The sequence below is a fragment of the Ochotona princeps genome, chromosome X (genome assembly GCF_030435755.1).
Source record: "Ochotona princeps isolate mOchPri1 chromosome X, mOchPri1.hap1, whole genome shotgun sequence".
Classification (NCBI taxonomy): Eukaryota; Metazoa; Chordata; class Mammalia; order Lagomorpha; family Ochotonidae; genus Ochotona; species Ochotona princeps.
In genome coordinates, this window is record NC_080865.1 from 4,742,873 (window position 1) to 4,814,961 (window position 72,089).

General features: G+C 41.0%; 2 protein-coding genes across 3 annotated transcripts; both read right to left on the reverse strand.

The window, feature by feature from the left end:
• Positions 1 to 3,059: 3,059 nt before the first annotated feature.
• RRAGB (Ras related GTP binding B) lies at positions 3,060 to 33,820 on the reverse strand. Of its 2 annotated transcripts, XM_058658559.1 has the most exons (11): positions 33,190 to 33,820; positions 32,253 to 32,286; positions 27,736 to 27,835; positions 23,636 to 23,719; positions 21,303 to 21,369; positions 19,241 to 19,463; positions 12,669 to 12,764; positions 10,385 to 10,507; positions 6,233 to 6,324; positions 5,119 to 5,234; positions 3,060 to 3,608 (listed from the first exon to the last, which is right to left on the reverse strand). In XM_058658559.1, the coding sequence occupies exons 1-11, from the start codon at positions 33,279 to 33,281 to the stop codon at positions 3,511 to 3,513; spliced, it is 1,125 nt and encodes a 374-aa protein (XP_058514542.1). In that variant the 5' UTR covers positions 33,282 to 33,820; the 3' UTR covers positions 3,060 to 3,510. The 2 variants fall into 2 exon arrangements, with proteins under 2 accessions (XP_058514542.1, XP_004598344.1); XM_004598287.4 differs by lacking the exon at positions 23,636 to 23,719.
• Positions 33,821 to 40,460: 6,640 nt separating this feature from the next.
• Positions 40,461 to 42,495, reverse strand: FOXR2 (forkhead box R2). Its single transcript, XM_058658755.1, has one exon. The coding sequence runs from the start codon at positions 42,468 to 42,470 to the stop codon at positions 41,289 to 41,291; it is 1,182 nt and encodes a 393-aa protein (XP_058514738.1). The 5' UTR covers positions 42,471 to 42,495; the 3' UTR covers positions 40,461 to 41,288.
• Positions 42,496 to 72,089: the final 29,594 nt, after the last annotated feature.

The window sequence follows — 72,089 nt, forward strand, 5'->3', positions numbered from 1 at the left end:
ATCAGCCTAACTCAACCATTTTCCCTATCAGTACTTTCATTTACTTTGTAATTCTTCCCTCTCCAAACATAGCCTGTTCACTTAATTGGTTGTCTATCCTCCCTTAGTAGATAGAAGCTCCCTGAGCACGCCGGCTTTCATTTGTTTACACCTGCATCCAAAGCTCTAAGAACACTGTCTCTAACATGGTGTAAACCTAAAACAGATTCTGACTAAACTAATGAGACCAGAAGTGTCATTAGTGATGGCGGTGGGAGGATCCTGACTGCCTTGTAAGTCTGGTCCTGTTTTGCAAGAATTAGGAATTTATTTGGGAAATCATACGCTGCTGTTTTCAAAGCGCTACGGTAGCAAGACCTAAACAAGTTACATTTTCTGGATTTATGAATTCTCCTTTCTTTGAAAGGGTACCAGAGATGTAGAGATTATAATTGCTCGATTCCAGGGGAAAATTCTAAATAGTTCGAGATGTATTTATCTATTTATGAAGTTTTTGTTTGACTTAAATCAAATCTGCAAGATGGAAGTTGTTCCTTTTCTTTGTCACTGTTGACTCTACTTTGAACTGCCTACTAAGGTAAAGCATTTTATATATATATATATATATATATATATATATATATATATATAAATGAAAGGTTCACAGACGGCTGATTTATTATTTCCACAGTGGAAAACACAGTGATAGTCTCAAGCCCAGGTATGCACCTGGATTTGCATCAGGTGCTCCTGGATGGACCTTATCCTTTCCACTCTGAGGAGGTCCTTACATTCGAGAGGCCTTTGAACTTCTAGTTCAAAGTCGAGGTAAAATGTACTAGCTTGGCAATTATACTAGTTGAGCTAAAGTCTCAATTTCAGCAATCCTACCTTACTGTAGGCAAGCTTCTTATCCACTCTGAGCCCAGTTTCTGCACCTGTAAAATGGGGAGAGTAATAATACTTACCTCACGGGGTTTTGTGAGGATTTAGTAAGATAATCCTTCTATTTGATTTTTAGTAACTACTAAATTAAAAGTAGGCCTGTTTTCGCTCGACAACTCACATAAGTTCATGACATCCTATTGACTTAGAAATTAAAGTGTGGTGAAATTGGAAGAAGCTAAGTGCTTACACAAATCAGTGTCCATATTTTCCTTATGCTAGCAATGGCCATTTACAACATATCGCTTATAATAGAGAAACTTCTCAGTTAGTGCTTTCCCAAAGGAAAGTACTCCTAGACCTCCCTCAAACTTTTAGAACAGTTTAAGAATTAATATTCAAAACACACGAGGGTATTTTAAAAGTTCATAGAAAATTTAATTAAAAGATAAGATTACTTTGGAGTAATCTTTTGGTATCTATGCAGCTTTTTCATAATATGTATTTTCATAACATTTTGAAGATTGTATACACAGATTTCAAAAAATGCTTGCATCAAAATAAACGTAAATTCTGTTTTTCCATAAATCTTTTCAAATACCTTCATATGGATTTTACTTTGTATAATGCCTTCGAATGATCACAGTTAGCTGTTATCACAGCTGACAAGTGGCACCACTACTAACCTATCAAAAGCTTGTTCCCACATGTACATCTCCTCTCCTTTTTCTCAGGATAGCGGTTTTTAAAGTGTAGACTCTGGACCATGAGGTTCAACAGCAGCATCACCAGGGACCTTGTTAGGAATACAGATTCATTGGGATGACCCAAACCTACACAAAATAAAACATTCAGGGTGGCTGGGGTAGAAATCCATTTTAATAGGTTCAAGTTTGAGAACCACTGCCTGATCCTACGGACATAGATAATACGGCCGATAAAAGGCATGATTTCATTGTGTCCTTATGTCATAATCTGCACATTTCTGATTTCTTGTCTTCATTTCTGTGTGCATGACTTCAACATATATCCACATTTACTTGAGTTTCTAAGTAGCTCACCTTTGAACAAATGGATACACCAAAACTTTCTTGTGTGTGAATGCAAAGAAAGTTAGCTGACATCAATGTATTACCGAAGTTCGAGTTGCAACTAGAAACTGAGCAAGGTTTGACTGAAGAGCAAATAGGGTAAGACTGTGTACTTTATGGTTTTCTATATGTTCACCTAATTGAATGTCTCTATCCTTATCAGTATCTATATCTATCCACCTTAAAAAAAACCATTTTCAAGGGACTGTGAAATTGCACAGATGAGAACAACGCTGCATCATGACGCATGTTAGTCACAGGACAGTTCCCTGTTGTTTCACTCTTCTCACTTTGCTAAATGCTAAAGATGCTTGGACTTGCACGTAAAACCCTTTTCCGCACAAGACTGATAAATCTGTTGATAAAATTAGTTTCATGTGTTACTTTAAGGCTTGAGAGTTTTCAGATTTATGTAATCAAGGCTAATATACATTTTCTTTTCAGTGAGAACTCTGTCCCTCAACTGAAGACCATGAAGTAAGACTGGGAAGATTAGAGACTGGTGGTCTGATATCCCTCTGACAGAAAAGAAAAATTCTAGGACTTTGAATTCATTCTAGTTACTGCTGTCCAACTTTACCAGTTTACAGTGCTTCATTTTCAGCCAAAGTTAAACACAACTCCCAGCTTGAGAAAGGGTTTTTTTTTTTAAGTAGAGTAATGATATATATCATTTGCTACTGTGGAAAATATAAAATTAATAATTATGACTCCTCAAAAAAGATGACTTTCATTTTACAAATGCTACTTATTATCCCTCCAGTTTTGATTTATTCCTGAAACTGATTTGCAGTACACTTCACGTCTGGAATTCTACCAGATTTTCCCCAACTGCCATCAGGTAGTTCAGGTTCTAGGTTATTTTTGTTTCAAATCTAATTTTACAAATACCCTTGCTCAGAAGCCACACTGCTTTCTTACCACTTATGACATTTAGACACTCGTAAGGCTAAATTCTTCTGTCTGCCTTTGTTGTAATCCAGTCTAACTTTATTTTGTGCCTTTCTCCAACCAACAGGTCCCCTTCACCTAAGATAGCTGTGAAATTGCACTGCTTACTCTTAGCACAAAGTTGAAGAAACAAGAAAAACAGACACTGAAATGCCTAACAGCAAAAGTTTATTCAGAGTTGAAGTTAAGGAATATTTCTAATGCATGCTGAGAAAACAGTAATACTCCAATCTTAGGGAATTTGACAGGGAGTACAAGACGATACTGGAATAGGCTTTGGCACACATTACTACTACTAGAAGCAGATCATTGTAACATGTAAACACTACCAGAAGCTAGAACACTTACATATCACCTGCTTTTATGTTACACTGACTTTATGGAAAGCGCATCTTCTAATTCTGCACTTGCTACTTGAGAAAATAGCATTCGAGATTAAATGTTAATACTTGGGTGTAGAGAAGAAATACAGAGTGGTAAGCATCACAACATTTTAGAGCCTACATATACATGTTTACAGCCTTAAGATTAGTTAAGAAGTAGCACTTCAATTTGTGTGTGTGTGTGTGTGTGTGTGTGTGTGAGAAACAGTATTCAACAATGCTTAGCGCATGAGAAGACACTGCTTTGGTCCATCCACTCTTTCCAGCTTTTCAAAGTGTTTCCTGGCATTGCGGATGTTGATCAGAGTAGCTGCAGAAGCTAAGGGCAAGGGTAGGGAGATACCCAATAGAATAAGTATGGGCAGACAAAGAAATGTGTAACCAATAAAAACAAATCAGCAAAAGAGAACAAATCCCTCAAAATATGTCACAGAAAACACATAGAAACAAGAAGTCCCAAGTTATCCTGGCTCAATTTCCCTAAGTTTTACAAAAAAAAAAAAAAAAAAAAAAAAATTAAAGACTTACATATTTGAAAGGCAAAGTTACAGAGAGATAGAGGGAAAGACAGAAACAGATCTTTATGCTCATTCACTTCCCTAATAGCCATAACAGACAAGGCTAAGCCAGGCAAAAGCTAGCAGCTTAAGACTCCATCAGGGTCTCTCAAATGGATGGAGAGGCCTATGCACTTGGGCCATTAGCAAAGAGCTGGATTGGAAGTAGAGGAACCAGGACTTGAACTTGTGACCATATGGGATACAGGCATGGAAGGGATGACTTAACCTGCTATGCCGGCCTAAAAATTTTGTTAAATAAGCAGATTTCTTCATATTCTAAAGCTAAATTTCTGAACATTTTTGGTTTGGGGATAATATAAAAGAATCCATTAAATTATAATAGTACTTGCCTAATATAGGAAAAGCCAGTATATGAGAGACCATTTAAACTTCTGGGAATATCTTCTGTAACAATGTAAGTAAGAATCATTATTTCATTGTTTGTGATAAACATGGCTATTATGATTGGAAACACCAAACACTTCCCTTCACGCCCATAACATAAACATTGTAATATGGTATATAGGAATTGCAATGGCATAAAACAGTTCAGGGTTTAATATTTTAGGTTTTTAGAACTTTGATTCACTAATCTTAAAATATATGTACCACAGGAAGTATAAATCATGGATTTAGGATATCTTTTCATTGAATTTAGCAATTTGCTTTCTGAAGTTTACACGAAGATAAACGTAATGGCCTAGAGCTAAATCATTTTTAAGCTTTAAAATATTAGTGTATTAAACAAAAAAGTAGTTATCACTATTACTAAAATACCTTTTCATCTAATGGGTAAAGTATGTGTGACAAAACTTTTCTTATAAAAAATGTATTTGTATTAGTTGAAAGGCAGAGTTACAGAGAAAGCAAGGGAGAGACAAGGAGGGAGAGCTTCCAGCTGCTGGTTCACTCTCCAGATAGCCGCAACGGCCAGGGCTGGGCCATGGTGAAGCCAGGAGCTGCATCCAGGTTTTCCATGTGGGTGCAGGGGCCCAAACGCTTGAGCCACTCTCTGCCGCCTCCCAAGTGCGCTGGCACAAATCTAGATTGGAAGTGATTCCTGAACCAGCGTGCACATGGGATACTGGCATTGCAAACTACTATTCCACAATGCCAGCCCAACAATTTTTTTTCTTCTAATACTTTCACAATATTGTGCAACTATCCTCAATACAAAATATTTTAAAGTATATAATGAAGTACTACCACTAGCGCAGCTGTTTAAAGAATACATGGTTTTGAAAGTATCTCAGCCAAATTTATACTTACGAATGGATGGATCTGACATCACAACCATCACGTAAGTGTTGGATGTAAAGATATCAATGAAAGCAGCAAAATTAGAATTCCTAACTTCCATACTCTGGAAAGAGGCAGCCAATTTGCTATAGGATAAAGGAAAAAAAGTAGTTAAATAAAATAATAACATTTGAGAAGCTCTTATTTTCAATGTTGAACATTTATAGCACTATATCTCAATTTACCCCTGCGTTAAGATAATCACTAACCTTATTTTCCAAGGAAACTCTAATAACTTGAATGTGATACTGAAGGTGGGAAGAAAAGTGGATGACAGGATGATACTGATTGTGAAAATGGGCTTAGACATAAATCTGTTTAAAAAAATCATGCTACAAGAAAATTTCTCTAATCTTTAAGAATCAGCTTAAATTGAAATTCCTGTCACTGAAATTAATACCTAGAAATTTTCAATGTGTAACACTGATATTTGAGAAATGATTATATCTTTGATAACAGAGTAACTGTATTTGCTTGTCATTTATTACTTGCCCCTATTATCATAAAATCCTAGAATATCTCAAAGTGTGCAAAAGCATCAAGAGGGTGAGCTTATTCTTGTTGTCCAGGCATCAAAGCATTGCCAGGGTAAGAATTTTGATTTTGAAATATTACCAAATTATAATGTTCAGTTATTCCTTCTTTTTATGTTTATAATGCCAAGATTAGGAACGAATTTAACAACAGCTGGCACGATTAGACATTCTGTATCATTTTGGAATCAGCACTTCCTTATTTTCATTACTGTAATTTTCCAGTGAATTTTGGCATTTAGTAGGACATATTCTCCTTCCTCCTTTTTCAAGACACTCTTGGTTATTCTGCTTCTTTCTTTTGAAATAGAACCAAATATCTGAGAAAGATATTCTGCTTAAATACTTTTCATTTGTATCAGTTGAGTTCATCTTAAAAGACAATGACCTGCCTCTCAGTCAATTGCAGTCTGTCTTAGAGTTTACTCAAGGAATTATCCTGAGTATACAAGCTCAGTTTACTACAGTTACTTGAACTATACTGTAGCTACAAAACTACAACAACTTTTTTTTGCCAGAGATAAACAGATCAGATACACAATGTCTCTTACCTGCAGCTCAGCTTGAACTGCTTAATAATATTGCTGATTTTTTCAAATCTATGAGCATCCCGCTGCTCTTTACACTGATAGTGAGAAATCACCTACAGAAAAGAGCATTGCCATGAATCCATGCAAAAGGAGGCACATCATTCTCTGCTCTTCTTCAAAGCAGATTTCTGTCAGTCTCTTGGTAACAATGATTGGGAGGATAGACTTGGCATCCGAATGACTTTCCACCTCTCTCCTATTCCACTGCCAACGTTCTGTGTGATGTCACTATGTGGATTATCTATTCAGTACTATTTTGCTGTGATCTCATTAGACTACCAAAGTATTATCTATATGTGGCTCAAGACTTATGATTTTTCAATATTACGAAAGTGTTGATACATCTTCAATAGAAACTATACTCCTTTTCCTCCTTTTTACCCTTTACCTGGGCTAATTCTCCTGCACAATGTCAGGAAGCAGCATAAGAGGGCCATAATTCTTTCTTGTTTTTAAACAAGATTTTCACTGAGGCTGCACGATGGCTCAAATTGGCTTATCCTCCGCCTATAAGCACTGGCATCCCACAGGGGTGCTGGTTTGAGTCCTGGCTGCTCCACTTCCCACCCAGCTCCGTGCCTATGGCCTGAGAAGATGGCCCAAAGCCCTGGGACTCTGCACCCATGTTGGAGAACCAGAAGAAGCTCTTGATTCCTGGCTTCAGGCTGGTTCAGCTAAGGACACTGAGCCATCTGGGGAGTTAAGCAGCGGATGGAAGACCTTTCTCTGTGTCAATGTGCCTTTCAAATAAAAATAAATAAATCCTGAAAAAAGATTTTATTTTCTTTATTTGAAAGGTATTGTTCCCTCAGCTGTAGGCAGCTTCCTAGGCAGCACTGTACCTCGGCAGTTGTTACACTGCTGAGAGAAAAGCAGCCAATAGCTGGCGGGCATTCTAGGCTTAGTTAATGCCAAATCTGTATTAACTATACCAGTTCACCAGCATAGTTGCTTGTTCTTCCATCCAGCATAGTTGCTTATTCTTTTTTATTTTCATTTTTCTTTTAAAAGATAAGTGGGGAAGGCAGGGTAGTCCGGGCCAGGATATGCCACCCCAGGTTGGGGAGCTGCAATTGCCTGTGGAAGGGGCCTGGGGACGTACTGGAGGAGGAGTGGCTGAAAGCATGTTTGACAAGGGAGGAATAACTTCAGGGGTCTTCCACAGATGTGCCATTGCACTCACAGGTAGGCAATTGAGCTGAGATGAAGTGGTTTAGAGGAGGGAAGCCAGAGGGGATGTCTGGGTCAGGTAATGCACCACCCATCCACATGGGTGACCTTAGCTGAGCTAAATAACATTGCCCATGGCCCACCGGCAGTCGCAAAAACTGGGGCTGGGAATGGTAGGGGCAGGGTGAATCACGCCTGCCTGGGTTAGGCTGCAGTACCTGCTTATGAGTGTTGGAGCAGGGGATGGGCCACGCCAGTCTGGGCTGCAGCATCCATGAAAGAATTGGATCTGAGGACAGATTCTATAGGAGTATTATGGACTCACCTCTGTGGGACAGTGGTACCTGCTGGTTTATGTGGAGAGTTGGGGCAGTGTTGGGCTGAGCCAGGCTAAACTACAGAACTCACCTGACAGGAACCCACCTGACTCATGGAGGTTGGAGCTGGGAGAAGGCAGGGTAGGGCCAGGCTGCAGCACCCACCAGCAATGCCAGGGCTGCACTGAGAGCAGACCATGCCACTGGCAGACGTGAGATCTGGGGTTGGCAGCAGGCCTAGTATGGGAGAACTTCCCTAATAGGCCACAGCTCCCTCTGTGGAGCATGGGAGCCAAGGCTGGGGGTGGGTCAGGCCAGGCAAGGCTGCAGCATTTGTGTTTTTGTGTGCCTGGACTGGGGACAGGCTGGGTTAGGCCAGACCTTGGGATCCACTGGCACACAGGAGAGCCAGGACAGGGTGTGGCTGTGCCCAGCTGGGCTGGGCTTCAACAACCATCATTGAGAGCTGAAACTGCAGGTAGGGCATGCCAGACTGAGTTGAAGCACCCACCAGCATGCACAAGACCTGGGCTGGAAATGGACCCAGTAGGATATCTCTGGAAAGTCCCCTGCTGGACTAAAGCTCCCACTGGTGAGTGTGAGAGCAAGGGCTGTAGGTGGTCCAGGCTGGGCAAAGCTGCTGTACCCATTAGCATATGTGTAGGCTGGGTCTGGTGGCAGGCCAAACTGGGTTGGGCTCTAGAATCTACTGGTGCTCCCAAGAGTCACAATGGGTGTGGGACAGGCCAAGGCTAGGCTGTGGCACCTGCTAGACCACATGAGAGCTGGGTCTGGGACATGGGCTAGGCTGGGCAAGGCTGTAGCATCCATTGGTGAGCACCAGAATGGGTGCATGCCAGTTGGGCTAGGCACCTCTTTGTGCTGATGAGTGTGAAAGCCAGGGCTGCCAATAGACTAGACCAGGCTGGGCTGCGGTAACTTTTGAACATTGATGTTCTGTGTCTTGCAGTAGGCTGGGCCAGTCTGGGGTGGGCCAGGCTCAGCAAAGGTACTATACCTACTGGAGTGCAGGAGAGCCACAATGAGTGTGGGCCCGCTGGACTAGGCCGCAGTACATGCTGGCAAGTGCTTAGACTAGATGCAAGTAATGTCACGCTGGACTGCAGTACCAACTGGCATGTGCCTGGCAGGGGAATGGCAGGCACTTCCCTGCTAGGCTGTATCTATCACTGGTGAGCACAAAAACCAGGTATGGTGGGGGCCAGGCTGGACAAGGTGGCAGCAACTCTTGGCATACATGAGGGGCAGGTCTGGGCGCAAGGCAGGCTGATCTAAGCTGTAGCATCCACAGGTATGCACAAGAGTGTGATGGGACATGGGCTGTGCCAGGCTAGGCCACAGCAGAGGCTAGCACACCCAAAAACTGGGACTATGGGTGAGCCTGATAGGGTTATTGGGTGTCTCCCTGACTAGGCTGTGGCACTCACTAGTATGCGTGAGAAGTGGCTTTGTGGACGGCTGGCTTGGCTAGGCCACAGCACCCATCGGTTCATGTGAGATAAGGGACTGAGGAGTAACCGACTAGGAAGCCCTATCCATCAGTATGTACACTGGCTGCTGCAGGTGACAAAGCACACCTGACCCTGCCCTGTCTGGCACACACAAGAGTCGCGTCTGAAGTCACCCCAGGTGAGGTTTCTTGGGGAACTCGCCAACTAGATGGCTGGACTCAAATCCGTGTCACAGGGAAGTTCACAATGCACACGGTACATCCTTAGAGTGCATGTACTGGGATTGGGCCTCCTCAGCTGCTGATGCCCGTGTAGTGCACAGGGAAACAGGACAGCCAGCTCTTCTGGTCAGCAGAGGACATCGACATCCTCATCAGAGGATGGAAAGCAGAACAGGTTGTATAATTCTCCTGGCCAAGCTTTGCAGCATGTTCCTGGGTATGTGCATGCATTAAAGTGGACTCTGTCAACCAATAAACCTCAGAAAGATTTTCTCAACCCTGCAGCAATGAAGCCTACAGTGTCTCTGGGCTATCAAAACCACTCAAGTAACACCCTTGCCCATAATGGGATCTCTAGGGCATCATCAAAGGACTGTCCTATGTCCCTGAGTGCTGATATAGTTTGACAGCAAGGAGTGGGTCTCTCCCCTTCTGCTCCTGTGGAAATAAGAGAAAAAAAAAAGACTGAAACACGTGTCCCACTCACCTTTCTCCACATCTGATCCCCCTCACATCCTAACGAGGGGCCCACATGGGCATGCATCTCTTTCAATTATGCAAACAATATTAAAAAATAAAAAAAGAAAGGCAGTACTGCAGAGAAACGGAAAACTAGAGAGAAATCTTCAATCTTCTGGTTTACTTCCCAGATGGCCACAACAATCAGGCTGAAGCTAGGAGTCAAGAGCTTCATCCACATCTCTTATGTGGGTGGCATACCTGCAAAACTCCAAATTCTACTAAGTATTAGAGTCTTAACACTAAAGAACTTCTTTCCCTTGTTGGCCATAGTACCTTACAATCAAGGGTGTGCATATGTAAGCGATGATTAGACAGAAAAGATTCTTCCTGAAAGTGGTAACAGGCTGTTCTATGTTGCTGACCAACAGAAGGCACAGTGTGAAACACCTCTGTAGAACGACAAGCTCTTACCAGAAACGTAGCTCTCTCAAAGAGAAGAACTTCATCTGCTTCAATAATTTCAGCAAAATTCCTTAGATTCATTTCCAGCTGCTGAACGTTGGGAATCAGTTGATAAACAATGCTGGACCAAGCCTAACAGAATAGAATCATAAGGTTGTGTTACCAACAAGTAGCCAGTCCTAAATCCTTGAAATGAGTAAGCACAGTACAACATATGGACAGGAAAATATGATGACAATTGAGTCCCAAACATATACTGACATTAAATATGACATAACACAAATGAAATGAGAAAATGCAGCTAATATCTGATTTTTCTCCGTGAATTCAATGTTTTAAGGTTCAAACAATTTCATAAAATATTAGAGAAACTCCTTCCCATTGATAATTGCAAATGAACAAGTAACGTCATTGCCATCATGTTGCCTTAGGGAAAAAAGTTGAAAATATGACCGATGTGCTAAAAAGCTTCTAATCCAGCCATTCAACAAATATTTTAGTCCAACAGTGTAGATCGCTCTAAAGATGAGAACATAATAATGCAATATTTAGCATACACCCAACAATTTTTAGAAAATATTAGCCACATGGACAAATGGGCCCTCCCCTCATCGGGATAATATACCATTACAAGAGAAACCAGTGGCATTTTCAATCCCAAAGGTTTGTTGTCAGCTAAAGAGAAGAACTTCATCTACAAATTATTGATCCAAATGAATTAAAAATGGTCCACTGTGTGTTCACCTAAAACTGACTTCATCCAGAGAAGTATGACTAATGTAAGCAGTTGAAATCACCATACCCTCCCTCTGTTCTCTTATGTATTTCCATTATAATAGTTCTTTCACTCTCACTGTAGTTTGTCTGGTTAGGTGTACCTGGTTCTTCTCCCCCCAACTAGAGGACAGGAACTTGGTTTTAGTCATTTGTATTTCCAGCAGCATCAGGCAGATATGCAATGAGTGCTTGTTGAGTAAAACTTAATATAAAAATGTACGTCAGCTCTATGCAACATTGATGTAAGAGATAGTAGTGCCATGTCTCTGTTCCAATTAGTTTTATTACTTAGGCATGGGGGCTCAGGTTCCAAGTTCCCAGGTCGGTGTTAATGTCACTGCTGAATTTACCTTGGAGAAGGCACCAAAGCTAACCACAGCAGAGACATTGTCACTCACAGCAGTGTTGTGATTAGCCAATTGTCTTTGGTCGTGTTATGTATTGCCATCCTTCACACCGCAGTTGGTTCTTATCAGTGCGTCATGTCCATCCTTATTCACGGTTACCTGTTCTATGGGAATAAGGCTTTGAGAGAAATTCGGCCCATATTAATCTAGAACAGTATTTCCTAGAAAGGTATCTCAAAATGATCTGTTATTAGAGTGAGGCTGGGTCAACACAATATTGAGGGAAAAAAAATGAATTCGTTTCTTTTTCAAAAGTAGTGGCTATCTTTAAAGTCCAATGGTTTTTCTCCTTGGCAAGTCAGGTTTCCGTGCTTCTGGTTGCAGATAAACTGGTCAGATGCAGATGTTACTGAAGCGTTAGCTACCAGTGACACAGAAGAGTGCTTTCCCATCCAGAGCCACACTTGTCAATGGACACCAGAAGCAGTCTGAGGGAAAAGTCTGACCACAGGAGAACTCAAACTGAGCCAGTCCTTCAAATCACTAGATCAGTAGGAAAAGGGGGGAAGCAGGAGCCTGTGTGCCAATAATGCAATTTCAGCTTCATCTGTGACACAGCCATTATCGTAACTTCCACAATCACTACAATAGTGGGAACAATCTTTCTGGCTGCAAGAACACTAGTCTCCAATTTCTCATTAAAATTGAAGCTAAAATATTCTATTATATCATATCTCATTCTAAGACTCCCTTCTCTAATTTCTTCACTAGATAGTTTTCTTTACTGCCTTCCAGTTTTAGGCAGACTAACTATACCCTGTGCAGGTACCTAAATACTAGACATAACTCCAATCAGCATTGAGACCACACCAGGTCAAAATGGATGATGGCCAGCCAGTGAAGCAACTGCTACCACAAAGATCAATATCAAATTAATCCTGACCATACTGGTTAATTTAGTGTGATTTGGTAGCTATGTCGACCCAGTGTAAGGGCAAAACAAAGTATCTCTAAGGTTAAGTTTGATTTTCTTGAAACAACTTATCGTAGATATTTCTTGTTAAGTATAACAAATCTAGATGGCTAAAAAAAATCTGTTAGTCTTGGTAACATTCTTCTAGCTTTCTTTCATGCTCTTAAAATGAGGAAACGCAGGGAAATATACACACCTTATAGAGAGTTTCATCCCAGATAGATGTCCGGAAACAAGCACACTCCAAAGGGCGAGACAAACGCCTCAGATCTTCTTCTCGCTCTTTAAAAATCTGAATTAAAAAGTCCAACATTCTGATCAGCACGTAACAGCCATCTTTATTCACTGCAAACTCTGTAATTATAGCTTCTGCTTTTGCACCTTGAACAGTTTTTCTTTTGTTTCTGGTTATTACATAAAACTCTCTATATTTATGGGGCACCATGTGCTGTTTCATTTCAGTAATTATATACTGTATCATGTTCAAACCATGGCAAAAAATTTTCCTCAAATATTTACCATCTTTTCATGGTGAAAATATTCAAAATCCTTTCTTCTATTTTTTAAAAATAAAAATACACTACATTATCAGTATCTTTAAGTTATCTTATTGTGTGTCAAAAGACCAGTACTACTTCCTTCAACGTAACTATAACTCAGTATGTATCAATTGTTCACCCACCCACCCACATTTTTTTCAGCCTAATTTTTCTGCATTCTCAGCCATGGAGATCAGTTCTCGCTGATTGCACATGAGTGAAGTCATGCAACACCTCTTTCTGTACCGGGTTTATTTCACGTGACATAGTGCTCTCCAGCTCTGCGCTCTGGCAAGCTACATTATGACTCAACAGTATTTTGTTGTGTATATGTAACATGTTTTTGTTTTTGCAAACTATATGACTTAATCCTTTTTGGGATTAATCCAATAGTATTCTGTGTGCAAATGTATCATTGTGTGTACTGCCCTACTATGTACATGTACTGATTTTTTTTTTTTTTGCTAACTACAGGATTAAATCCTTTTTATGGCTCAATTTTATTCCATTGTGTATCATGTTTTTGTTATCATGTGTTTATTCATCCATAAGCTGATCAGGACACTTAGGTTGTTTCTATATCCTAGGTATTGCATTAATGTGATTTTGATTATACATTATTTCACTAACTGAGATGGTATTTTAAAATAGCTATAGCAACATGATTTTGTAAGCAAAAATACCTTGAACACTATATATATTTCTCTATATTTATTTCAGTACTATATTTACTTACCTATACAGTTGTAACCCCTACACACCAACATCAATCCATCTTGAAACTGTTACCAAATACAGTTGTCCACATACACATGGAACATACTTACATATGTAAATAATTTGATTATATATATATATATACATAAATATTTTCCTAGAAATAGGCATATTGGTGATGAGTATATGTGTACAGCATGATGGCTAATTCTGTGTTAACTTAGGCCTAAGTACCCAGATATTTGGGTGTTGCTGGGAAGGTATTATTTTAGATACGATTAACCTTAAAATAAGATAGAATTTGAATGTGGCAAATCTCCTTCTATAATGTAAGTTGGCTCAATCAATAAATTAATAACCGTAAGAAAAAAGTCTGTATCCCCTGAAGGAGTTCTGACTCCAAACTGCCTTCTAAGTAGAACTGCCACATCAACTTTGCCTTGAGTTTCCAGTTGAACCAATCAATATCTGTCACATTTGTTTATACTCTGTCTCACTCTCTCCATATACACTGGCATTTTTCAATGAGTAGGTGGGTTGGTAATGAATATACAATATACATACAGTATATATATATATATGTATAATATACACATAGTGATGGTTAATCTTATGTGTATACATATTTACACATTCCGTTAGTTCTCTTATTCTGGAGAACCCTGGACTAGTCTAGACTTTAGTGCTGAGAACAGTTCTAGAGAGAATCTTAATGAATTTTTCAAAATTTATTCTCAGCATCTAGACTTGATTTTCTAATACAATCAGTGACTCAATTTTCAGTGGCAGACAACACTGACAATCTATGATGCAATGTGGCAACAGAAATATACTTTTCTTGTCAAAATGATGAGCACAATTAAAGTGACTGGTTGATTCTAACTGTACCAGACAAAATAACGAAAAAATGCACTAATAGATTTGAATTTCCAGCTCGAGAACTGTATATATGACTTAAAAGTTATCTGTTTGATCTGAAAATAATTTTGTATCTTAGAGCCAAAAAGCAGAGACTGCTAAAAAACTAAACTTGGCATTTTATTCTTTGATTAGAATAATCACAAAACGAATTGTATTCCCAATTTCTAAGGGAGTGTGCTTTTGAAGACCCCTGGTCGGCAGGAGAATGGCAACTGGAAGAGGAGGGGGAGGGGCGGGACTGAATTCCCATGAGTCGTCAGCAGAAGCACTCACTCCAGGTTGTGGCACAATAAATAAACTACCACCTGCAACACCAGCGTTCCATATGGGTGCCAGCTGGAGTCCCAGCAGCTCGACTTCTGATCCAGCTCCCTGATACTGTGTCTGGGAAAGCAGCAGAGGGCACAGGCGCTGGGGTCCTTGCCGCCCACAGGAGAGACTTGAATGCAATTTTTGGCTCCTACTTTATACCTGGCCCAACCCTGACCATTGTGGCCTCTTGGGGAGTGAACCAGCAGACAGGAGCCTTCTTTCTCTATGTCTCTATGGCTGTTGCCTTTCCTTCTCTTTCAAATTTTCTTTTAAAAAAATAAAAATAAAAGTAGAAATTACTCCTTCCAGATCTGAGATTAGCCCTACTTTGCCTAAAAGAACTGTAACAGGGGTCAGTGTTGCGGTATAGTGGGTTAAGCTGCCACTTGCAACAACAATACTCCATATCAGAACATCAATCAGGTCTCAGCTAGTCCATGTCTGATCCAGATTCCTGTTAATATTCCGGGGAAAGCAGCAAACCATATAGGAAGAGTTGCAGATAATAAAGCAGCAGACCACAATGATGGCGTTACAGACTCTTGGCTTTGGACTATCTTAGATCTGGTTGTTGCAGCTATTTAGAGTGAACCAGCAGGCACATGATCTCTCTCTCAGCTCTCCAAATCTCTTTCTGTCTCTCTTGGCCTGTTGGTGCCACTCTTACTTTTGAATGAATGAATATTTTTAAAAGAAATAAACTGGGCCCAGGACAGTGGGACAGCATGCAAAGCAGCTGCCTGAGATGTATACATCCTTCTCTGGGCAATGGCTGGAGTTCTGGCTGCTCCACTCTTAACCCAGCCCCCTTCTAACACACCTGGGAAAGTAACAGAAAATGTCCCAAGCGTGTGGGCCCCTATCATGTGCAAGAACCAGATGAAACTCCTAGCTTCAGCACGGTCTAGCTAGAGCCACTGCAACCACATGGAGAGTGAGCCAGCAGATGAAATCTCTCTCTCTCTCTCTGTAACTCTTTCAAATGAATATTAAAAACAAAGAAGCTACAAGGGCCTGCTTTGTTTTGCAAGACATGCCTGATTCACTCTCACAAGCCCCTTCCTTTGCTCTACATCTATAAATGCATTCAAATTCCCTTTAGGTTCCTAAAGTACAATATGCAACCAGAGGAAATACATGACACTCCACAAGTTTTCCAATTTCTACAAGATAAAAATGGGCATATGTGTAGGAATGGATAGTAATTGTATGGATGATGGTAGAAAAAATGTAACGTCAAATCAGGAAGGCTTTGTGGATCCGGGCCCGTTTATCAGATATTTTGCTTTGAATGTTGCAGATCAAGGAGTTAGAAAAGGTCTGCACTAAAGGCCTTACTGAAAGTTATCACAATCAAGTGACAATGAAAAATGAGAATTTGGGATTGGTTTAAAGATACTTCTGCCTGATTTACAGGTACGATTGGAAGAAGTTAGCTATAAACCTACAACCACTTTCTAGGACATCTCTGAAGGAAAGTGATTTAAAACAAGAATCCATTCAATGAGTAAAACTTCAAGCATCTTACTATTCATTCTCCTTGGGAGCAACAGCCAGATTTTGTATAAAATGTACCAATTAATACATTGTACTTATTTATTTGCTGAATGGTCAGCAAATAGGAACAAATATGACTGGAAAATTAGAGACAAGGAGACATGTGGAAGAGATGAATGGATGAAAGTATGAAGATATTTGTCGTATACAAATAGTTACCAAAGGATGCTAGATTTGAAAAACCAAGTGGAGGGAATTGTCCATTCAGCCTCTTTTTGCAGGCATTCCTGTCACTGGCTAAATGACTAAGTGGATATGATAGCAAGGACGGAGACTATTATGCACGGGCTTAACAACATGGATTTCCACCCACCTATGCTGTCCTGGCCATGGCTGCCACTCAGTACCCAATCTTCCAGCAACAGAGGTTAACCTTGAGTTCCTGATAGCTACCACCTGGATTAATCAGCCAGCTACTTGATGGTAGGTTGGTTATGAGTTTGACTCCCTTCATAAAGGCACAGCCTTCTCTTCTTACCAGAATAGATACTTTGGATACTGGTTTTTCTTCTGTGAATGCAATGCTTCTACCAAAACTGTTACTCAAGTACTTACACCATGCCTTCATGTACCATCATGGTTACTGTATAAGCAGAATTCCCTCTCCAGACTGAAATCACTTCACAACAAATGAGGTGATGCAACTGGCCCATGCTTTTGGAAGTCACTGATCTTAACATGTTCTCCAGCATCCTGAAGCAGCTAGACTGATAGGAATACAGATGGGTTTTTGTGGGCTCAATTACAGTGTTAAAGTTGTCTAAGTCGCTATACATCCAAAGAATCAGCATCTGATTTGTGGTACTTTTGCTTCCATAGTGAGGATTCACAGGTCCAGGAATCAAGGAGTGGAAATGGGAATGGTACTTACAACTACCCTTAGTGATCCACTATCAAAATGTCTATGTATTGTTCCTCTGACCTGATATCTTGTCCTCTGTTGGCCTAGAGATATCAACCGTAAAGGGAAGAATGAGACATGGCAGTGATTACATTGAATTGGAGGACTGCTACCTGGCCACATTGGGCTCCTCATGCTTTTGAATCAATAGTTAAGCAGGACAGTGTTACAGGACTAGTCAGGACAATTTGTCCTGACTATCAAGAAAGAAACTGAATTGCAACTCCACAATGGAAGTAGAGAAATGTATTCTAGAATATAAGAGATACACAGTGGGTCATTCTCGTAGTAAAACTATGCTCTGTGATTACAGTTAATGGAAAACTAAGAATTCCATTAGGGCAGGTTCTGTTAATGATCTCTGGGTCACTCCACCAGCAGCAAAACTACAACAAGGTCAGGTGCAGCTGTAGGCAAAGAGAATTAAAAACCAAGGAAACTAATTTAAAATATCAGCTACCATCACATGACCAATTATACAAATGATGATTATAACTGCCATGAGTATTTATTCATATTGTTTTGAATGCATAATATATGTACACACACACACGCAACTGTGCTTGTTTTCTTACCTCTCCTATACTCTTGTAGGCAACATAATATACACACTGTATATTATAATACTGAAGTAATATTAATCTTACATTGCAATGTATAAATTACCACATAGCAAGGGGAAAGTAAACATTACCCATCAACTTAGCACTCTCTCAAGGGAAAAGGTTACTGCATTTTCGGTTGGATTTAGGATAGTTGTATCATGGCAGGTGAAAGTATGACCTTGTTAAAACCTTTACTGGAGATCAGATATGGCTTTAGGGATTTTATATGTATTCCAAGCTGATAAGGGTAGACTACAATGGTTACTCTAATGTGTTAATTTGTCTATGCTGCAGTGCCCAGACATTTTGCCAGAGAGCAGTCCAGATGTTGCTGCAATGATATTGTTTAGAAAAGATGAACATTGAATTCAGTAGTCTTTAGGTAAAGCAGATTACCCTCCATAATTGTAGGGGATCTTACCCGAACAGTTGAGGGTTTAAAAACTCACTTCCTGAGGGAGAGGGGATTCTGTCTTCCAGACTGCATTCTGTTCTAACCTGCAACATCAACTCTTTCTTCTGTCTCTAGCCTATCTGCCCATCTTGCAAATTTCCAAGGCTCCGCAACTGGTTGAACCAATTTTTAAAAACAATGACTCCTTCTGTGTGTGTACACATGTATTGCTTTCACTCTCTCTTTCTCTTCATATGCATGCACACATGTGCACATGCACACACAATTAGTTCTATTGTTCTGGAGAGGCCTAATATAAATAGATGAAGTAAAACATATGCCTTGGCTGAAATTGGTATTTAGGAAGGCACTTTAAGCATTTTTATTTTTAAATTTCAAGTCTCAATATTTAGTGAAATAAAGAATTTTCAAAATTAAGCTTAAAATTCCTTAAAGAATAATGTTGTTGAGGGACTAAACCATTGTTACAAAATATGGGCAAACAGTGGGGGGCCGAAGGGAAGGGAGGAAGTAGGAGGGAAAATCCCTGAGAAGAAGGAACTGTATCATGAAAAATAAGGAATTTTTAAATTAAAAAAGAATTCAATATATCTTTAGAGGTGTTGAAATGGGCATTTATAAAACCATAAAGCAATCACTCAAAATTACCATGAAAATTTACTTAAGAGTGTTTTCTCTAGGCAAGTGTTGGATTTTGATGGGAGCTGTTTTTCCTAAGAGAATGGCACTGAGTTACCTGCACCTCCACATGAAGTGTTTAAAGCATGTAAACCATTTGGCAGTGCCTTTTGTGCTTCCTACCAGATCCCGTTGATCTTCCTGTACCAGATCCATTTTGTGCACCAAGCAAAAGATTTTGGCATCTGGTGAGTTCTGCAGGATGGCTTCCAGACATGACTGGTAATAGTGCATGTCCTTCTCCAGTTCACGGCTCTCCACATCGAAGACATAAATCAGAACCTCAACATTTCGGAAAATGTTGTCCCGTTGGCTAGTAAAATAATTTTCCATGAAGGTGTCTTGCCTGTTAAGAAAAAAATCTAGATGGTACAGAAGTCCTCAGTTAAACCACTCCTGCTTATAATCTATTTTTGTTGGCTGGACCAATGCAAAAGACTTCAATTTAAAGGACAATAGTAGCAAATAAGTCTGGCCTTACCTTTCCTCTTGGGTGACAAGTACTAGCCTTCTCTTGATTCCTCAAGAGTTCCAGAGTTAATCCATCATGAGGCCTTTACACATTAAGTCTCTTCTATCTCAAATGTTACCTCTTACCTCTTCATCTAATTAACTCCTATTTGTCTCTTTAGAGTTCAGTTCAGTGCATACTACCTCACAGAAACTTGGACTAACCAACTCACCTGGGCTCTATGAAAATACAGTCCACTTATTTACAACCCTCACATCCATGAGTTCATAATTGTCTTTGTGTTTAATTAATGGTGTTAACCTCACCAGATAACGAATTCCATGAAGGCAATGGGCCAAATCTATTACTGTTTCCCATTGTTTTTAAAGTAAACAATGAACATTTGCTGACTAAATATTGTATACAAAAATGACTCCAAGGATTTCTTCTAAGAAAAATGCTGTTTTTTGCTCCTCAGGCCATGGGGGCTATGTGGTATTTTCCAAGTCCTGAACACCAACTAGTCAGCAGAAAACAGTAACATTGTCTAGCAGCGAAAAAGTATGAACCTACTTTGTAGAACTGCACTTTACTACTGATTAGTTGTACCACTTGGGGAGAATAAAAATCTCCCTGAACCTCATCTGCACAGTCTGTGAAAATAAAGTTCACATCTTATTGCCAGAAAACCATGGTACTTATACCAGCCTCTTAACACAGGTTAGGGAATTGGAAGCAATGATAATGAGGGAGGATTTTCATGGAGAGAGAGACAGTAGTCTCTAGCCATTAAGTAATCTCTCTGCTAGGAAGCATGGGGTCATGTTCAGAGACAGATTCTGACTATTGCATTACTTCAATAAATCTTCATTTTGCACAAACAGCTATAAAATAGTGATAACTAAATCTATCACAGAGGGTACTGAGTAACAAGCTGTCTCCAGTACTATCCTTATTCTACACATGGTGGAACTATAGCTCTGAGAGTTTCAATAATCTGAGATAAACACAGCTGACAGAGCCGAACTACAAACACCAATCTAACTCCAGCGCCTATTCTAATCATCAGACACTTTATTGGCTGCTCCACAGTGCACCAATGATCACAGTGCAGAGACAACCTCAGCAGTCTCCAGAAACTACCTGGGAATGTGTACTGTGGAAAAAATATGCATAGACTTCAACATTTTAAGCAAAAATATACATCTTTTAATTCATTTTCATGAACTTCTTGATGTACCTTCACATGAGAATAGCATGCATTTGTGATGAGATATTTGGTGAGTGTCTTGGGGATGAGAGGAAAAGCTGTCTCCTACTCTCAAAACCAGCTACTTCAGCGAGAAAATGTGTGCTCAAGATGCGCTCCATAGTACTGCGATGAAGTGAAGATAGCTGTGAAATATTTAACAATAAAGCAGGATGGTTTGACAGCTAAGAGCCCGACAATGGCTGAAGACCAAATGAGATAGAACCCTACCATCCCCCTACAATAGGAGAATTTTTCCCCTACTACAGACGCCTAGATGGAGCTTGTAGCAGTTGTACTTCAATGCGTTACAGAGTCGTCTGTACTATCACGGAAAAGTCAGAGATCTTTCATGGATAAGTGTTCACTAACTTCTGTCCTCTGCCACTCCGACGGAGCCTCGACGTTTAGTCATCATGCTGATCATGCTAGATGCAGTGATTACAGCCGCCAGCCTCACAAACAAGCAAGCACGTGATACTCACCCACCACAGTCCCACAGGTTCAATACCAGGTTTCCCAGAAATCGAACATGAGAATGTTCTACATCAACTGGAAAACAAATACAACAAATCTAGTAACTGTAGCATGCAAGATGAAATTCAAACTAAGCAAAGCACGGACCCATGGAATTTAGAAGGACCAAAGTGGAGTGAAATGCTCAAAGCTACAAGAAGATAACTTTTAGCTTGGTAGTGTGGTTTAGTGGCAAGGTGAGCACTTAAACTATACTGAACTACAGAACTAGCTCTCATGCAAGTTACTTTACTTTTTAGTTTAGTACTTAGAGCAGAAGCAATTTGCAACATTAATGTTATAACTTCGCCATGTGAGACAGTGACAAATACACTTAACAGATCTGTCCTGCCCCGCTGCCCACATTAACTTCTTGTATACACAAAAATGCAAAATTAAAAAAATAACACTAATAAAAATCAAACAAAACAGGACATAAAGTATAACAAAACTGGGCCCAGCGGCATGGCCTAGTGGCTAAAGTCCTCGCCTTGAAAGCCCCGGGATCCCATATGGGCACCGGTTCTAATCCCGGCAGCTCCACTTCCCATCCAGCTCCCTGCTTGTGGCCTGGGAAAGCAGTCGAGGACAGCCCAATGCATTGGGACACTGCACCCGCCTGGGAGACCCGGAAGAGGTTCCAGGTTCCCGGCTTCGGATTGGCGCGTACCGGCCCGTTGCGGCTCACTTGGGGAGTGAATCATCGGACGGAAGATCTTCCTCTCTGTCTCTCCTCCTCTCTGTATATCTGGCTGTAATAAAATGAATAAATCTTTCGAAAAAAAAAGTATAACAAAACTGATTCTCACTGTTGATTTCCTTTTTAACTTAATGACCCTACATTTTGTCGTTTTTCAAGCCCTCTGTCCATTTTCAATTAATTGCTAGTCCCTTGTAATCACTCTCGATTCTGTTATTTCTTCTATGACCTACTACTAACCTTAACGAAGGTTCTTATCTCACGTCTACACGGTTCCTTCTTACTGTTAACTCGCTACGTTACTGGCTCCCTAACTGCCTTCCCACCAGAAAGCTTTATCCACTTCATCTTACAGGTTCCTACCATGCTCCTCTTCTCAACACTACTTTGAACATGTCACTCCCCATTTAAAACACTTAAAGTGGCTCTTCCATGCCTTCACAGGGACTTTAGAGGTCCTTCACAATGTGAATTACAGCTGCCCTATATATTCCCCCAATGAGTCCCATTAATAAAACATTTTCACTCCAGAACAATTTGGCTTATTCACAGCCCCGCGCAACCACACTACCTCCCCAACCCCCAACACTTTACATCAGGGGTCGCAAACTTGCTAAGTGAGGCCTGGCCAGTAAACTTGTACATAAGCAAAGTTGGCTATATAGGAAGGGTAACTGTGCACCTGGTGTGAGAGTAGAATGGGCAGCAGCTACTCAGCTCTGGCTTGTTTGCCATGAAGGAATGTGGACTCAGATCAGATCTTCAAAATTTTTCAGTAATAGCAGGGAATTAGATTGTTATGCAAACTTTTACATGTTGACAACAAATTCCATTTTTAAAAAAAAACATCGCATGGGTCAAATAAAATACAGTTACAGGCCTTATCTAGCATACGGTCTGACTGTTTGCGACCTCTGCCTTCCACTGCCCACCCTCACCCTCCTCCCTCCCCACCCCCGGCCTACATGTGCCTGTTCTGTGCCTACCTGAAAAGCCCTCCCCATCCTTCTTTTAAAGTTACATTCATGTTAAGCCACAGCCTAAACCCCACCTCCTCTAAAAACCTTGTCTCACTACCCCCACTTACCACAGTGTCTCTCTCTAAATGCATCCAAACATTTATTAAGCATCTACTCTCTGCCAGGCACTAAAACTACCAAGGAGGAATAATTAAAATATTGAACCTGAAAATACCTCAAAGTCTAACAATTACCATCTATGTAATTTATGCCAGTCAATTGATTGCACAGAAATATTTTCCTATCCTAAAGCTTAAATTGACTGCCATTACTTTTGAGCAATATTCTTATAAATTAGATTACATGCAACAAAGTATTATTTAAAATGTGAGTTTTGAAATCAAACAATCATAGTTCAAATACAAGCTCTGTACCTCTGGGTAACCTTGGACAAGTCAGTACAAGTATCATTTTTTTTTTTTAGTTAAAAAAAGAAAGGAGGGGCAAACGGTACTGACCTCACAGGATTACTGTGGGGATTCAATGAATGATCATACAGAAAGTGCCTGGCATGTAGTAGGTGCCCAAACTATTTCCCTTCTCCCCGTTTTTCCCCCTCTTTGGAAAAGGAATCGTGTCTTACATGTCTTTGTATTTCCAACAGAGTCTACGAGAGAGTAGGTGCTCAAACTGCTATTAATTTGAAGACTATGTAAACGGTCTAGTACTAAAAAAAAAATGGAAAGAAGTGCTACTGAGAAAAGGAAAGACAATAACAAAAAAAGTGACAGGATTCAGTGATTGTTTAAACATGGGGCATATGAAATAGAAATCTGGTTTCCACTCCCACATCATGGACATTTTTCTCAAGTGGCCAATGGCCCCACTACCAAATCACTGGATGGTCCAGTTCTTGTCTCACCTTCTGCAGCATGACACTGTTGACTACTCTCTTCTCAAAATTTTCTCTTCTCTTGGCTTCTCATATCGTATCTATGAGCTCTTGGAAAGATTCTCCCTCACAAGTTCCTATTCTTCTTTCTGTCCCTTAAATGTTTTTTTTAAAGATTTATTTTATTTTTATTGGAAAGTCAGATATACACAGAGGAGGAGAGACAGAGAAGAAGATCTTCCGTCCGATGGTTCACTCCCCAAGTGGCTGCAATGGCCGGAGCTGAGCCTATCCAAAGCTGGGAACCTGGAACCTCCTCCAGGTCTCCCACGCGGGTGCAGGGTCCCAAGGCTTTGGGCCATCCTCGACTGCTTTCCCAGGCCACAAGCAGGGAGCTGGATGGGAAGCAGGGCTGCTGGGATTAGAACCAGCGCCCATATGGGATCCCGGCATGTACAAGGCAAGGACTTTAGCTTCTAGGCTACCACGCCAGGCCCTGTCCCATAAATGTTAAGAGTTCAGGACTTCTTTCTTAGCTGCCTTCTCATCTATGTTTCCTTCTCCAAAGCAAGCTAATCCAGTTACATCATTTTATTTGCCATTTGGACATAATAACTCAAAAATACGTATCTCTGGATTTTTCTCCTTTTCGTCTCATACACACTCGAATAAATCTTAGCTACATAAAACTGACTGCATCCACATACAACTCACTTTCTCACCTTTCCTTCTCTTGGAGTCTCTCTATCTCAGTGAATTTAACCAGTTTCCTAAGTCAAAATCTGAGTTTCATCTTCAATTCACTCTTTCCCTCTCCATTTTTCAAATCTACCAGTTAATCATACTGACTCTGTCTCTTAAATACTTCCCAACTCCATTTGCTTCTCATCATAACGGTACCACCACAAACCAAATCAAGCTCCTGGCATTTCTTATCCAGTCTATTAAAACAGTTTCCTAGGGGACCAGCACAGTAGGTGCCAGCTGAAGTCCCAGGCGCTCCACTTCTGATCCACCTCCCTGTGTATGGCCTGGGAAAGCAGCAGATACTGGTCCAACAACGTAGGCTGTTGCACCCATGTGGGAGACCGAGAGGAAGCTCCCGGCTCATAGCTTCAGCCCAGCTCAGCTCCAGCCAGTGCAGCCATTTGGTAAGTGAGCAACAGATGGAATCTGTCTTTGTCTCTCCTTTTCTCTCTGTAATTTTGACTATTCAATAAAAATAAATAAAACCTTTAAAAAAGGTATCCGAACTGGTCAACCTATTTCTGCCCGTTTCCCTCCAATCTATCCTCCACGTAGAGAAATGATAATCTTTCAAAATGCGCATTTTCATTCCATTCTTCTCTAAGCAGAGGCAAGGGGAACCCCATCTCTCTATAGATATATGATTATATATACCCAACAAGAGAAAAGGCCAGAATGATACCTCACAATTACTAACTGTGGCTTTCTGCAGAAAGAGGGAGAGAATAGACTGCCTATACTTGGGAGTTGCTGAATTTTTCATGAGTATGATTTTATAATTGAAAATATAAAAAATAAAATGTATTATCTGATAACAATGTATTACTGTTTAAAACTCTCAGGGTCTGTCCTCTGCCATCAGGTCAAACTACCTAACATGTCTGATAAGGTGCTTAATTCCCGTTTCCTGCTTCCTCTTCAGTCTCTTGTCCGTGACACTGGCCTCTAGTTCTGGTCTTCCTGCCCTGTTGTCATAACAGCAACTGAAGATAACCAAGAACAGAGCTTTGGGGAAATCACACACACTTGGGGGGCAGAAAGAAGAAAACACTGTGATCATGATTATTATTATTTTTTTAAGTAGGAGAGGGCTGGTTAAATATCAAGGAAGAAAATCAGGAAACCAGAGTATTACATAAAAGCCAAGGGAACAGAGAATTTTGAGAAAGTAGGAAATCTCAGAGCTGTCAACAGTGTTTGAGACTAAAATACTTATCACATTTTCATTGACAAATTTACTGTTCTCACATACACAGCTCAACAGTCCTCCAATAAACTGGTTACCGCCACTCTGCATCCTTATTTCAAATTTCAACTTTAATCAAATAAAAGTGTACTTTTTTTTCAGGAATGACAAACTAAAAAAGAAAACGCTAAAACATTAAAGTCAATGTAATATTTCATAAATAGATGATGACACCTGTCAGAATATGTTAGACTGAGTAGGCTAGACAGGCAGGAGCATAGACTGACATTTAAACTCCAATGTTTACTAGCTGAATAATATTAACTTCTAAGTCAAACTTTCATCATTTAATAAAATGAAGTTAACTTAAGGACTAAAATATAACAGCATACCTGGAAAACAACAGTTTGATAAACCTCCCTCTAATCTGAAACCATTCATGTATTAGGTCCAGATACTTAACTTGGAAGAAGAAAGATTTTTTAAAATCTAGCAAATCAACACAGGAAAAAAATGCAGACAGCTGAACTTTCTAGAGGAAAGAGTCAAAGATATCAACTCTAGAGGCATGACAGACCACAGCATAGCATCTTGACTATAATTTTGGCCAATATCATATGTGAAAATTAAGTGAGATACATATCAGATACTTATCACAATATCTATAAGAGATGCAATAGGTCTACTCTATATCTGACTGCATCTTCAATTGAATCGCAAAACCTGAAGAAAAATGTAGACACACTGGAACAAGTCCATAAAGATGCTTCAGAACTACATCAAATTAGGAGTAGGTAGGAGAACCAGAGATGTTTCATTTAAGGAAGACAAGATTTAGAAGGCAAGGGATGGGTTTGGATACATTTAAATACTATCCATCTTTAAATACTTGGTAGAGCCTTCAGAGAACAAAAAGAGTAGCTCAAAAAATGAAGAGAAATTAATACAGGGGTCTACCTAAGGGGTCTTCGTAATGCCCAAACTATGCAAGTCTATACCACACTTCAAGCACCATGAGAACAAAAATGAGGTGCCCTTCTCCTCTGTATCCTAGGTCTGAAATCCAATAAAATTGTAAAATAGGTTTTTTTGTTTGTTTATTTTTCAAACCAGAATGAGATACCTTATAAGTAGTGGTTGACTTGTCCCTAGAAGAGTTTAAAAAAAAATGAGAAAAACCCAAATTAGAAATACTTAAAGATCGGGCAGGGTGATACTTTCTTCTAGAAGCCAAAGACCAGTAGAGAATCTAGAAATGTTTGGATGCTATACCATGAAATGGCACTGCAGCCCAGAAATGGAAAGGTTCTACTAGGATCACAGATTGAGCGTCCTGCCAGCCACGGCAGCCTTAGTGAATCTGCTAACATCCAAACATGAAAGGGCACTGGTGCGTCTCCTAATGCAGAGCTCCAAGGACAGTCTCAATGGAGATCCAGGAGGAGAAGTAGAATAAATATCAGATGTACTTTCTTCCCTTCCACACCCATGGTCTGCTCTTGCTGAGGACAAGGATAAACAAATGCTTCAAAAAAAAAAAAACCTCTTAGGATATTTTATTTTTATGCTTGTTAATAACTATGAATTTGCCTTTGTACAATAATAGTTTAAAACAAACACTCTCTTCTCACCCAAAACCACCACGAGGGTTCCTATGCATGTTCAAGAGATATTGGGATACACAAGAAGTTGGACAAAGGCATTTTAATTTGTGAGCAACCTAGAAAAGAAAGCATCTTTTTAAGAGTGAGCAGTAATAACCAGAATTAGGTAACAACTCTTGAGCAGAAATGCAAAAAATGAGAGACATGCTTCAAAACAAATTCCCCAAACCTCTGGCATTCCCAAGCCAACAAAGTGTGTTATGCAGATTAATAGTTAAGATCACCTGACTTTACAAAAAGCTAAAACATCTTACTTGTTGCACCAAGGCGACGTGTGTCTCTGGCAATATAATTTGCAAAGATAATAGATCTCATGCTGGTCTTACCAGACCCGCTTTTACCCATCAACAGCACCTAAGGGCAAAATGGAAAAACAGAAGAGAAAAAGTTACCAATAAAGGCTAAAGGCACCCATTTCTCTCTTGCATTTGATATTTTAATAAAATCGCAGTACCAAAATCTAGTGTAAATACTTGCAATCAACAAGACTGTTGCACACAGTATTTCCAGGTACCAGGCACATACCTAATCAGAAATTATGATTCTCTTGCCAATGGAACTACAATGAATTTGTTATATTACTAATATGCTCTATAATATATCAAGAACTGGAGGCCAACACCATGGCTTAAAAGGCTAATTCTTCACCTCCAGGTAGCAGCATCCCAAATAGGTGACGGGTCATGACCTGGCCGCTCCACTTCCAACCAAGTTCCATGGTTGTGACCTGGGAAAGCAGTGGAAGATGGCCCACCAGGTCCTTGGGACCCTGTGCCCATATGGGAGACCCAGAAAAAATTCCTGGCTCTTGGCTTCAGGGTGGCTCAGCTCTGGCCGTTGTGGCCATTTGGGGAGTGAACCAGTGGAAGGGGGATCTTTTCCCTCTCTGTCTCTCCTTCTCTCTGTGGATCTGTTTTTCAAATATAAAATAAATAAATCTTATGTGTGTATGTATATATATGACTGATGAAAAATGCCATTTTGAGAAGGAAACTAAACCCTGTTAAACCCTGTTTTCTCATAATTTCACATTTTAAGCCCTGACCTACCTAGCAGACAATTTCAGTACACCTGAAAGTTCTTCCTCTTGCTCAAGGTGAACCTTCAACCTGTGCCCTTAGATCTTATTCTTTCCAACTACCTCCCTAATTGTATTCCGCTAACTATTGTCTCACCCCTTGCCCTTTTTCAAAGCCTCCTAAGGCCTATGGGATCAAGTGCTTAAGCGACATATAAGCCTTCTTCCATCTAGCACATCTATTTCTTTGTGCTGATCTCCTGTCCTTCAAGGCCTGGAACATTTAGCATCAAGACATATTCAACTAAACTGCCTGTAGACTCTTCAATGGCTCTCAGGCTTCCAGGGAGTCCTGCCTCTGTGAGTTCCCTTGCTCTGTTATCTTCAGATATTTTCTACTTAATCTTCAACACCTGGTCCTGTAACCACCCCTTCCAGGAGCCTCTGTGTGGTGGGCATGTGACCTGGTCCCCACTGCAGATCAGATCTGACCGTGCTGCTAGTGTGCATCCTGGGTGGCAGGCAGTCATGTCTCAAGCACTTCATTCCTGCTACTCACTGGAGGGACTCAGATCGAGTTTCCAGTTTCTGGCTTTGACCTGGCCTAGCCCAGGCAGGTAAGGCATTTGGGGAATGAAGCAAAGGATGGGAGATCCCTCTTCTCTCTCTCTCTCTCTCTCTGTATTGCTGTCTTTTTCTGCCTTTATGCCTTTCAAATAAATAAATTTTAAGAGGGAGCCTCTCACCCCCTGAAGCCCTAGGCTGATGGAGATGCCGTTATGCCTGTCCTCTCATACCATCTTATACCACTGTAAAGATCATAATGCATTGCACATAATTGATTTCAGTGGACTTATTTTTCATGACTCCAACTCCTTGAGCAGCAAGCAGGCAGCCTTCTCTGGGTTTAAACTAACAATCGAAATATATTCATCAAAGGAATGAACAAGCTATCAAAACAAAATCCAGAGTTTTTTATAATGAGAATTAGTCAATAGAAATAAGATGGTGACCATCTTCTCAATGGTAGTATTTAAGAGAAAAAAAATACATGTGAGGGCCTGGCGCAGTAGCCTAGTAGCTTAAGTCCCCACCTTGCACGCGCCAGGATCCCATATTGGCACCAGTTCTAATCCTGGGAGCCCCGCTTCCCATCCAGCTCCCTGCTTGTGGCCTGGGAAAGCAGTGGAGGACGACCCAGGGCCTTGGGACCCTGCACCTGTGTGGGAGACCTGGAGGAAGCTCCTGATCAGCTCAGCTCTGGCCATTGCAGCCACCTGGGGAGTGAATCATCGGATGGAAGATCTTTTTCTTTCTCTCTCCTTCTCTCTGTGTATCTGACTTTCTAATAAAAAATAAATCTTTAAAACAAATATAAATTAAAAACATAGAAATAAAAAAGATTAATTTCTCTTAGAAGGAGAAAAGGAGTGTGTGGGAGGGTATCAATCTTTTATCAGTTCATTATCAAATGCCCACAACAGCCAGGGTTTGTTCAGGCAATGCCAAGAGCCAGGATGAACGGGATACATCTTATACCTTTAACTGTAAGATATTGTATAAAATTTCTGATTGCAGGTATAAGGGATATTCATAAAAATTACTACACTCAGGCTTGATGTCATCTAGCAACTTTTTTTTTTAATTTTTATTTTTATTACAAAGTCAGATATACTGAGAGGAGGAGAGATAGAGAGGAAGTGGAGCTGCCGGGATTAGAACCAGCGGCCATACGGGATCAAGGCGAGGACCTTAGCCACTAGGCCACGCTGCCGAGCCCATCTAGCAACTTCTTATCACTAAGGAAATGCAACTGATAAGCTAATCTAAAGCTGCTCCAGAAGTTTTGTCCTTTAAATTTTTCATTGAAAAACAATTGTATTATATATAGTGTGATATTTCGATATATGAATACACTGGGGAATCATTCATTTTTATTGCTACTCATATAGAAAGTTTTGGTAATTTTAGGCATCCATGTTCATATAAACTTAAGCAGTGTAGCCATGAGGAGCTTGGAGCAGGGTGTGCTGAAACCTGATAACCGGGCTGTGAACTTTGGTCTTTGGGAAGGCCAGGAGGCAAGTCCCCACGAGGGCCCCCAGAAATTGCCTAGGTAACAGGCTGTGCCTCACGCCTCACTGGCTCACTGAGCACTTAGGCTTGCTTTTAGTCCTTGACAAACAACTGTAGCCTAATGACCCAGAAAAAAAAAAACGTAAGTCCAAGAGAACTGACAAGTACTTTAGGAATACTGCCTTGGATGTTTATAACTATGTATCATATAAACTGTATCTCACTAACTAGAAGACAGGGTATTCTTGTAACCAAAATAATCCCAGGATCGTCTGTTTCTGAATGTTGTTTAGAGATCCAGATAGAATGGATATAAGGAAAGCTTACAATAAACTTCTTTCCTTGGTCTCCTGATCCTTGGTCCCCTGTGTCTTTTTCATGTAACAGTGCCCCTGCGTCCCAAAATTCAGAGATCCACAAGACAGACACACCAAGAACGTTCCATTAGCAAACTGGAATTACAGAACTAAGTGATTAGATGAGATTATGATAGAACTATACATTTTACTATCAAGATTTCAATTGCTTAATGCAAGGGTTATTGACCCCAGCTTTACAGACATTTACTCATTTAAACTCCACAACAGCCCTAAGAGATCCGTAATGTCACCATTTTATTTTCTTGGCAACTCTGTCTAAAACCCCGGGGTAAGATATACCAACATAAGAGCACAAAAGGAGTGTTAGAGAAAGACAAATGTTACATACTCTCCCTTACATGTGGGAGCTAAAATTTGAAAAGGGGGGGAAGAAGATACTCTGGTTTCTCTTCAGATGGTATCAATCTTTCACCTTTTACTAAAAAGGGGGGGAGGAAGAAATGGATATCTATATCACTTTGCTATAAATATGGCTTGTCAAACAATGTTTCACATCTTTGTAAAACCTATGATTTGCTACTGTAGCTTTAATGATATTATTTAAAAATATACTGTATGAGTTCATCTTTTCATTTGACTATTGTTTAGTCCTCTTTTTTCTTGTTGAACTCTAGTGGCGTTAACTCTTTGATTATAATGTAAAGATATGTTATCTTAAAAATTAAAAATGAAGGAGAAGAAAAAGAGAAGGGAAGGGAATGAAGGAAAGAGGGAGAGAGGAGGGGAGGATGTATCATTGTATTCTCAAAATTGTTATCTATCAGCTATACTGAATCTGTTCTCTTTGTATTAATACCACATGAACATGAGAATTGTGTTGTACTTTTATTCATTTGCTGCGGCCCTGAGAATCTAATGTGCTATCCAACTCCTGAAATTAAAAAAAAAAAAAGAATAACAAGCAAAACAAGCAGTTTTAAATTCCTTCTACAGAAATCATGTAAAACCTTATAATGGCAATATCTGAGCTGAGTTCAGAATGAAAGTGTAGGCGATGCCTATGTGTGCGTGACTTTCACAACATGCGGATTAATTTGTAAATATGGAGAACAAATTTTGTATGACTGACACGGTAATAGGTATGATGGATGGCTTAATCAAGAACAGATTTTTAAAAGACAGCATATGCCATTAAATACATGAGCAACCCCAATTCATTAACTAGAAAAAGCACATTTGAGAAGCAAGCAAGCTATGAAAGTCAGGGGAGGTTCATGGAAGCTCATACACACGGAGTGCCTCAAGAGCAACTTCTTACCTTCGCCTTCATGTTTCTGGTGTACCTATCATATCTTACCTTTTTCTTCATGGCTGTGTTTGGTAGCACCCACCTGCAGATACAAACCAAAAGACAGAAATTCCATGATATAGTTAATTACCTTAGAAACTGAAATTAAAGACATACAAATAAATATGGAGACTCAAAGGAGACTATTTAGCAAACAGTCGAGCACGGCTGTATTTCAGACTTCAGTTCCGAGGAGGTCCTCATTTTCCTAAACACAAACTGTGTTCACACTCCCCGGCCTCTAATAAAAACACTATGAAGTAACTCCAGGTTGATTTACTTCGGAATACAAATCAGTGATGAAAAATTTAACACTGAATTTTTCATTTTAAAAGTAATCAAAGCAGCATATACAGAGAGATGAATAAATCAACTGATATTTTAATCTTTACATGTGTTATCAACAAACAAAAATCAGCCTCCTATTCTTTTATGTTTACATGTTTAAAATCTGGAATTATCTTCACTTCTTTGGCTGTCCTTCCAAACTCCATTTTACTCATCAAAGACACAGAACACGTTCATACAAACCTCAAATTCAGGCACAAATTTGACACAGAAAACACTTCAGCCACTGGTTTCTGAACTAGCCATCTTACCGTCAACAGGGTGATATCAAATACCCTTTACTGATCATTCATACCAACTCACACCTGCCTCTTCATTTATAATACTACCACCACCATCCTCTCCCCCACTACCGCGCCTCCACCCCAGCACATATATACATACAACGAATGCTGCCAATCCTGTCCCAAGGGTTGTTTGCCCAGTTAGCATCAATCTGCTTTTCAGTTCATCCTTTGGTCAAAAGCATGATGCCAGTCAATATTACTAGTAAGTTGAAGTAACTTATCTTTGATGGGGAGATGGGGATAGTCTAATTCATAAAGCTTTCATTAGTTAAAACACCCTCCCTTTAAGGCTTGATAATATCTTCACCCACCCTAGAGATCCTTCCGGTTCCCCTAGTTGAGGATCCATTCTTGACCCCAAATTTTCTTTCTCCATCGTTTTCTCAGAGTCAGATTCTTCCATCTTGCAACAAGTTCTTTCCAGTGCCTTCTAAATCCGCAGTATTGTTTCTGGCCCCTTTGCTCAGTCCCCTCCTCAGCTGCCTAGTCTAATTAACTGAGGTCCTCAGGCCTCCTCTTTTCTTGACTCCGTCTATGTCCACTGGGGGGCCGCTTGCCCCACAGTTACCTTTACCGTTCAGAATCTGGCTTCAAAGCACGGCCTAGCAAACCAGCTCAAAGGCGAAAAAACTGAGCAGCACAAAAGACGATTAAGGGAAAAAACGAGAGGTGGGTTAGAGGCCCAAGTCTGGGCCTCAGGCCCCAAGGTCTAGAACCCAAAGGTAACTTCACTGCAAAAATGTAGAGACCGCGTAGGGCGGAGAAAGTAGAAAGAGCTGACCAGTGCCTTAGGCGTTAAGCTGTCGGCCGGCTCCTGGCTCCCTGCCTGGCCGACCGGGAATCCGCCGCCGCCGGCGGTTATCATCTGTGCCCGCCCTTCAGGAGCCCAGGTACCTCACCACAGCCGCCAGACTGCAGGCCTGCATCACGTGTGCACCTGCCGTAAACCCGGAGCCTATCACGTGACTGTCGCTACCCAAGGGGCGGGTGCACTGGAAAGAATACCATAGAGACTGTGGAGGGATAGCCAGAGTGCCGTCTGAAGGCATCACGTGGCTTGGCCCCTCTCATCGCAGCCGGCTTTGCACAAAGGCGAGAGCCAGCCCAGCGTTAGAGTGTGGGACCCTCTGGTCCCTCCCTGCCCTTTGGCCGGCCATCTGTCAGCCGGAGAATTAAAGGAGACGATTGCGATTTCGGCTCCTTCAAGCTACTAGAATTTACTGTTGTTTACTGGATTTTACTGTTGTTCACTCGTAATGATTTTTGGCGGGGAACGCCAAGCAGTCTTTATCTTTCTGTATTTTTATTGTTAGGCCCTGTAGCTGAATTTGTAATTAAACGAATTAATACGCCCAAATCGCTTATTACCGGGTCTTTCAGGTAGTAACTACTCAGAATTATCCTTCTTGCAAGGACCAAGGACTCATTGAAGATTTTAGCATACACATCTATTTAAAATAATGTGAGAAATACATTCTTATTAACCACAACCAGCAGTAAATAGGTGGGCCCGGCGGCGTGGCCTAGAGGCTGAAGTCCTCGCCTTGAGCGCGACGGGATCCCATATGGGCGCCGGTTCTAATCCCGGCAGCTCCACTTCCCATCCAGCTCCCTGCTTGTGGCCTGGGAAAGCAGTTGAAGACGGACCAAATCCTTGGGACTCTGCACCCGCGTGGGAAACCTGGAAGAGCTCCTGGCTCCTGGCTCCTGGCTTCGGAGTGAATCATCGGACGGAAGCTCTTCCTCTCTCCCTCCTCCTCTCTGTATATCCGACTTTGCAATAAAAATAAATAAGTCTTTAAAAAAAAGAAGTAAATAGGGCCATCGCAGTGACTCACAGGCTAGTCCTCCGTGGCGCCAGCATCCTGAGTGTGAACTGCTTCATGTTCTGGCTGCTCCAATTCTGATCCAGTTCCCAGCTTAGGGACTAGGAAAGCAGCAGAACATGTCCTAAGTTTTTGGACCCACTCCTGTGGGAAACCTGGAAAAAGTTCCTGGCTCCTGGCTTTGGATCTGTGCTGCTCTGGCCTTGGCGGCCACATGGGCAACAGCCAGCAGATGGGAGATACCTTTCCCTCTGAGTCTCCTTCTCTCTGAAACCCTGCCTTTCCAATAGAAATACATAAATGAGTAAATAAATAAATAAATCTTTAAAATAAAAGTAAATAAAGTCTATAACTGAAGGACAGTCGGCTGATGTATGCATGCCGTATTTGCATACGGTGACCACTGGTAAGAACTCCCTATGGGTTTGAAAGGTGTCGTCTAGAACGCGTTACAGGGGTCAGGGTTAATACAATTTGTCTTAAACTTTTCTGTACCATATATAAGTTTAATACGAATCCCATAATTATATATAAGAAATGCATTATGTCTTATACATTATAATGGCTTTTGTGGCCATTTGGGAAGTGATGGATACACACACATGAAGGAAGGCCGTCCTGTAAATCCATTTCTCTCCACAACTGCCATTCCTAAGGGGGGGGGGGACTTAATTCTGTTTTAATTATCCTTTCTTTAGTCATATTACTCATTGACATCTTGCCTCCTCCCCTGCCCAGCTATGTACCAGTAACTTCCTAGTCTACCTTTCCCTAGCTGGTGAAAGTTCTTCCGTCGCAAACTAAGATGTAACTTTAGATTCATCACCCTCCATACAAGTTTGCACAAGTAAGTCCTGATCAGGCTCTCTTCTCCAGTCTTTCTGCTTCTCCTTGTACTTACTGCTGCAGTTTTTGTTCCTACTGTTACGTTCTCAAGCCTAAATAATTGCAGAACTTAACCTATTTTCCTATACTGATAGGTCGAAAGGTTTTCGCAGTGGGTGAAATACTCTACCAGTCCTCTCACCTCCATTGACAGTCAATGTAATCAGTATGTGTTGCTGGTGAGGACAGCTTTCCAACCCCTCTTCCCTGGGTTCTTCAGTCAAGTTGCTCCTTTAACCAGCTCTGTTCTAAAAATTTGCAGGCTCCTTGCTGCTACTGGTCTCTTTTCCACTCCCTCAAATTAGCCAATCTCCTTACCAGCTGCTGCAATAATACCTTTTATAAATGTTTTACTATTTAGGAAGCAAAGACATTGACTTGTTGGTTTGCTTCCCAAATCACAAAAATGTCAGGACTGGGCCAGCGATTCCAAGAGCCAGGAATTCAATTCAAGTCTCTCAAGTAGATGTTAGGGACATAATTATTGGAGTCACCAAGGCTGCCTTCCCACTTCTGCACTGGCAGGTTCTTAGGGTTAGAAGCTGAAGATTGAGTTATTCTGAGATGATGGTGTCTTAATCATTAGGTCAAACATCCACCCTTGATCTATATTTTGATTTTAAAATATGGAGGTGGTTTCCATTCTTTAAAAGCTTCCCATAACTTGATTTTAAAAGTGCATCACCAAGATCTGTATTGTATGGCAGAAAGTTAACTTGCTACCTGCAATGACATATCCCATATCAGAGTGCTGGTTTGAATCCTGGCTGTTGGTCCTGATCCAGCTCCCTACCTGCGCACTTAGTATGCTTAAGAAAGCAGCGGAAGTTGTCCTAAGTGTTTGGGCCCTTGATACGCACGTGGGAGACTTGGATGGAGTTTCAGTACTCCTGGCTTTGGACTACCCAGTACCAACTTTTGTGGTCATTTGGAATGTGAGCAAGCAAATGTCAATTCCGTGATTCAAATAAATACATACTTTTTTTTTTTTTAAAAGTGTGCCAACCTAAAAACCTTTTATATCTGACCTCTAGCAACCTCAGCATTTCTCTATGCAGTAGTGACAGAGAAAAACTGTGAGCTGTAGAAAAAGACATAAAAATTTTACAAATGGGTTTGACAGAAATTTCAGTAACTATGTGTACAGATAAAGTGGATGAAACCTCTCCAGGGGAGAAAAGCTGAAAAAATAGCTGCGTAATTGTGTAACATAAAATAACTATATTAAGGTGTTTTTCAAGTTGCTGTTATAAATTCAAGGCACATTGCAAGATACATGGGTAACAATAGTTTAGATTAACATAACCATATGCCAATCATTGCATGTATTATTCTCATTCTCCTTAAACTAGAAGGGCCCTGGCTAGAACTTCCAGAACTATACCCAATAGCAATGGTGAAAGCACACATCCTTGTCTGGTTCTTGATTTTAGCGGGAATGTTTGGCAGTGAGTTCGTAGCAAATTGTTTTTATTGTATTAAGCAATGCTCATTCTATACCCGATTTACTTAAGGTTTTTCTCATGCTTTTCTTTTCAAATGCGTTCTCCGCATCGGTTAAGAATTGCACAGGGCTGGGATTGTGGCATACTAGCTTAAGCCTCTGTCTGCAGTGCAGGCATCCCATATAGGCTCTGGTTCCAGTCCCAACTGCTCCACTACCCTTCCAGTGAAGAAGTATAGAGTGATAAGCAAAAGACTTTCTGTGAGGTGTGACTTAAATATTGGACCCGGCACCACCTTGGATACCTGCGTTCGTTGGGTCTCAATCCTCCTTCTCATGGCTCCTAGCGACTCACGTTGTCTGCCAGTCTGCTGTAACCTTGTAACCCAGTTGCCAGCAATCTGCAGAAACCCCATGATGCTGTAACCCCTTGTAACCCATCCACCAATCCCTCGTGGCCCCTTCCCCTAATCCTCCCCCACTGCTGTACCTACAAGCTCCTGAGGCCCTAATAATCTATCCAGCAATCCCTCAGGGCCTGCCCATGGCCCTATCCAGCAATCCTTCATGGCCTCGCACTCCAGAATACCCACCTTCAGGGCATAAAATGGGCTCCCACATGTACCTCAGTGCTTCTGCTCCCATCCCTGGGCCTTCATTGTCATTGGAATGAAGCCTCCAGTGTGACTCGCTGCATCTGGTGTTTCAGCTTGTGGCAACAGACTGAAAAGAGGTTATCCAAAAAGAACTTACCCGAACAGAGCTAACAGTAGCAGCTATGCACCAGATCTTCCAAACACTAAAACACTAACTGGTATTTACATAATGTTTTTGGTGTGGGGAATGGTGAACATGTCCCCATTCTCCAATCAATTTTAAAGTCTCAGGAAGGGAATATTAGTAATAACGGAGCACGTACTGAAGTTTGTATCAGTGAATAAAAAAAAATTGTGAAGAGCAGTAGCTGACCCTCTTATAGGAACAGAACGGGAAAGGAAGGGGAAAACCAAGAGCAAAAAGTTCCTCCAAAGGAAGATTATTCATCTGAATGCCATGCGAGGTGACTGGAGAAATGCCATGTCCAACCAGTCCACTGCACATGCAGGCACAGAAACCAGGGCCGGGGGCTGCCCAGTGGGGTTATTGGGGGCCGATCTGACTGGGCTGCAGCTCTCAATGGTGTAAGTGGGGGCTGAATGTGTGGTGGGTGGGGTTGGGCTGGGCTACAGCACTGTTTGGTTTGCCAAAGAAACCGGGCCGGAGCTATCTGATCTAGCAATTGCAACTATCCAGTGTGTGTGTGTAGGCCGATGTGGATGACAGAATGAGCTGGATCCTGTACTGGCGGGTGCACACAGGAGTCAGGTCTGAGATCACCTCCAGATGAGATTTCTTTGAGGATTTCCCCAACGGAACCACTGGACTCAGAACTCCAACCACGGGGAGAGTGGCAGGACCTGTGATTTAGCAGTGGAGCGCATGTGTCAGAACCGGGCCTCTTGCAGTGGACAGCATACCCAGATGCACATAGAAGATTTGGCAGTCCATTGGAACCTGCGGAGGATATCTAGTATCATAGCAGGGGAAGGAGGGCAGAACAAATTGGTCAGCCACACCAGGGAAATTTAAAAAAAAAAAAAATTCTGGGTTAATGGAGACTCTGGGGTGGACTGTGTCAGTCAATGGACCTTGGATTTCCTCATCCTTGTATCAGATCTATTAAAACCATTTGAACAGAACCCTCAGAACACGCTCCACATCGGGGGACCCTGGGATGACATCGGGTGGCTGTTCCCCATCCCTGGGTACTGGGACGGTTGGGAGGCTGGGTGTGGCTTCTCCCCTCGTCTCCCCCTTTCCCCCAGACATAGCAAGAATATAAGGAGGGTGTGGAAATAGTGGTTTCACCCTCTTTCCCCTACTCCTCGACTGTTCCCACCCTGATCAACTATGTAAACATCATCAAAAGTAAAAGTTAAAAAGAAAAAAAAATGTAATACAGTAACCTCATATAGGTTCATGCAATAAAGTCTATGTCCAAGCACTGCTTTTCCCATACTCTTTCTTTCTAGAAACTAAATAGGTGCTAGGTTGCAGCAGAAAAATGCAGTTCAGAAAATGAAAGCTTGCTTTGTTTGGAGTATTTGCATAGTAGATAACTTCAAACGTAGTTTGTAATAGAAATAATCTTATTGATTCCAGAAGTTTCTTTTATTTATATGTGTTAATTTGGAAAAGAAGGAAAACCAAGTGTTGAGAATTTAAAAGAATTTTTTTATTTTTTTAAACTAACATATTCTGTGATCTTTATCTTTGGTTTATGATAAAGTAATAACATTTACAACAACTTTTTTTCTTTCAAAAACACATTCTTTTCATATGTTGCTCTGGCAATTCAACCTGAGTAAACAGCTTTGTATGAGCTGTAAGTGATATTAAAAATGTAAGCTTCAATCAATTAACAGACTTTAATAAAACTTTCCTTTTAACTTGTAAAAGGGAAAGAGAGGGAGGGAAGGATGGGGGTGGGGAGGCTTATTCCCACAGTCTCACATGGCTGGAAATTCAATCCAGGCCTCTCATCGGGTGGTCCTGCCTCTTGGTATCTATATTAGCAGTAATCAAACCCCAGTTATTTTCCTGTGCGATGTGACTGTCTCAGCCAATGGGCTAACTACCTAATCCTTAACAACCTTTCTCACTTTTTAAAAATTTTTATATTATTTTTAAACTAAGAAGCAGAGAGAAAAGCACTGAATACAATGAAGGGGGCAATGAGGGCACCTCTTTCACCCGTATTAATCACTGCAGACATTGTCATCTCTTACAGCCTGAAAACAAGCTCAGAAAGGCTCAGCCCCAATGTGACATAAGGGGCAGAGCTAGGGTTTGGAGTCATCATTGGGAGTTCTCACTGGTCCTTTATCATTATGCCTGCTGTGATAACACAGTAAAAAGTATTTTTTTTACTCCTATTAAAAAGTTTTGGAGGCAAATGGATATGTAGAAATCTATTTTTCTTGAATATTTGTTTAACAAGATACTAACAAAAGGCAAGGCTTATTTGCATAAGAAGAATGGATTTTGAAATTAGAAAACTGGATGCTCAAGTCCTTGTTATTGTTGCTGCTTGTTTCTTTTTTGCTTTGGAAAAACAACACTGATGTTTCTTGGTTCCCCAAAGAACACACGGTAAAGTCCATACACTTAAGTGATGAATGAAAGGCCTTTTGGCCACTTTTCTCAGCCACTCCTGGTCCTAAGATAACCAAACATTTGCTTCATTTGCTTCATTCTCTCCAATGCTCCACTTACTTTGCTCACATTGGTGTCTCACTAATGCTTCTCCTGCTGTTTATCTAACCAGTACATTCCTATTTATTTTTGACAACTCTCAATGCTTTTTATCTTTCCTGTGAAGAATGTCTCCCCATTCCTGCTGTAACTGCATACATCTGTTTCATCACATTTATATTACATGCAAATATTTGTCTCCCACTACCATATGTCACATTTTTACACATAACACCTGACATAGATTTTGACACACTGGCATTTCTTCTGTTAAGATCTGATAATTGAAGGAATGGGATACAAAACTGTCATCAAGACTTGGGGTAAATGCAGGAGCAATTCAAAGGTTTTCAACACCCAAATTAAAATAATTGGCATTGTTTGTCAGCACTTCAAATGGATGACAGCAGAACAAGGCTGGTCCAAAAAAAGAAAACATAAGGCTCTGGATGATAAAAATGGATTACTTAGGAAGAAAACATAGCTGATGAATGGATGCAGAGTTCATTCAAATCTCCAGGCTTTGAACATAAAGTCCCTCTCTCCTTGAGCATATATGTCTTCCCTTGAGTTGAGTACATGACCTGAGTACACCCTGTATTTTGTGCTAAATCCTACCGTCCACTTTCATGGGCAAATATATGAAAAGGGTGGCAGAATTTCTCATGAAATTTGTCCATGTCCTTCTTTTCTTAGCTTCCATGTTACCGTGCTGGGTCAAGACTCTCTTCAAAATGCACAGCTGTCATCGTCACACAATTTTTCATGACTCTCCGCCTGGATTTAAGCCCCACTTCTTACATACTCATCTCTCACTTTAACACTATTCTTGTAAAAGTTGAAAAAGATAGATTTGGCATCAGATATGGAGAATAAGCTTGGGTATTACTAATGAAGGTCAGTGAGGACATGGGTAAGCAGGAAAAGGAAGACAATATTCCAAAAAGGGAGAAACGGTAGTTCAGAAGTTAAATAGGGAGCTAATCATTTCTGGATTACTCATGGATCTCTGGATGACCTGTTTCCGAGCAAAGGCCAATGGACGAGTTTCCTCATGGAAGCGGCGGTGTCCCTCCTCAGTAAGCATCCAAAGGCAAGCACGAGGTCTTGTATTAGACCCATCCTGAACGTTGACTGGCACCTTCTTGAAGCTCCCCAGGAAGCAAAGGTTGTGGCGAATGGTGTTCTTCCAGCCACCTGGAGCTGTTTGAAAAAAGGGGAAATGCTGGCGAACGAAACTATAGATGCCTTGCACGTTGAGGCCAGAAGGGGAGCTGTTTTTTAATGCTAGAGCGGTTAGGTGGCCATAATTGAGAGGAGGTCTTGACCAGGACTTCTGCTGGTTGTCAACTTGCCCTGATTTCTGCTGATGAGCACATTCTTTGTTAGGAGACTGCAGGGCTGCAGAAGAGCTTTTTTGTGCACCCCCAGCCTTTTCTGTGAGCTCTACATTTTTGACAGAAGAGGTAGAGGACTTCTTCTTTTTAGAATGCTGGGAACGTGGCAATTCTGCCCCTGTTGCCTCTGAGCAGCTAGACCCTTTATTTCTTGTGGGTGGCTGAGGCAAAGGGCGCTTGCTTCTGGTTTTCCTTGTGTCAGCTGGATCTGGTTTTGGATTTGATTTTGGATTTGTTTTTGCCTTTGACTTTGGCTTTGACTTTGGCTTTGACTTTGGCTTTGGATCTGGTTTTGGATCTGGTTTTGGATCTGGCTTTGGCTCTGGATCTGGCTCTGGATCTGGTTCTGGATTTGGTTTTGGTTTTGGATCTGGATCTGGTTCTGGATTTGGACCTGGATCTGGATTTATAGTTGGATTTGAATCTGGATTTGGTTCTGGATTTGTATTTGGATCTGGATTTGGGCTTGGAGTCCCCTGGACTTCAAGTGGGCACACAATGTTGGGATTCACCCACATTCGCAGATTGGGTTCAATATGAGGGTCATCTTGGTCAATATCAGATTTTCTCGCTTGAGGCTGCTGAGGGGTTGCTGGTGATCTGCGTTGAAGATGGCGTGCACCTGAGAAGTTTTGGTCTGTCGTTCTAGACAAGCCTAACTCATTCTCAAAGTCCCAGTCCGCCATCCCTGGAACCTGGCCATGGAGACTGTTCCAGAACTCAGTATTTTTAAAATTTAGATTCATTTTTGGTGGAGACAGGTGGATGAAAACTTATGACTGTGGTTTCTTAGGTACTGTTTCTGATACAATAGATTGTCAAATGGGTGTGACAGAAATCCTAGGGAGGGAAAAAAACAAAGCACAGAGTCTTTCTGTCAGGTTTGAGAAACTTCAACCTCCTTAGAACAGCCTTCAATACAGTACAGAAACTAAAAACGGCATTTCTGCAGGAAAAAAAGTTTAAGGACAATTTATTATATTTTCACTGGAGGCAGCATAAGCACCTACACACTGAATTATTTGTAAACTAAGGTGACTTGTATAACATCAGATTTACAGCATATCTTTCAGATCTTGCTGGATTCACTTAATAATGGAACCAACACATGTACAGATATGATTACCTCCAGCAGTCATCCTTAAATGCTTTAAGAAATCATCCCAGCTTTAAAGTGCTTTTGATTTTTTGTCAAGTATTTTCACAAATGACCTCAACTGATTTTCATGATAGCTCCTGTCAGGTATTGGAGCTGAGATCTGTGGAATATTTAGGAACACATCTCTGAATAAGTACAAGAACTTTAGCCGAGGTCTTATCCTTTCAGTATACACATTAACTCTCATCACATTTAACATGCCACATAAGATAGGCATCAATATGTGTAACAAGGGTTCTAGAGTAAGAAGGGCACTACCAGAGTGGCCTCTGTTAGACTTAGAGCTGTGCTGGAATGCAACCTTGCTGTTATTTTCAATCCTGTTATGGGGAAAACCTAGGTTCCCTCTCTCTAGCTCATCTTAAGAAATGAGTACTGAACCCAAGTTTACACATGCCACACAAGTTCGTAAAGGCTCCAGAACTTATCTTCCCAGCAAGCTCAAGTCAAGGACATTGGTAAGAAAAGTGAAACAAGGTTTAATTTACTTTGGTCTACACAAGTCTTTCCATAAAGTGTGTGATTTCACTAAAACCACTATACTTGAACTAAATCACAACTTGTATTCAGCACATGTCAACGGGAGCTATTCATCTCCATATGGTTCTTGCAATCTCTGGTCAGTGTCTAATCAAAAGCATCCTCCATCTAAATTTTCAGAGTGGTCTTCCTGCTGTACAGATAATACATTAATAACAAAATGATATGCACTATTCATATTTATTGAGTACTTTAAGTACTCTATGATTTAACTTATTAATCCTTAAGACAACTACATGGAATAAGCACTTTAGTATTTTCTGTTCACAGGGCCAAAGCCTTAAGGCACAAAGAAAACCAAGAGTCATGGCTAATAAAAAGCAGAGTTGTTTCTGAGCCAGGAAAACTAGGCACAAAACATTGCTTTTCCATTAGCATAATAATTTCTTATGTGTCTTTACTGCACCACAAAACCTTACGTGGCATAAAAGGCCTTACAGGAGCCAAACCCTGCTAACCTTTCCAGGCTAATTGATCACCTCAGCTTCCTTTCATCATACTTCCTATCCCAGAAATATTAAACTGCTGATATTTACACCACATACCTCATCTATTTTGTTTTGCCTTTATCCCCTTCTTTCATAAGAACCTCTGCATATAATGACCTATTCCCAATTGTCTTAGGTAGGCCAATCCTCAATCATTCTAAAGAGTATAGGAGACCTTATTCAATAAAAATCTTTCTACCTACCTACTGGAAATTAATGAATTCTCCTTCACAGTACAGCACTTTTGGGCAAATTAGGGAATGAAACCTGAAACATCTTGCTGATTATGCCAATGCCAGAGAATGAGGGCACATTTTTACTTTTAGGGAGTCCCTTGTCCTTAAGGAATTCCAGCATTAAAAAGTTCTCTTCCTTCTTCACTAAACAAAAATATCCAGTCTTAGAGATTGGCTAATAAAACCACTGTGGATTCTATTTCTGTGATCCTCATTTTAAAAAACTTTCTATTTATCAGGTATCTACCATGTTCTAAGAATTGATTAAAAGTCCTGGCAGACAAGTGTAACAAATTCAGAAAGGATATTACCACCTTAGAGAGGAAGAAAGAGAAAATTAAAATGCTGGAGACTATTTTAGGACAGAATAAGGAGGAAAACCCTAATTCAAATTATATGAATCACATGAGATCCCCACAAAAGGCATCTGAGCTTAAAAGACAGGTTATGCAGTGACAGAAACAAGGAAAGGATGCCAAAACATGCACACCAGGTTCCTAGTACCTTTTTTTTCCGGACAGATAAGGTTTATTTTTCAAATTACCAGGTGAACGTGGAAGGAAGAGGGAAGGGGAAAGCCCTTCCCGGGAAAGAGCCGGTAGGTGAGGTGCTTCTTGAAAGCAGGGAGGGAGAGAGAGAGAGAGAGAGAGAGAGAGAGACACCCTAGTACCTTATCCCTTAGACATCCTAGTATCTTATCCGTTAGACACCCTAGTACCTTATCCCTTAGACACCCTAGTACCTTTATCTCTTAGACACCCTAGTACCTTATCCCTTAGACACCCTAGTACCTTATCCCTTAGACACCCTAGTACCTTTATCCCTTAGACACCCTAGCACCTTATCCCTTAGACACCCTAGTACCTTATCCCTTAGACACCTTAGTACCTTATCCCTTAGACACCCTAGTACCTTTATCTCTTAGGTGTGCTCCAAAACAGTAGGCAGGAGCATTTTTCAAATGCTGCATAAAAATGTTTATGCTCACGTGTATGGGTTTCTTATTTCCCAGACTCCACAATCCAACTGTAAGTACAGGCAAAAGTGTTACTAACTTATGAAACTACAGCAAAGTAGGTTGCAAAGACGTAATAAGCTAAAGTAGAAAATTAGTGACACCTTATAATGACCTTTAGAAATAACTCTTCTAGCACATACCTGGTTACATGTAATTTTTTTTGCTCTTACACATACACATACGTACACATGCACACACATGCAAATAATGCTCCTGTAGATGCAGTTTTTTTCTGACCTTCAATTTTCAAAAATGTTTCTGTGTCCAGTTGCTGGTCCTCACTCAAAGAATTTGTAACTAGACTCAATCATTTAGCTTGTAGAAAATTAATTTTCTGGAAAGTTCTAATTATATATAAATACAGAAATACACAAATATGAATATTAACAGACTTGGTGAATATATCAAACCTGCAGGGTAGCAAGTACTATCAAATATGAGGAAATTAAAGAATGCTTCATTTTTATTTAAGTTATGAAAATCAAGTAATTCTGCATGATAAGAAATTAGACATACCATGAGATAACAAATACAACCGTGTTATTAAAAGAGCCTCAGCCATTACTCCACAGTTAAATCACACTGAACTCTCCAACCTTGCCTTGTAACTCCCTGAAAATGAATGGGTTTGTAATTCGTATCCTGTTACCTTGAAATATTGTTCTTTCCTTCCTCTTGGTTCACCAAGATAAATGAAATTCTAGGAAAGTGGAAAGGCAGTCGAATTAGTGAAATCCTGGAAATATATTAAAATAAATATAATATTAACATAAAAAAGAAAAATATGAAGGCTTAAATATGGAGGGAACAAATTTGAGTTGTTCATATTATATATGAAGGCTTAAATGTACACATGTTATATTTTCAGTTGTATTTGTGTAGATTTTATAGATTATTTGAGCTATTTAAAATGTTTCTCAAAAAGCCATGTCAAATTTATAATGGCAGCTTAAAGCTTTTAGGGAACTCAAAAGTGGTGACCAATATTAGTAACGTTTCCCATTTAACAAAATGTTACAAATGTGAAACATTTAACAAAAAGGACAAAGTTCAATTTACAGCATGTTAGATTTCAAGTCACCGTATGCAGCTATTGAAATAAGTGATTCCCAATGAGATTTTAAAGTGACTGCTATTCTCTCAATTTATCTCTAGCAAATCTTAAGTCCATTCACCTATAAAATGGAGTTAATAAAAAGATTTACCTCACTGAGTTCTTGAGAATATCAAATAAGATAGTGCATATTATTAATTTTAAAGCATAATGTACAGTAAGGTCTGACTTTAGTGCTTGAAACAGAAGTTTCCTTTAAGTGGGATATGTGTTCTTAAACATGAATATATCACATAGAAATCAAATTGGCAAACACAAAGAATTGATTTTAACGAGTTTATATGGAAAACATACTTAATTTGACAATACTCAAACCAGGTATTAAATATAAATTTTGAAGTTGTAATCTGAACACAAAAGTCTCAATAAAACAAAATTTTGAATTCTACTTTTCATTTCTGAAATTTTTGAGAGTGCTACAGTTGGAAGGGGAACTATCTTATTCACATGTTTTGAAACACTTTGAAGGACCATAATGCCTTGTTTATTGCTACTTACTGTTTATTTTTCTATCCAAGAATTCAACTCCAAGTGCAACTCCAAGTGCAGGAGGTAAAGGGAACACTTAGCTAAAATGCAAAACAAGTGAAAAACCTGGTCAAGATGGCTGCTAGCTGATCCTGGGGCAAGTTTCATGTAAGTTGAATGCAAAAAACAACACTCTACGTAGGGATTAAGTGATCTGTTAGGAACACGTAGAGTTAGGATGCTGTTTCACACCATCTCAATTATCTTTGTTATTGTTAGGAGAGATCACATAGATATGCATAGAATAAACATAAAACATATATAATATTTACACCAGTGTGGTATAGTGATTTCATATACTCCTGTAGTCCATTTCACTTTACTCCAAACATACAAGGAATAAAATTACAGACAGATAAATCATTAAAAAACAGTCAAGCTCAAATAAAAGAAAAGCATCCCATTAAACAAGAAACACAACATGACTGAACAAAAGTCATGGGCTTTTGTTGCTCTGGATTATCAACCAACAATTAGAAAACATCATTTTGATTGCTTGAAGGAGAAGGTGGTCAAGAGTCTACCCCTGGGCCCAGCATGGTAACCTAGCAGCTAAAGTCCTTGCCTTGCATGCAATGGGATCCCAAATGAGCGCCGGTTCTAATCCTGGTGGCTCCACTTCCCATCCAGCTCCCTGCTTGTGGCCTGGGAAAACAGTCGAGGACGGCCCAAAGCTTTGGGACCCTGCACCCGTATGGGAGACCTGGAAGAGGGTCCTGACTCCTGGCTCTGGATCGGCTGTTGTGGCCACGTGGGGAGTGAATCAGTGGATGGAAGATCCTCCTCTCTGTCTCTCTCTCTTTCTCTCTCTCTCTCTCTCTCTCTCTCTCTCTCTCTCTCTCTATATATATATATATATATATATATATATCTGAATTTGCAATAAAAAATAAGAAAATCTTAGAAAAACAAAAAAAATCTACCTCTGCCTATGAAAACAAACTAAAAAACTGCTGTCAAACCTCCACAAACTTCAGGTATTGGACAGCAGAAAGTCAAACAAACGCATTGCAACCAGGAGCAAAGCCTCACACACCACCCCTTGTAACTGATTCTACGGGATTGAAAATAACTCAGATCGGTCTTCTTGGATTCCCGCTAGTAGATTGAAGACTGAAATATTAAGAGGAGGTAACCAAAACTCATCTAGAAAGGGTTAGGGATGCAAAGGCTAATGAACAGAGGTAGACAAGAGGAAATGAACCAGTCTTCTATACAAATTAGATTGAAAATCAAAATTACAAATATATACTAAAATGCAAAAATAAAAATTCACAACCAAATCATAAATACACTGCAAAAAGTTATAGTATTTGTAATAGTGGAGTCATCTTGAGAACAAAAAAGTTTGCTTATCATATTCAAAATGACCATGAGCTAACATATTTAGAATATATACAATGAAAGAAATACAGCTAGAAATGAAAAGGAAGCAATTCAAAAATTCAAAAATGAGAAATGACATTAAAATTTAAAAAAATACAGTAAATGAGACATGGCAAAAATAGTAAACTGGTGAATTAGAAGACAGAATACTAAAGAACTCATACAGTACACGGCAGGCGGTCATAAAAAAGATAAAAATACGAAGGAATCATTAGGACGAACAGATGATGCTTTGAGAAGCTTCAACATTTATCCCACAGAAATACCAAGAATAGAAATAAAATGATTTAAAAATTGGAAACTGAACAAAAATTGAAAATTACTTTTGTTTTTATTAAATAACACATTTAGTTTGTGTTTGATAATGTTTATATAGTTGAGAAGGTTGCATGTCCATGTTGCATGCCTCCAATCTCCTTTTTTCCCTGTATCTGAGGAAAGTGGGGAGAAAAGGGCAGAGCGCTCTCCCAGTAGCCTAACCATATCAGTACCTAGCAATGGGGGATGGCCACCTGATGTCATCTAGGGCCCCTGATGCAAAATGTGTTCCAAGGATACTGCTTAAGTGGTTTCGATATATCTGAGATATTGATTTTTTTGCTGCAAGGTTGAAGAAATCCTTCTAACATCCACTGGTTGACAGAGTCGACTTTAGCGTCTCCTTTCATTCGCCTGGAAAATTGCTGTCAAAGTCTGGCTGGAACAGCTATCCAATATGTTCTGCCCTGGATGGTACTAGACATCCTTGGCAGGCCACAATGAAGTGGTTGTCATGTGCCCCAAGTGCATATGGCCATGGTGTCAGCTGCACAGGCCTCGACAACCAGAGACCCAGTTCTGACACACACACACACACTCCACCGTCAGATCTCAGATCCTGTGATTTTCGCGTGGTTGGAGTCCTGAGTCCAGTAATCCAGTTGGGGGGCAAGGGTGTCACCAAAGAAACCTAATCAGAGGTGACCTCAGATATGACTGCTACGTGTGCCAGCAGTGTGGGGTCTGATTCACTCCATCACCCATATCAGACTATACTGTATACACTAGCGATTATAGTTATCTGGTCATTTCTGTCCCCAGCCCCATCCCACACACAAACCAATGGATGCTGCAGCCCAGCCCAGCCCTGCCCACCACACCCTCAGCCCTCACATATACCAGCAAGAACTGCAGCCTACTTGAAGCGACCTCCAATAACCCCCACCAGACCTGCCCCCAATCCTGGTTCCTGTGCATGCTGGTATGTGCAGCTCATTGGTCCAGTCTGTCCTGCATCCCATTCGGCTTGTATATACATTAATGGGCGTTGGAGCCTAGCTCAGCCCAACCAATCATACTATCCAGCCCACACTCCTGTCTGCCCCTGACACTGTTTGTCCAGGCAGGCCTGCCACTAGCACTGGTTCTCACGCTCACTGGTGGAAACTATAGCCCATCAGAGGGTTGCCCACAATTTCTCTACTAGGCCCATTCCAGTCCTGGATCTTGTACTTTGTGTGGTTCTGTGATGTAGCCTGACAGGACTTGTTCCCAGTCCCAGCACCTGCTAGCCAATGTTGTAACAAAGTCCAACCAACCAGCCTGCACTTACTCTGGCTCCTCCATGCATCCGTGGATATGGTCACTTAGCCCAGGCTGGCTCTCCCCCAGAGCCCAGTTCACACGCAGGCCAATGGGCTTTGTAATTCCATCCAGCCTGGTTTGCCCCGTCTCAGCTCTCACACTCACCAGCAGGAGCAGTGATCCAGCAGGAGAGCCCCCACAGCTCTCCTATTGGGCTTGCCACCCATCCTGTATTGGTGAGTCCTGCGACCCACTCTGGCACGGCCTGCCTCACCTTGGCATTTACCAACGGTGCTGCAGCCTGGCTCAGCCCTGCCTACTGCCAGTTCCAGCTCATGCTGGTGGGTGATGCAGCATATCCCAGGCCTGTACTGACCTAGTCCCGGCCCTAATGTGAACTGGTTGATGTTGCATCCCAACCCAGCCTGTCCTGCATCCCACCCTTGTTCTCATATCTGCCAGTGGGTTCTATGAACTGGCCCAGCCTGGTCTGCCCCCAGTCCTGACCCACATATGCCAGCAAGTACCATAACCTATCCTCGTCTGGGCTGCTCCCAGCCTTGGTCTTTGTGCTCACATGCTGGGACTGTGTCCTTAAACAGGAATTCCCCCAAGCTCCTCTATCAGGTCACCTCCCAGTTGCAGACCTTGCATACACAGGTGGGTCCTTCGTCCAGCCTGACTTTGCCCACCTCCTGTCCTGGCAGGCACAGCGTCCTTGCCCAACCAGCCCACACCCATTCTAGGTCTTATTGTTGGGTGTTATAGCCCAGCCCTGCTTGGCCCACCCACAGACCCAGCTCTTGTATGATTCAGCGGGTGCCTAGACCTAGCCCAGCCTGTCCTTCACCCACTCTGGCTCTCTTGAGCACTGGCGAGTGCTGGAGCCTAGCCCAATCTGGCACACCCTCGACCCAGTGCACACCCATGCTCAGGGATACTACAGCCATACACCGTTCAGTTCCCTACTCCCACCCCAGATCTAGCACTCAGTAGTGGGAACCGCAGCCAGCAGGTATGTCCCTTTAGCTCCCCAACCAGGCTCGCTCCAAGAACCCAGATCTTGTGCATGCCAGTAGTTGCTTCAGCCCAGCCTGGCATAACAAATCCCCTGTCTTGGCATTTGCCATTGAATGCTGCCCTGGCCTGTCCCAGCCTACCCGCAGTCCCAACTCTCACTGGTGGGTGCTATATTCTAACCCTGCCCAGCCTGTCCCCATCCCTTTCATGCAACCCAGTAGGTATGACAGACTAGCCTAGCCTGGCATGGCCTACATCCCGTCCTGGCTCCTGTACATGTCAATGTGCTATGGCTTGGCCTGGCCCTGCCTGGTCCACCCCCGCCACCCCTGGCCAGAGCCAATTCATACATCTGCCAACAAGTTAATCAGGGTTGCCTGGCATGACCAAGACCCAGCCCTAGCAAACATTGCAAGTAGCTCACGTGGGAGCAATGGCCACAAGGGGAGTTGACCAAATTCCCCCATCAGGCCCACTCCTAGACCCAGATCTCACACGTCTCAGCAGGTGGTAGGGCCTTACCTGGCACAGACTGCCCCCTCTGTCAGCCTTTATGTGTGCTGGTGGATGGTGTAACCCTTACACCTGCCCTAGCAGACAGACGAGAAAAAAAAATAAGAACTGAAATATTTATTGCATTCACCTTTTTCCGCACCTCAACCCTTCCAACTCTAATCAGAGGCCAACATGGGAATGCAGCCTTCTCAATTATGTAATCAATGTAAAAATAAAATAAAATATAAAAATGTATGGATTTTGCAATTTCAACTTGATCAATTTCGAAAATTGTATATATATATTTGTAGTTACCAACCAGAAGGATATGCAGATCATTATTGTCACCCCAGATGATTTTCTCATTCTCTTTCATGTCAATGTTCATGCATTCCTGCAACTATTTTATACCATATCATCACAGATTAGTTGTACATTTCCTGGTAGTTTATGTGAAAAATAAAGCACTAAGCTTATGACCAGATAAGGTGATAATTATAATATATTATATATAATTATATATAATATATAACTATGATTATATATATATATATATATATATATATATATATATATATGAAAACCAAAAGACTCTAGTAAAAGGATATTGGAACTCATAAAACAGTTTGGTAAAGTTGCAATATATGAACTCAACACGCGAAGAGAAATAGCCTTAAAATACACAATCCCATGACTGAGAAAAATCTTATAAGCTCATTCTCATTCACAACAGCTACAAAAACATTACATACCTTGGAGTAAATTCAATCACAGATTTTGGGGAGCTCTACAATGAAAACTACAAAGCATTAAATGAATGAATAGATGAAGACACCAAAAATATTGAGAAAATCTTCCATGTTTGTGGATTGGTAGAATTGATGTCATTAAAATGTCTACACTACCACAAGCAATTTACAGATTCAATGTGATCCTAATCAAAATACTATGGCAATCTTCTCAGGTCTAGACAAAGTGATGTTAAACTTTATATGGACACTTGAAAGATGCTGAATAGCTAAAGCAATCTTAAATAACAAAAACAAAGCTGGAAGCATCATAATACCAGACTACTGGTTGTGCTACAGGGCAGTTGTAATAAAAACAGCCTGATACTGGCAGAACAACAGACATGCAGTTCAATGGAACAGAAAAGAAACCTTTAAAAATTAGCTCACACACTACACCAACTAATTTTCGATAAGAGAACTGAAATCAATCCAGGGCAAAAGGACAGTCTCTTCAAGAAATGGTGCTGGGAAAAATGGGATCTACGGGTACACAAGTATGAAACAAGGCCACTACCTTAAACCTTATACAAAAATCAACTCACAATGTATGAAGGATGTACCATCTAGAAGAAAACGCAGACCATTCTTGTCACCCCAGTGGACTTCCTCATCCTTTCACGTCAATCCTGATGCACTTCTGCAACTGCTTATACATACATATCATACACACATCATCACAAGATCTGAATCTACGACCCGACACTATCAAATGACTAGAGAAAAAAAAGGTGGGGGCACTCTTTAGCACATAGGCACAGGCAAAAACGTTTTGGAAAAAAAATCCCAAAGCAAAAATAGACAAAAGGGATCATGTCAAGCTAAGAAGTTTCTACACTTTGAATGACACCATCAACAAAGTAAAGAGGCAACAACAGAATGGGAGAAAATATTTGCAAATTATTCAACTTAAACAGGATTAATAGCCAGGATCTGTAAAGAGCTGAAGAAATTCAACAGTAAATAAGCTCATTAAGAAATAAGCAAAATATATGAACCAACACGTTCAAAGGATAAAATTCAAGTGGCAGATAGACAGATGAAAAACATTCAGGATCACTATCAGGGAAATGTAAATAAAATCACAATGAAATTTCACCTCACTCTAGTTAAAATGGTCATAACTCAAAAATCAAATAAAAATTAAAGACAATAAATGCAAGCAATAGTGTGGAAAGGAAACTACCCTAACCCACTGATTGTGGAAATGTAAACTAGTACAAACATTATGGAACACAGTGCAGAAATTGCTTAGAAATCTGCCTGTCTACCATATTACCTACCAGCCATCTGACTCCTGGGGAATTCTCCCAAACAAAATGAAATCCACACACAAGAGAGTCATTCATTACCCCCACCTTTGTTGCAGTTCAATTCACAATAGTTAGGTTATGGAATCAACCTGAATGTCCATTCATCAACTTAATCTTTAGAGCAAATTTGGTATATACACACACACACACACACACACACAATGTAACACTACTCAGTCATTAAAAGATCAAAATTCTGTCTTTTGCAACAGAATGGACACAACTGGAAGCTATTACCCTTCGTGAAAAAAACCATTCTCAAAAATACAAGTATCATATGTTTTCTCTGGTATGTGGCAGCTAATACAGGACAAAAAGGAATAGGAATGAGATGGTCACTTTGGGATATGATTGTCTTTTTAGATCACGTTTATACTCCAAATGAAATGTGATTTGATGGTGTTCTTACTTTTTACTTGTTGGATGTTATGATTAGTAGAGAACTAAGGCTGTAAATACGTAGTGGATTAAAATTACATTTGTGGGCCCAGCGCAGTGGCCTAGTGGCTAAAGTCCTTGCCTTGCACACACCGGAATCCCGTATGGGCGCCGGTTCTAATCCTGGCAGCTCCACTTCCCATCCAGCTCCCTGCTTGTGGCCTGGGAAAGCAGTCGAGGACGGCCCAAAGCCTTGGGCCCCTGCACCCGTGTGCGGCAGACCTGGACAAAGCTCCTGGCTCCTGGCTTTGGATTGGCTCAGCTCCAGCCATTGTGGTCACTTGGGGAGTGAATCATTGGATGGAAGATCTTCCTCTCTGTCTCTCCTACTCTCTGTATATCTGCCTTTCCAATAAAAAGATTACATTTGTATAAATCCTGCTAAAGGAGTGAAGGTAGGGGGGCATACTGAAAGCAGGGAGGGAACGAAGTGTTATTGTCTTCTTGGAATGCTTCTCTTCATAGTAATACCAATTTTAAAAATAAAAATAGATAAACAATCTAACTCGTAAAAGAAGGACAATTAGACTAGGGGCAGGAAATTGGATAGGAGAATTATTTTCTAATAGTGAAGTAAAATAACTGTCAATCTAGATACTTGTGCACAATTAATAAAGTGAGGGCAAAGTAAAGACATTTTTAATCATTGGCCAGAGTGTGCTATCCACAGATTGTCACTACCTGTACTGGTAACACAAACTTTCTAGCAGTAAGGGAAATGAAACCAGAAGGAAGACATGAGGAAAAGAGAAACAAACATGAAAAAAAATTCCTACTTGGCTATGTTTAAAAAGATTATATAAAAGTACAATAACTGAATTTTTTTTCCAAACAGCAAAACAAAATGTTTACCTGAAAATTTTTAAGGAGCTCAATGGGCAGTTCAAGCATACTAAGACCTTTGTGCAGTTAACAGAAACACTGAATAATCAAATAATTTGTTAGTTGTGTACATATTATAAATTTTTTAAGAACTGACATATGGTGGGTATTGGGGTACAGCTGCTTAACCATGCCATAATGGACTGATGGGTTCTCTTCTGCTTGGCATCTAGTTTCTTGCTAAACATCTGGGAAACAACAGACAAGAACCCAAGCACTTGGGCTGCCGCGATTCACACGGGAGGCATAGAGGCAGTTTGACTCCTACCTTCCACCCGGCCCACAGAAGCTGTTGTGGGTAATTAGGGAGTGAAGAAACGGATGGATGATCTCTCTCTCTCTCTCTGCTTTACAAATAAAAAAAAAAAACAAATAAGTAGCACTTAATCAGAAATGTAATTCGTAGTATCCATAGCAGCAGATTTAATAAGGCAACAAAGAAATCAAGAACCACAGGTCAAACTGAAAATAAAGAGAAAATACAGGGCCTGGCACGATAGCCTAGCGGCTAAAGTCCTCGCCTTGAACACGCCGGGATCCCATATGGGTGCTGGTTCTAATGCCAGTGGCTCTGCTTCCCATCCAGCTCCCTGCTTGTGGCCTGGGAAAGCAGTCGAGGATGGCCCAAAGCCTTGGGACCCTATACCCGCATGGGAGATCTGAAACAGGCTCCTGCCTCCTGGCTTGGGATTGGCTCAGCTCCAGCTGTTGTGGCTGTTTGGGGAGTGTACAATTGGATGGAAGATCTTTCTCTCTGTCTCTTCTCCTCTCTGTATATCTGCCTTTACAATAAAAATAAATAAATCTTAAAAAAAGAAGAGTAGAAATGAATCAAAACACATAAATATAACTACCAACAAATCAACTGACCAAATAAACACATTATTAGAAAAGTATCTTTTGTAACAGAATTATATGGTATTTATAAGAGCTACAACTAAAAATAATTAGGTAAAATTATAAACAACAAAAAAGTTATATAAGATATAAACTATGTCAAAACAGAAAAAGTAGGACCTGTTGCAGTAGCCTAGTAGCTAAGTCTTCATCTTGCATACACCAGGATCATATAATGGGCACTGGTTGATGTCCCAGCTGCTCCACTTCCCTTCCAGCTCCCTGCTTGCGGCCTGGGAAAACACCCACATGGGAGACCTGAAATGAAGCTCCTGGCTCCTGGCTTCAGATCAGTTCAGTTCTAGCTATTATGGCTATTTGGGGAGAACACTAGTGGATGGAAGGTCTGCCTTTCTGTCTCTCCTTCTCTCTGTAAATCTGCCTTTCCAATAAAAATAAAATAAATCTTAAAAAAAAACAACAGAAAAAGTAGTTGCAGTAATATCAATATTAAAGAAAAGAATTAAAGAAAAATCATCATTAATATAGAAGGTCAATCTTAATAATAAAAGAAACAATTTTCAATGGACTTTAGTGCATATATAAGGTGGCCATAAAATATCCAAAAATTTGGTAGAATTATAATTAGACATTTATACGAGCAAGACTGAGAATCATATTCCATTATATTAAAGTACTTGGAGGAAAAGAAAAAAAATGATAAGGTGTTAAAATTTGAAAATTAAAGAAATCCCCACACAAAACAGAAAATAAACACTATTTCTTTAGAATTTACAAAAATTTGCCAGGTCACTCCAAAATTAATGGAAAAAAGGGAGAAAATATTTGCCAGTCATACATCTGACAATGCATTACCATTTGAAATGTATGAAGAATTTAAACAACTCAATAGCAAAGGAACAATCTAAAAATGGACAAAAGATGTAAACAGACATTTCTCAAAGGAAGAGTTACAAAAGACCAATAGGTACGTGAACAAAAGCAGTTCAGCGTGCTAAACATCTGTCAAAAACAAATTAAAACCGCAGTGAGACATCACTGGATTCTGTAAGACTGGCTCTTATTAAAAAGAGAAAAAGATATGTGTTGGAGATGCTTTTGAGAAAAGAGAATCTTTACACAATGATGGATATTTAGTACACTCAGTTTGGAAAAGAGTAAGGAGTTTCATCGATAACCTATAAAAAGAGCTACTATATAATCCAAAACTAGCATTTCTGGGTAAATGTAACAGGGAAAAGAAACGCATCTGTTAAAGAGACATCTTCACGCCTATGTTTAAGGCAGCACTATTCAAACTAGCCCCAAATGCAAAGAGCCTAACTGTTCAGCTACTCACTGATGAACAGAAAAAGAAACGTCACACATGCAAACAAAGCAAGATTAGGGATAGAGTCCTATCATTTGCACACCATGGCACAAGAAATAATTGTTAGGAGAAATAAGCAAAATATGAAAAGAAAAATATCACTTGATCTCTCATATGTGGGGGTCTAAAAAATGGTGACCTCATAGAAGTGAAAAATACAAAGTGCTGTTATCAGAAGTTGAAAGGAGTAGGAAGCAGAAATGATCAAATAGCGCATTCACGGCTATAGATTATACTTAGATAACATTAAGCAATTCTAGAGTTCCATTGCGTAGTAGTGTGAAGATAAATAATGTTAAAATTTATTACATTTTTCTCTATAAAAACTATTTTCTGACATTTTCATTGCCAAGAAATATTAAATGCCTAAAAAGACTAGATATATTTACACTGGTAAGACATTATACAATATATTCATGCAAAAAAACACCACATAGTACCACATGCATATGTAAAGTTTTTATATCTGTCATTTTTAATATTTTTTCCAAAAGCAATATAATTAAGATATTTTAGTACAAAAATACACAAACAACTCTGAGTATGCAAGAATCAGCACTCTGTATTTTATTCTACAAATTAGCATGTCCCTAAAAACCCCAAGCAGATAACTATAAGGAAGTGTAAAAAAGTCTCAAATATCTGAGACATATTAAAGAACACAAACTGAAGATATCTGACCTACCCAACACTAAGATTTATAATGAAACTGTGATAAATTAAGACTACACCTTTGACAGAGGGATGACAAAATGGCCAAAGGACAATACAGTCTAGCAGCAAAATCATTTGTCAAGTTATATCCATCCTTTTCTCCTTAAATCTTATCATTCTCTAACATGTCATTTAATAATATTCATTTCTTATCTGTCTCTGCCCTCTAGACTATCAAGTCCATGAAGACTGATTTTTTCCTGTATTTGTTTGTATTCAGTAAAGTATGCTTGGTGCCTAGAAGAATGCTTGCTCAATAAATGTTGAATGAATGAATGAAACCCTCACCACGAAAACCGAAACTGGAATTTTTTAGAATACAAATTAGTAAATATGATTACGTCTTTGATGTATGGAAGGCTTTCTTAGAAATCCATAAATATAAAATTGCATAATTTTTTTCAAATTCATACATGCATACACACCATTATAAATAAATGATTAAAAAATGAATCACAGACAGGAGGAAACTTTCTTTCTCACACACACAAATATAAAACGAAACCTAAGATATCAGTAAAAACAGACTGACAAGATAAGAAAAGGCTCACTTAAAAAACAGAAACCTTGAGTGGCCAAAAAAAGCATACAAGATATCCAGCCTTGATAGTAGTCTGATAAAGCAAATTAAAACAAAAAGCAGGTGATGGTCCTCACCTTAAAATTAACAACAGCTTGGAAATTTGAAGACACTTTGAAAGCTTAAGCCTGAGAATTTTATTTTGATTGATGTTTATACTGAGAAACATGATAATATGGAGGTAATTAAACTATTTGAAATCTATGACACTATTTCAAATGATTAAGCAAACAAAAATAGCTAAAAATGACTGTCCATTTCACGAAAGACCCATTGTAAAACTGGAGGGGAAACCAGTGGGGATGGGAGGAAACTTGGGGAGGGGCATGGGAAATCCCAGTGCCTTTTAAACTGTGTCATAAAACAAAATAATAATTTTAAAAAATCCTAAAAAAAAAAGACTGTTCATAACAAGTAAAACGGTACATGAAAATAAAATAGTATTTAATTGTTAGAAGGTACTACTTTAATATTAGTATTTGAGCCAGATATATTCAATATAGAATAATTTTGGAAAATTGTGCATTTGCATGTAGTACAAAATAGTTATAGTGAAATTGCAAAGCTTACAAAAGAACAAATTTTTAAATATCTAGGTTTTTTAAAAATCTAGGAATTCACACGGTGAGTAAACAACAGCTTTACTGGAATTCATCAGAAGTTTTAGGTGAAGCTGTAATGTGGGAACCAAATCAATTATGAAATATCAATTCATATACATTATTTTGTCAGTCAGCAATCAAACATAACAGCAAGAAACATGATAAACACTATTGTACCATCTGTGGGAACAAAAACTAGTTTAATTTTTTAAAATGCATTCCGTCAGTTATTGTTAACAATCAGATTCTGGGTACCTTAAGAAATTCGGTAATTTTTATTTCTACGTTGTGAATCCTAGAAAGCATGTGAAACACGCCTGAGTAAACTTTTTTTAAGACAGCATTTGTCACAATACCCATGGAATACAGAACGCCAAAACGGTAAAATACCCGCCAAACGGAAAAGCGGGCAAACGGACATGGTCAATAAAGCTGAAAAAAACGTGTTAAGGAATATTACACAGCTTTTGAAAAGCATAAACTATGTTTAGGAAGAAAGTATAATTGAAAAATCAAGTTCTAGAAGGTTATGATTAACTACCACGGGGACATTTCTATAGAGAAAACCACGCTATAACTTGTTAAAACAATGACCTGTGGAGGCCATGAATACCCTAATATGACAGAGCTGACCGAAGATGTCCGAGAACAGAGGGGAATACATACCCCATTGTGGCGGTCCTAACACGGATCGAAAAGCAGAAATGCAGACACGCACCTGTGAGCGGCTTTCCAGCAGCCGCTCTGGTGGAAAGCCGCTCTGAGTAACAACGAACACGTGAGTGTCTTCTCCCGCCTAAAAGAGATGTGGGCGGGACTAACTCGAAACCCACCAATAGGAATGACTTATACGCTAAGATGGGCAAGCTAACTATTAATTTCCGTATATAATATAGAGGACCCCAATATGGTGAGGGCTGTCCAGTACAATGCCTTATAAAGAAGAAAAATACTGCTGTGGACAGGCCTCATAAGTGGCCTCCTAAGACTGAGCGTGGGATTGACACTGGTGGAAGGTTCTCGAGTGTACTACTATGACGGGAGAGCCACTTCCAATAAAGGATCCAGGCACTGGTAGAAATGATGCCAATAAAAATTAGAACATTTATGTGGCTTTAACAGGCTGGAGCTCTGCGGATACAGAACTCTTGCTTTGGCAGGAAAGACTAAAAGTCTTTCAACAAGAATAGAGGAACGTAGGTGTGGATGGAGTTAACTAGGTTCTTGCTTGTTGTGAAAACGACTTTATGTAGGTCCAAAGAATTTGACTGTAATGGTGAGGAAAAGGACATCTCATTGTGGTTGGTGTCGACGTAGGAACTTCATTGCACTGATGAAAAGCACCCCAAATACGTGGAAATATTTGACACCTGTTTTTAAAATGAGTTAACTAATTTGACCACCTTGACCCTTTTTCACGTTAATGTGATCGTAATACAAGAACAGATTTAATCCAGTTTACAGATAACAGTTTTAAAAAGATATGGAGGCCCGGCGCCATGGCCTAGCAGCTAAAGTCCTCACCTTGAATGAACCGGGATCCCATATGGGCGCCGGTTCTAATCCCAGCAGCTCCACTTCCCATCCAGCTCCCTGCTTGTGGCCTGGGAAAGCAGTCGAGGACGGCCCAAAGCCTTGGGACCCTGCACCCATGTGGGTGACCCAGAAGAGGTTCCTGGTTCCCGGCTTCGGATCGGCGCAGCACCGGCCATTGCGCTCACTTGGGGAGTGAATCATCGGACGGAAGATCTTCCTCTCTGTCTCTCCGCCTCTCTGTACATCTGATTTTGCAATAAAAATAAATAAATATTTTAAAAATATATGGTATTCCCTTACTCCTTCCTTCCTCTCTTTCCCCCTCCCCCTTCCGTTTTCTCTCTTTCTTTCTTTCTTTCTTTCTTCCTTTCTTTCCCTTTGTTCAACAAGTAAATGCTGGAAAGACCCAGTCCAGCTGCAATATAATCAACAGCTATAAAAAACAGATATTCATTTTATCAACATTCAACATACAGTATTTTAAAATCACAGATCATTAAAACTACATATATATATCACATTCTTTAACATTGATTTGACACAAACGTAGAACAAATTTTGACAAAATATATTTGGAGCAATGTTGATACACATAAGCACTTGTTTTTGCTTTTGTGTTTTTTCTTTTTTAATTTTAGCTCCTACATATAAGACAGAATATGTGTATTTTTCTGTTTGGCTTATTTCTCTCAACATAATGTTCTCCAGCTGTATCCACTTTGATGCAAATGGTAGAATTTCATTCTTTCTTTGTAGCTGAATAATATTCTATTGGAGTACATATTCTACATATTCTTTATCCACTCATGAACATCTCTCTTGATTCCATATTTTGGCAATTGTGAATGGTGTGGTAATAAATATGGTGATGTAGGTACCAATTTGGTACAATGTGCGTATGTCTTTTGATACACACCCAATAGTGAGATTTCTGGATCATATGGCAAATTGATTGCCAAGTTTTGATAACATCACCATACTGATTCCTATAGGTGCTTCCATCTCCAAATCCTTACTGCTACCGTTATTGCATCTTAGCTATTCTGACAGGGGTACAGTGATAGACCGTTGTGATTTCAACTTGCATTTCACTGGTAGATAGTGATGTGGAGCACTGTTTCATATATTGATTTGCTGGCTATTTAGATTTCTTCTTTTGAGAACTGCTTTTTGGATTCCTTTGCCCATTTCATTAACTGAATTGTTTTTCTTTGTTGTTGAGCTTTTTGAATTGTTAATATATTCAGGATATGAAATCCTTTATTATACAGGTAGTTTGCAAATAGTTTTCCCATGCTTTTGGATGTCTCTATACATTGTTTATTGTTTCCTTTGCTGTGCATAAACTTCTAAATTTAATATAATCTCATTTTTCAATTTTTTTCCTGTCTCAGAGTATTTCCCTTCAACTTTCTTTTACAAAATTCACAGTCCCATGTTTGGAATTTAAGTCTTTATTTTTAGTTGTTTTTTGTTTATGATGAGAGATATGGATAAAATTTCATTCTTCTACATTACCTACAGTTTGTCAATAAACCATTTGCTCATTTATTGATATTCTTTCCTCCAGTGTGTGTTCTGGAGACTTTTGTTAACAGTCAGTTAAAATATGTATGTGGGTTAATTATTAGGGTCACTACTTTAGAATTAAAACCATTAGGTTGTAGATAGACTTTTCCTTGAAAGATTATTAATCATTGTTAGAATATCACTACTTAATATGGATCTGTTTAGATTGTGCAGATCTCCTTGATTTAATCCTTTCAGGTTAAATGGATCAAGGAATTTATTCATTTTAGTTTGTTGTCATATAGTTGTTCATAGTAGTTCTTATTATCCTTTGTATTTTAGTGGTATCAGTTATAATATCTCCTTTTGCACTTCTGTTTTATTTTTCCACTGTTTTTTCTCTCTGTGTTAATCCGGCTAATTATTTATGAACTTTGCTGATATTCTCAAAAAAAAAAACCCTCTATTTTGTTGATCATTCCTATAGTTATTTAGGTTTCAAGTTCATTTATTTCTTCTCTGATCCATTTTTCCTTTTTAGTTTTTAATTCTACTTTTAATATGGTTCACATAAATGTAAAGGATTCACATCCACATAGGCTCCTAATTAGAGTGGAGGGGTCAGATATGGAAGAAAGTGGATGGGACAAATATTTCAGTTTTTTTCTCTTGTGTACAAAGGGGAGCAGGGAGAAAGGCCGCTCCTTACTGTCAAATTACATTGGTATCCAGCGATAAAGGAAAGTCCTTTGGTGATGCCTTAGAGACCCTAATGTGGGGAAGAGTATCTCAAGACTGTAACTTGTGTGGTTTTAATAGTTCTAAGAAGTTGTTAGCTTCATTGCTCCAGAATTTAAAAAACAAAAAAAGCTTTACAAGGACTATTGATCGACAAAGTCCACCTTAGTGCATCCATACACCCAGGAATATGCTGCGAAGCATGGCCAGAATTGTCCAACCTGTTGTGCTTTCCATCCCTTGACAAAAACCCTTGACATTCTCTGCTGGCCATCATGTCTCCTGTGTGCATCTGGATATGCCGTCCACTGCGTAGGCAGCAGCAGCAGTTGAGAAGGCCCAGTCCCAATAAATGTTCTCCAAGGTTAGACCACGCATCCTGTGATTTTCCCTTTGGCCAGGGTCTGAGTCCAGCGATCTAGTTGGGGAGTCCCCTAAGAAACCTCACCTGGGTGACCTCAGATTTGACTCTTGCGTGCAGCAGCTAGTGTAGGGTCAGGTTCAGTCCGTCACCTTCAGCAGTCACTGCACATACCAATGCAGCTGCCTGGTCAGTTCCTCTCCAGCACCATACATCATGTGAGCCAATGGGTGCTGTGACCCAGCCCAGCCAGCCAGCCACAGAACAAGTCCTCATGCATACCAGTGGGTACCATTACCTAATCAGGGCGACCCACAATAGTCCCTATCAGGCTTGTACCCAGCCCCAGTTTTTCTGCCAGCTTCTACTGTGGCCTAGTCTGGCTAATCCCATATCCCATTCAGCTCTTGTAGACACTCACGGATGCAGCGTCTTAGCTCAGCTCGCCCTGTCCCCAGACTCAGTGCTCACATATGCCTCCACCTTGTCCAGCCTGGCATGCCCCCAGTCCTGCTCAGCAGCAATAGATACAGCCTAGCAAGGGAGTGCCCATAGTTCCTCTGCCAGGCATGCTCCCAGCCCTGGATCTTGCAATACCAAATCAGGCATTACAGTCCACCCTGGCATGACTCGCACCAGTCCTGGCACTTGCCAGCTGGTACTGTGGCCTAGCCTGACTGGCCCACACACATTCCGGCTCTTACCAATGGGTACTACAGCCTAGCCCAACCTGGCCCACCCCCAGACCCACCTCTAATATTATCTGCTGGGATCTCATAAGCGCCAGTGAATGCTGGAGCACAGCCCAGTTTGGGCCCACCCCCAGACCTAGCCCATACTGATGGGTTCTGCAGCCTTGTCTAGCATGGTCTAACAAGAACCCTGGCTCTCACGCTCACCAATGAAAGCTGTATCCCAGCAGGCTAGTCCTCGGGGCTCCATGACCAGGCCTATATCCAACCCCAGTTCTTGTGCACACTGGCAGGTGCTCCAACTCAGCCTGACTGGATCCTCCCATAATCTCAGCTTTCACTGGCAAGTGTTGCAGCCTAGCCCAGCTGGGAGTAGCCCACACCCTGTCCTGACTTTTATGTGTTTCAGCGAGTGCTGAGGCCTGGCCCAACCTGGCCTGTCTCCAGACCTGGACACACACAAATGCTGATGAGTATTGCAGTCCTACCTGGCCTGGCCCACCCCCAGCCCTGGCTTTTGTGCTCCACAGCTCCAACTGCATTCTAGTAGGGGAGCTCCCCAAGTTCCTCTACAGGCCTTTTCCCGGTTCCAAACCAGCACATGTTGGCAAGTGCAGCAGCCCTGTTGGGTATGGTCTGCCTTCGGGGTCCCAGCCTCATTCCAGCCCCAGCCCCCAGGAATGTTAGGTGCATTCCCGCCAGGTGAGTTTTGTGGTCCAGCCTGGCTCACCCTATTACTACCCTCAGCTCTGTCCCACAGAGGCAAGCCCTCAAGTACCTACAGAATCTGCTCTCAGATCCAGTTCTCTAGAATTCTGGTAGGTCCTGCAGCTCTGCCTGATATGGTCCACCCTCTGCTCTAACTGTCACAGGAGATGCCGTGACTTAGCCCAGCTAGGCATGCCTCCCAGCCCCATCTTTTGTGAGTATCAGTGGACTATGTGCAATGCTGCTTAGCCCAGCTCAGGTCTTCTACATGGGTGGATGCTTTGACCTGACTTGGACATGCCCTCCAGTTCCACCCGCCCCCGCCCCCCCCAAAATCACTCCATCTCTGCTCCCATGCCTACCTGCAAATACAGTGGCGTGGAAGATACCAGAAGTCATTCCTTCTCTGTCAAACACACCTTCAGCTGCTCTCACTCACCCCCAGACTTCCTTCCCCAGGGCAATCTGCAGTCCCCATTGCTGGGGGCTGGAGTGACATGTCTTGACATCCCCTGCCTTCCCCAAATATCTTTTAAAAAAGTATGTAACTGTGTTGACACACTCATGTAGTTAGCACAAATTTGGCATTAACCAGGTCCAGAATGGATTCCAGTCATTAGTTGCTTTTCTCCCATCAATGTAACACTTGCCTAGGTACAATGCAACCTGGGCAGCTGCCTGCAGCTGAGGTATTTTAAATATTATTTATGTATTTGAGGAATGCACACCCATATGGTTCTCAGATTAGGGTGGGGAGATTTGACATATGGAGGAAGGAGGGTGGAACAAATGTTTCAGATTTTTCTTTTTTCTTTTTTCTTTTTTCTTTTTTCTTTTCTTCTATGTCCACAGCAGGGACATGGTGGAGGGGACCACTCCTTGTTGTCAAGGGGATTGGGGACAACCATTTGATGATGCCTTAGAGACCCCGATATGGGAAAGAATGTTCCGAGGGTTTCTTGAGTGGCTTTAATAGTTCTGCGATGTCACTGGCTTTGTTGCACCAGAGTTGAGAAAACCTTCCCAAGGTCTATTGGATGACCAATCCACCTTATTGCATCCCCTGGCCCATGTTGCAAAGTTTGGCCAGGAGAGTAGTCCATCCTTTCTGCTTTCCATACTTTTTATTATTAAAGATTTATTTATGTTTATTGCAAAGTCAGATATACAGAGGAGGAGAGAGAGAGGAAGATCTTCCGTCTGATGATTCACACCTGAAGCAGCTGCAAGGCTGGGGCTGAGCCAATTTGAAGCCAGAAGCCAGGAGTGTCTTCTGGGTCTCCCATACAGGTGCAGGGTCCCAAGGCTTTGGGCCGTCCTCAACTGCTTTCCTAGGCCACAAGCAGGGAGCTGAATGGGAAGCGGGGTCACCAGGATTAGAACGGCTATATGGGATCCTGGAGCATTCAAGGATAGCACTTTAGCCACTAGGCTACCACACCAGGCTGCTTTCTATCCTTTGATGAGACACTTGATGCTTGCCTAGATGAACTGGCTCTCATGACCTTGCCTCGTGCATGTGGGCATGCTGACCACTTGCATACATATCAGCAACCGAGGAGGCCCAGTCCCAACACATGTACTCCAAGGACACACCACATATCTAGTCATTTTCCCATGGCCTGGGTTTGAGTTCAGCCAGGTAGTTGGGGAGTACCCTAAGAAACTTTGCCTGAGGTGACCTCAGACTTGACTGGTATGTGCAGCGACCAGTGCAGCATCAGGTACAGTCATTCAATTGTACCAGCCAACAAACCAATCAGTGGACGTAGCTGTATGGTCAGTTCAATCACCAGTCCCATACCTCACATAAACTGATGGATGCTGTAGCCTACCCCAGCCCAGCCCACCATAGGCCCAGTCAGTCTTCATGCACACCAGTGCGTACTCCAACTTAATCGGCACATGCCCCAGTAACTCCCAGAAGGCCCATTACAAGCCCCAGTTTTTGCTCATGCTGGCAGATTTTGTAACCTAACCCAGTCTTTTCCACATTCCACCTGGCTCCCATGCATACCCATGGGTGCTGCAGCTTAGCACAGCCAAACCCACCCCTAGACCTGGCCAAAGTGTATGCTGACAGGTGCTGTTGTCTTGACAAGTCTGGCCTGTCCCAGCCCTGGCTTTCATGCTAACCAATGGAAGCTGCAACCCAGCAGGGGAGTGACCACAGTTCCTGACCAAGCCTGCTCCCAGCCCCAGATCTTGCATCTGCCAGGGGTACTGTTGTACAGCATGGAATGACTCTTGCCCAGTCCTGGCACCTGCCAGTGAGTGCTGCACCCTAGCCAAGCTGGGCTGCACCCACTCTGGCTCTTGTGTGTACCAGAAGATGTCCTAGCCTATCTCAGCCTGACCTGCCACCAGTCCCAGCTCTCACATGCACCAGCGGAAACAGTGATACAGCAAGGGAGTCCCTGGAGTTCTCTTACTAGGCTAATTGACAGCACTGGGTCTTGTGTGTGCCAGCAAGGTGCTGCAGCCCAGGCTGAGATGGTACACCCCTAATCTTGGCATTTGACAGCAGGTATTACAGCCTGGGTCAGCCAGGCCAACTCCCAGCTCTTGCCAAAACTGGTTCACCTCCAGCTCTCATGTGAACTGGTGAGTATTGTGGTCCAACCTGGCTTGGCCTGCACCCCTTCCTGGCTCTTGCTGATGCCAGTGTGTGCTCTGGATTGTTCCAACTTGGCCTGCCCCCTAGACCTGGCTCACCCATGCGCTGACAGGTGCTGCAGCCCAGCCCAGCCCAGCCTGGCCTGCCCCAAGACCCAGCTTTTGACTGGAAGGATCTGCAACCTAGAAGGGGAATTCCCCAGGTTCTCCTGCCAGGCCCACTGCTAGTCCCAGGTACTGAGTGTGCTAACACATGCTGCAGCCCAACCTACCATCGCATTTTCCTAGTACTGGCACTCACCACTGGGTGCTAAAGCCTATCCTGACTGGCCCACTCCTATTTGGCTCTTGATGGTGGTTGCAATATCCTGGCCAAGCTGGGCCCACTCCGAAATCTTGCTCTCATGTGAACTGGCGGGTGCTGCAGCCTAGCCCACTCTGTCCCACACGCATTCTGACTCTTGGGAGTGCCAGCCCTGGCTCTCACACTCAGCAGTAGAGACTGCATCCCAGCAGGATAGTAGCCAGAAGTGCGAGCTGTATCCAGCAGGGTAGTCCCAAGTGTTCCCCTACAAAGCCCATTCCCAGCCCCAGGTCTTATGCATGCTGGCAGGTGCTGTAACTCAGCCTGGCATGTCACACCCATTGTCTCAGCCTCTCTGGTAGGTGTTGCAGCCTAGCCCAGCTGGGAGTATCCCACACTCTGTCCTGACTCTTGTGCAAGATAACAAGTACTGCAGACCGGCCCAGCCCATCCTGTCCCCAGACCTGGACACACAGAAGTGCTGAGTGCTGCAGCCCTGCCTGGCCTGGCCTATCCCCAACCTTGGCTTTTGTGTGTGCCAGCAGGAAGTGTGACCTATGAGTGGTGTTTTCCAAGTTTTCCTACCAGACCTGCTCCCAGCCGTGGATCTCCCATGTGCTTACGGGTGCTATGATTCTGCTTGGCATGAGGTACCCTCAGATCCAGCTTTTGTATATGCCAGCAGCAGGTGCGGAAGCCTTGCCCAACACAGCTCCCCCACAGCCCCGACTTCTGCAAGTGTCAGGTGAGTTCTTTGGTCCAGCGTGGCTCAGCCTGTCACTACCCCTAGTTCATGCACTGGTAGGTGTTATAGACCCACAGAGGAACCCAAATGTCTGCTACAGATTCTGCCCACCAGATCCAGTTCTTTCATGTTCTAGTGGGTACTGCAGCCTATCCCTTATGCCAACACTAATGGATGGGTACTGTTGCCTAGCCCAACCAGACATGTCCCCAGCCCCAACTTTTGAGCTCACCATGGCAGTGGCAAACACTATTTAGCTCAGCCTAGGTCTCCCAGGCACATTGACCTGACCCAGACATGTTCTCCAGTTTTTCTCCTCTAAACCACTCCATCTCAGCTCCCTCGCCTACCTGTCAGTTCCATGGTCCAGTCCGTGGAATACCCTAGAAGTCATCCCTCCACTGTCAAACATGCCCCTTAGCTGCTCCAGACCCCCATCCCCAGACCCCCATCCCCAGGCAATCAGCATCCCCCAAACATGGGGACCAGAGTGGCATGTCCCAGCCAGGCGTTTCCTTTCTCCCCCCATATCTTGAAAGAAAGAAAGAAGGAAGGAAGGAACGAAGGAAGGAAGGAAGGAAGGAAGGAAGGAAGGAAAGAAAGAAAGAAAGAAAGAAAGAAAGAAAGAAAGAAAGAAAGAAAGAAAGAAAGAAAATGGAATAGCTAACTTTGTTGGCACACTAATATAGTTAACACAAATTTAGCATTAACAGGCTCAGAGTGTTCACCAGCTATTGGTTGCTTTTCTCCCAGCAATGTAACACTCATCTAAGTACAAGACAACATATGCAGTTGTCTACAGATGGGGACAAAACAGGTTTATGCAGTAATGGCATTACTTCTGATAATACTTTACTTCTGATAATACTTTACTTCTGATAATTAATAATTTCGAAGTGTTGTTTTTGTTAGACTAAAACTGAAAACATTGCAACATTTTCCTGTAATATCTGTGAACTTAAAAAAAGTTTTATTTTATTTTTATTGGAAAGTCAGATATACAGAGAGGAGGAGAGAGAGAGAGGAAGATCTTTCATCTGATGGTTCACTCCCCAAGCAGCCGCAACGGCTGGAGCTAAGCCAATCCGAAGCCAGGAGTGTCTTCTGGGTCTCCCATGCGGGTGCAGGGTCCCAAGGCTTTGGGCCATCATCGACTGCTTTCCCAGGCCACAAGCAGGGAGCTGGATGGGAAGCAGGGCCACTGGGTTTAGAACTGGCGACAATATGGGATCCCGGCGTGTTCAAGGCAAGGACTTTAGCCGCTAGGCTATCACGCTGGCCCCAACATCTGTGAACTTTTTATTGTACAGTTTTGTTTCATAAATATTTTTCAACACACACAAAATGATTTATGATATAATCTCAGTAATTAAGAACATATTATCAATTCATGCCACAATATGGACAAATCTTAAATGTAAGTGATAAGCATAAAAATCTGAAAATGTATGTTATTCCATGTAACTGACCTTCTCTAACATACAAACTTTAATAGTAGAGAAAATTTCAATGGTTTGCATTGACTAGTGTTGGAAAGATGGTATGCAGCACAAGGAAATGTTTGTAGGTGATATCATTATTGCATACTTTGTGGCAGTGGTGATAACAAAATCTATACAAGTGTTAAAATTCATATCGTTTTACTTAAAGTAAATGACTTTCACTCCGAAAAAAAAATAAAATTTAAAAAGAAAAAAATGTGCACAATTTCATTAAATGATTAAGTAAGGGTAACTTGATATCACTACAGATACCCATATTAGAAATAAAGAGTTTTATCAGCATAATTATCTCAGTGTAGCTAGGAAAAAGATCAAACTAAACCTACAGAAGGAAGGAAAGTGGAAACTGTCATGGCATAACACAATAAATTAAAAAGTAGAAAATAAGGGAAAAGAAATAAATGAAACAAAGGTCATTTGAGAAGTCAACAAAATTGATAAACTTATGCTCAAAATGAGCTAAAAATACGATAGAGACATTAATTACTAATATCAGGATTTTTCTTTCCCGCCTGCTTGAAGCTCAAAGGCCATCATGCTTGGCAAAATAATTATCCAGACTGGGAAGCTCATGACCTGTTGAATATTCAGAAGAAGCATGGCGTCACAAATGTTCTTTAACCTGTGAAGGAAATAGTTTAAAAGATAGGAAATACAGAAAAATTAGCAAAACTGTGTAAGACCATACTGGACTCTGATCTCTTCTTGGTGGTGATAAAACAACTGCCTTTGGCATGATTTACAATTCCTGTAATTATGCAAAGAGAAATTAATTGAAGCGCATACTTATAAGAGACGGCCTGTGTAAGAAGAAAAGACTTCAGCAGGCAGTGGAAAGACAAAGGAACAGCAGCAAGTTAGAAGTATCACAGTGGTCAGTGTTGGCGCCAGCAAAAAGCAGAAGGCAAGATTCTGCAATTATTTTATCAGTAGTGAGACTGTGAATTTTTCATGAAATGATAATAAAATACAAGAACTTAAAAAATTGTTACAGCAAGGAATGGCAGAAATGATATTTAAATTCCAAAAATTTTTAACAGACAAGGAAATATTATGAAGGCATTCATGCAAATCAACTTCCTGACTTAGATTAAATGGAAAAATTCCTTAGAAGGCACAAATCACCAAAGAAATGAATTGCAGAAATACTCTCGTAGTCTTTTTTCTTTCTTTCTTTCTTTTTTTTTTTTTAGATTTGCTTTTTTTTTTTTTTTTTTTTTTTTGGTGGAAAGGCAAATTTACAGAGAAAACGACATACAGAGAGAAAGATTTTCCATCTGTTGGTTCACTTCCCAGGTGGCTGCAACAGCTGGTGCTTAGCCGATTTGAACCCAGGAGCCAGGTGCTTCTTCTGGGCTTCCCATGTGGGTGTAGGACTTTGAGCCACCCGCTGCTGCTTTCCCAGGCCACAAGTAGGGAACTAGAAGGGAAGTAGAGCAGCCAGGATGTGAACCAGTGCCCACATGGGATTCTGGCATGTGCAAGACAAGGATTTTAGCCACTCAGCCAGCACGTTGAGCCCAGAAATATTCCTGTGTCTAATAAGGACATTAAACTTACAGCTTAAAGCCATCACACAGCAACAACTACAAGCTTAAGTGATTTCATCATTGAATTCCACGAAACATAAATATTAACCAGGAAATAATACCATTTCTTTAGGTATAATATTTTTCATTTTCAAAATTTTGAAAATTTAAAAATTTATTTTAAAATTATTTTTATTATTTTCCATGACACACATTTGTAAGTATAGATATTCTTCACATTCCCTCCGCCTTCTATTCCCCATTTTTCCCTGCCAGCTTTTGCCCCTATATTATTACAGTAGTATAGTTTTTCAACAACAGCCATGAGTCCAACATTCTGCTATGTAGCTGTATTATGACATTGTAGGTATAGGCAATGTAGAAAATCTAAAATTGGTAGTCCTCCCTTTTTTTTTAAAGATTTATTTTATTTTATTATTGGAAAGGCAGATACACAGATAGGAGGAGAGACAGAGAAGCTCTTCCGTCCGATGGTTCACTGCCCAAGTGGCTGCAATGGCTGGAGCTGAGCCAATCTGAAACCAGGAGTCAGGAACTTCTTCCGGGTCTCCCATGCAGGTGCAGGGTTCCAACTTTGGGTCATCCTCAACTGCTTTCCCAGGCCACAAGCAGGAAGCTGGATGGGAAGCAGGGATGCCGGGATTAGAACTGGCGAAAATATGGGATCCCGGCGTGTGCAAGGCGAGGACTTTAACCATTACGCTATCGCGCTGGGCCTGGTAATCCTCCTTTAACTTGAAAGTAGAGATGCACATTGTAGCATGTCTTCACTTCCCAGTATGCTAGTCTCCATTATATAGATCATCCCCGAGAATACATACATATACTTGTTCAAAATACAAAGCAAATAGATATATAGGTGAACAAGTATATGCATACATTCTCAAGGATGCTTTCTAAGCCATACTAATGTTAACTAGATAATAACTTCTTGGATAAGCCACCATAGACATAATCTATTTAAAAGATGGTAAAATGGACTTCATTAAGGTTAAAACTTTCAATAACAAATA

What these genes read in the sequence shown, in the direction of transcription:
- RRAGB (XM_058658559.1), bottom strand. Translation starts at nt 33,281, where the DNA reads ATGGAAGAATCTGACTCTGAGAAAACGATGGAGAAAGAAAATTTGGGG. An exon ending in CAGTTCAAGCTGAGCTGCAG is followed by an intron (nt 5,235 to 6,232) that starts GTAAGAGACATT and finishes TTTATCCTATAG; the next exon opens with CAAATTGGCTGCCTCTTTCC. An exon ending in GATGTCAGATCCATCCATTC is followed by an intron (nt 3,609 to 5,118) that starts GTAAGTATAAAT and finishes CCTTGCCCTTAG; the next exon opens with CTTCTGCAGCTACTCTGATC.
- FOXR2 (XM_058658755.1), bottom strand. Translation starts at nt 42,470, where the DNA reads ATGAATCTAAATTTTAAAAATACTGAGTTCTGGAACAGTCTCCATGGC.